The 72089-nt window shown below is 41.7% G+C and overlaps 2 protein-coding genes across 2 annotated transcripts; one reads left to right on the forward strand and one right to left on the reverse strand.

The window, feature by feature from the left end:
* Nucleotides 1-8106: 8106 nt before the first annotated feature.
* SLC7A3 (solute carrier family 7 member 3) lies at nucleotides 8107-13679 on the reverse strand. Its single transcript, XM_003820151.4, has 12 exons — nucleotides 13523-13679; nucleotides 12177-12568; nucleotides 11378-11536; nucleotides 10990-11167; nucleotides 10679-10791; nucleotides 10326-10548; nucleotides 10012-10151; nucleotides 9810-9912; nucleotides 9403-9569; nucleotides 9055-9221; nucleotides 8598-8706; nucleotides 8107-8471 (listed from the first exon to the last, which is right to left on the reverse strand). Exons 2-12 carry the CDS (start codon nucleotides 12544-12546, stop codon nucleotides 8341-8343), a joined length of 1860 nt encoding a protein of 619 aa, XP_003820199.1. The 5' UTR covers nucleotides 12547-12568; nucleotides 13523-13679; the 3' UTR covers nucleotides 8107-8340.
* Nucleotides 13439-45861, forward strand: LOC100987016 (small ribosomal subunit protein uS12-like). Its single transcript, XM_055106200.1, has 3 exons — nucleotides 13439-13692; nucleotides 16708-16738; nucleotides 45456-45861. Exons 1-3 carry the CDS (start codon nucleotides 13439-13441, stop codon nucleotides 45795-45797), a joined length of 627 nt encoding a protein of 208 aa, XP_054962175.1. The 3' UTR covers nucleotides 45798-45861.
* The last annotated feature ends 26228 nt before the right edge of the window (nucleotides 45862-72089 follow it).

Genomic DNA, 72089 nt, shown 5'->3' on the forward strand with positions numbered 1-72089 from the left:
TTATATATAATACATATATTATATTATATATAATATATATTTTATATATTATATATAATACATATATTATATTATATATTATATATATTATATATGCATTATATATTATATTATATTATATATATATTTTACATATATATATTTTTTGAGATGGAGTCTCACTCTGTTGCCCAGGCTGGAGTGTAGTGGCACAGTCTCAGCTCACTGCAACCTCTGCCTCCCAGGTTCAAGCGATTCTCCTGCCTCAGCCTCCCAAGTAGCTGGGATTACAGGCGCCTGCCACCAGGCCTGGCTAATTTTTTGTATTTTCAGTAGAGACAGGGTTTCACCATGTTGGTCAAGCAGTCTTGAACTCCTGACCTCATGTTCCGCCCACCATGGCCTCCCAAAGTGCTGGGATTACAGGCATGAGCCACCGCGCCTGGCCGTATACCACATTTTCTAATCCATTCATCCCTTGACGGATACATAGGTTGTTTCCATATCTTGGCTGTTGTGCATAATGCTGCAATGAACAAGGGAGTGCAAACATCTGTTCGGCATACCAATTTCAATTCCTTTGGGAATATCCCCAGTTGTGGAATTACTGGATTATATGGTAATTCTATTCTTAGTTTTTTGAGGAACTTTCATACTGTTTTCCAAAATAGCCATACTAATTTACAATACCACCGACAGTTTATAAGCGTTCTCTTTTCTCTACTTCCTCGCCAGTATTTATCTTTCACCTTTTTAATAATAGACAATCTAACAGGAGTCACATAAAATATCTCCTTGTGCTTTTAATTTGCATTTCTCTGATGATTAGAGATGTTGAATTGCTTCTTGGCCTTTTGGCTAAGATCATGGGTAGAGATGTTGAGCACTTTTTCATTGACCAGTGGTATCTATTGACCATGTGTATGTTATCTCTTTTGTTTGTTTTGTTTTGTTTTGTTTTGGGTTTTTGTTGTTGTTGTTGTTGTGTTGTTGTTGTTTGAGGCAGGGTCTCACTCTGTCACCCAGGCTGGAGTGCAGTGGCGCAATCATAGCTCACTGCAGCCTCGGCCTCCTGGGCTCAAGCAGTCTTCCCACCTCAGCCTCCCAAGTAACTGGGACCACAGGCATGTACCACCATGCCCAGCTAATTTTTTTTTCTTTTTTTTTGGTGGAGACAGAGTCTCCCTATGTTGCTCAGGCTGGTCTGGGCTGAAGAGATCCTCTGGCCTCGCACTCCCAACCTGCTGGGATTACAGATGTGGGCCATCACACTCAGCCTGTATGACTTCTTTTGAGAAATATGCTTTGCCCACTTTTAATAGAGTTGTTTGTTTTCTTATTATTAAGCAGTTGGAGCTCCTTGTATATTTTAGATATTAGCCCCTTACCCAATGTATAATTTGCAAATATTTTTTCCAGTTCATGGGTTGTCTCCACTGTAGTGCAGTTTTTTTTAGTTTGAGGCAATCCCATTTGCTTTTCTTTTTTTTTTTTTTTTTGAGACGGCGTCTGCTCTGTCGCCCAGGCTGCATGCAGTGGTGCGATCTCGGCTCACTGCAGCCTCCACCTCCCAGGTTCAAGCGATTCTCCTGCTTCAGCCTCCTGAGAAGCTGGGATTACAGGCATGCCGCACCATGCCAGGCTAATTTTTTTTTGTATTTTTAATAGAGACGGGGTTTCACCATATTGGTCAGGCTGGTCTCGAACTCCTGACCTCTTGATCTGCCAGCCTCAGCCTCCCAAAATTCTGGGATTACAGGTAGGAGCCACCCCGCCTGGCCCCCATTTGCTTTTGTTGTCTGTGCTTTTGAGGTCATATCAAAAAAATCTCTGCCCAGACTAATGTCATGGAACTTTTCCTCTGTTTTCTTCTGGTAGTTTTAATTTTGCTTCTTTTCTTTTCTTCTCTTTTCTTTTCTTTTTTTTTTTTTTTTAAGACAGAGTCTCGCTCTGTCATCCAGACCGGAGTGCAGCAGCGCAATCTTGGCTCACCGTAACCTCTGCATCCTGGGTTCAAGTGATTCTCATGCCTCAGCCTCTCAAGTAGCTGGGATTAGAGGTGTGCGCCACCATGCCTGGCTAATTTTTGTATTTTTAGTAGCAATGGGGTTTCACCATGTTGGCCAGGCTGGTCTCAAACTCCTGACCTCAGGTAATCTGTCTGCCTCAGCCTCCCAAAGTGCTGAAATTACAGGCATGAGCCACTGGGCCCAGACAAATTTTATAATTTTAAGCCTTACATTTAAGTCTTTAATCCATTTTGAGTTGATTCTTATATAACGGATGAGATAAGGGTCCATTTTTACTCTTCTGTATGTAGATATCCAGTTTTCTCAACTCAATTTATTAAAGAGACTGCCCTTTCCCCTTTTTGTGTTCTTGGTACCTGTTGCAAATTAATTCACCATAGATTTGTGGGTTTATTTCTGGGCTCTCTATCCAATTCCACTGGTCAATGCGTCTGTTTTTATCCTAATATCATGCTGCTTGATTACTGCTATAGTTTGGATGCCTTTCTCTTCCAAATCCCTTTTTTTTTTTTTTTTTGAGACAAAGTCTTGCTCTGTCGTCCAGGCTGGGGTGCAATGGTGCGATCTCAGCTTACTGCAACCTCTGTCTCCTGGGTTCAAGCGATTTTCTTGCCTCAGCCTCCTGAGTAGCTGGAATTACAGATGTGTGTCACCACACCCGCTAATTTTGTATTTTTAGCAGAGATGGGGTTTCACCATGTTGGCCAGGCTGGTCTTGAACTTCTGACCTCAGGTGATCCTCTTGCCTCGGCCTCCCAAAATGCTGGGATTACAGGCTTGAGCCACCACGCTCAGCCTCTCCTCCAAATCTAATGTTGAAATTTGATCCCCGGTGTTGGAGATGGGGCCTAATGGGAGGTGTCTGGGTAATGAGGGCAGATCCCTCATGAATAGATTATTGCCCTCCTTCCGGGATGTGGGGGAAATGAGTTCTTTATTACTTCCCAGGATAGCTGGTTGCTAAAAACAACTTAGCATCTCCCCTCACTCCTCTTGCTTCCTTTCACCATGTGATCTCTGCACGTGTAGGCTCCCCTTCTGCCAAGAGTGGAAGCAGCCCGAGGTTCCTACCAGATGCCAAATCTTGAACTTTTCCAAGCAAGATAATTACTATAGCTTTGTAATATATTTTGAAATGCAGTAGAGTGATGCCTCCAGCTTTGTTCTTTTTGGTAAAAAGATTACTTTGGCTACTCAGGATCTTTTGTGCAGAATTTAATGTTTCAATTAGTAATTTCAGAGGCCCGCGTTCTTGCAAGATCTAGGCTATGAGTACATAACAAGGTAGCAGAGGTGGAAGGAATTATATGATCAAATCACAGAACCACTGCCTCCTTCACCTATCTTAACACTCATCCAAACACTTATTGCCATTCAATTGCAGGCCCTCGAATTAATGGTCCTCAAGAGTCTCACTGGAAGGCCGGGTGAGGTGGCTCACGCCTGTAATCCCAGCATTTTGGGAGGCTGAGGCGGGCAAATCACTTGAAGTCAGGAGTTCGAGACCAGCCTGGCCAACATGGCAAAACCCCATCTCTACTAAAAATACAAAAATTAGCCTGGCAAGGTGGCACACACCTGTAATCCCAGCTACTCAGGAGGCTGAGGCAGGAGAATCACTTGAGCCTGGAAGGCGGAGGTTTCAGTGAGCTGAGATTGCACCACTGCACTCCAGCCTGAGCGACAGATCGAGACTCCAGTCAAAAAAAAAAAAAAAAAAAAAAGAGTCTCACTGGAACCTACCTTTTCTGCCTTATTTTTCCACTTCATCCCTTCAAAATCCTAGGCTCCAGGCAAGATGAATTATAAGCTTTCCCATCTTTTTGCCTTTGTACACAAGATTCCATCCTCCTGGATGCTGTCACTCCAATTCACTAAATTACACATTTTACCTATTCTTTAAGCTTTAGCTTAAAAGCCTTGACCTCTGTGAAGACTTCCCAGAACTACTTGCAAGAACTCCGTCATGTGAATTCTCATGATACTTCATGCATACCTCTCTTAGGGCATTTATTATTTCCTATTTTGCGTCTTTGTACTTATTTGATTCAATGTGATCTCTCTCTTCTTGTGGAGATTAAGATTAGACCATGCCTAAAGCAATTTTCAATTCCATCTTCAAGCATGGTACCCAACTGTATGAATGTTTCCAAAGTGTGGTATGTGTGATTATTTTACACAGCCAAACATTTTTTAATAGTGAGATATTTCTTTAAATGTATATTAGAAAAATATTAAATACTTTTTTTACTTATGATCATGGTAAAATGTTTTCCTTTTAAAATAAGTATATTTAAGCTTTAAAATATGGTTTTTTTTAATACTCAGTACAGGAACTACACAGGTAGAGAAAAATTCATGAAGGTTATACTCAGATATCTGAAACACTGCACTGAATGGAAACTGACTAGAGAACCAAATCACAGAACCACTTCCTCCTTCACATGAGAGTTATTTAAACAGCAGTACCAGGATGTATCAGTGCTCCCTATTGACAATCTTCTTTAAGTATATAAATGCAAGAATCACCCACATTAAAAAAAAAAAATCTCTCCTTCAATTCCCTCCAGCTACTGCCTGAAATGCTAACCTATAGCCCCTTGTGTCCACTTCCTCACCCTCTATTCACTCAACCCACTGCAACACAGCTTCCACCCCCAGCACCTGACATTTGAAATGAGCAACTATCTCCTAACCGACAAAAACCAGTGAACCCTGTTCTGTCCTTATCTTATTTAACTCGGCTCTCTAGGCAGCATTTGGCATTGTGGACTTGGGGCATTGCCTATTCATTGTTCCTGAAAAGTTCTTTCCTCCGTAGACTTCCACACACTCTCCTGTCTTTTCAGTCATCCCTTCTTCAACTCCTTTATTGAATCCCCCTCCTTTGTCTATCCCTTAAATGTTAGAGTTTCCCTAATCTTTTACTATTAAGATCATTATAAAAGGAATGAAAATAGTAATGTTTGCACACAGTAAAAAAAAAAAAAAGGAAAAAAGGAAAAAGTACAGAAGAGAAACCGGAGGTTAACAGTTTCTTATATATATTTTTTTTTCCAGAAAAAAAAAAAATGATGTGTAAGTACATTCTCTTTTGTTCTTTCACAAATATTCTGCACCTTGTGACTTGGGTTTTGTTTTCATTTTTACTTAACAGAGTATCTTGAAGGTCTTTGGTATCACCTATTGGCACATGCAATTCTCTTATTCTCTTAATGGCTGCTTAAGTATTCCCCGAATTAATGTATTATAACTAATTTAACTAGTTTCTTGCTGATGCACATTAGCTAGCTTCCAAGTTTTATGCTATTATTAGCAATGCCACAGTAAACACCCTTATACACATGTAAATTTTTAAAATGTTTATACATATGTAAATTTTTAAAATTCCTATAATTTTTTAAATTCCTATAAAAGTAAACATCCTTCCCAGCTACTGGAGAGGCTGAGGTGGGAAGATCTCTTGGATCTCAGGAGTTCCAGGCTGCATTGAGCTGTGATTGCACCACTGCACTCCAGCCTGGGTAACAGAATGAGACCCGGTCTCAAAAAAAAAAGAAAAAGAAAAGTAAACATCCTTGTACGTATGTAAATTTTTTCTATACATATGTAAATTTTAAAATTCAGGTGGTGGGGTGGAATTGTCAGACGAAAAGGAACGTGTTTTTAATTCTTATCATCAAATTGCCCTCCACAAAAGTTACAAGAATGTACAGCACCATCATGCATGAGACTGCCTGTTTACCCTCACTTTTGCCTCACTTTCTTTATTGCCTCACTTTTGCCTAGTCATCTAAATTTGTTTGTCAGTCTGTAAGGTAAGAACTAACACCTCATGTTTGTTTTCATTCATACTTCTTTAATAGTGAAGTTGAGCATGCCTCTTCTATTTGTTGGTGTTTTATATTCTTTTCTGAAAACTATTTACATCCTTTGCTAATTTTTCTATCAGGTTGTTCACTTCTTTCCTATTGATCTGTAAGAGCTGTTTGTGTATAAAGGAAATTATACAATTTGTGCTGCAAAATATATTTTTTCTTTTGATTTAGTTTATTTTGCCCGAAGGTCATCTTTGGCCCCACACAGATTCTATCACATTATATTTGTCCTCTGAGTTGTTGACTCCTAAATCTATAACTTTAGCCCAGACCTCTATCCTAGCTCCAAATTTCAACTGCAGGACTGTATATCTTCACCTATATATGAAGCTAAAAGCACATGTATGTTTATAAACTCATCATACCTGGAACTGAATTATTATTTTCCAAATATTCTTTTCCTCTTATGCTCCCTTATATTAGTTAATGGTTTGATCATTCACCTAGAAACTTTACCTGGATGTCACTCACTTCTTTTTTACCCCCTGCATTCAACTGATCAAAATTCTGAAATATTTTGCCCAAATGACTGCAGTCAGTTACTACTAGCAATGTTGCATAGTGGTTAGAGTATAAGCTGCAGGGTCAAACAAAACTGGGCTTCTTTCCTGGCTCTGACCTTTCTACATTATGTGACCTAAAGCATATTTCTCACCTAAAGCCTGTTTCCTCATCTGCAAAAAATAACTATCTTAACATCTATTTCACAGGGTTATTGAAAAGACTTAATGAGATTGTATGCAGAGTAATGGAATATAATAAATGCTCAATAAATGGTAGCTATTATCTTCCTGCTCTAGCTTGTCCCACTCACTTCCAAGCCATCTTCCTTGCTGCTGCCAGACTCACACTCACAAATCCAACCATCCCCCTGCTTAGAGTTGTCCAGTGACTCCCCACCTTTTTTTTTTCTTTTTTGAAACAGAGTCTCACTCTGTCACCCAGGCAGAAGTACAGTGGCACTATCACAGCTCACTACAGACTCAACTTCCCAGGCTCAAGGGATCCCTTCCACCTCAGCCTCCTGAGTAGCTGGGACTATAGATGTGCACCACCATGACCAGCTAATTTTTTCTATTTTTTTGTAGAAACAGGGTCTCACTATATTGCCCAGGTTGGCCTGGAACTCCTGAGCTCAAGCGATCCGGCCACCTCAGCCTCCCAGTGTTGGGATTACAGGCGTGAGCCACCGCACCTGGCCTTCCCACCTCTTTTTCTCCGCACACACACTTATAACATCTAAATTCCTTAGTATAGAAGGCCTTGTATACAGCCTTTTATCTTTTACCACAGCTGCATATATGCTACCCTCCAGCTACATTAAACTGTATGCCACACCCCAAACACAATTTGAATCTGTTTTTTCATACTTCCGTGGTTTCTTGCACACTGTACACTGACAGCCAAGCCCTTCCCTCAGTCCACTTCTTAAGCATCTACTGCAGACTCAGTTCAAGCATGTCCTTCTTTGTGCTTCCACAGCACTCTGCACTGCCCTGGTACAAATCACACTGTTTTGTAGTCATATTTACCTGCTTGTCTCCTCCACAAGATTGTGAGTTCCTTAAGGGTGGGGATTATGTTTTATTCACATTTGTATCCCCAGCACCCACCACAGGACCTAACGTTTTATAGGAGCTTCACCTATGTTTGTTGAATAAATGGATGAATGAATAGTTCTCGTTCTGAGCAGAGCTCTGACCTCTATTTTCCTACTACTTCTGCAGCAAACAGTATCCATATATTAATATATGTGGTCCCTTACCAAACCCCCTGACTATCCACCCCTCCTCCCAGCAGTGCCAAACACCGCAGCCAAAATTTCTGATGCTCAGGCAGTCACAGGAGTGTGGGACTGGTCCAACTAGAAGAGGTGGAACAGAAGCCAATAGTTTCAGTGTAGGCCCTAACCAATGTCAGTGTTGCTATCAGAGTCCACCCCAAATCCCAGAGACAAGTGTTGCTGTCTATTTATCCAGAACCTAACCTTAAGTGTAATGAGGGGAAAACATATCTCAAGACCATTCCTTTAAGTGTGACTGGACTGGATGGCTACCTACTTACACCACCCTCCTCAAACCCTGATTCAACAAGAAGCACCCACAGGCACAGCAGATGCTTTTGTGGTAACTGAAGAAAACACAAAGGACACTTCTCTGAGGCGCTTCACTCTTAAAAGTCAGGCTCTACATCTTTAGCAAGCAAAAAACAGGACACAGTTTATTTTTCTACTTTCTTTTAATATCATTTTTTAAAGTTGGTAAGCAGCTAGACATCATTTAGAAGCAGACGGGTTAAAATAGACAAGAAATAGCAAAGACACATCCTTCACATCGTACAGAACTGTATTAGTATCCACCACCACCATCACAGGGGAGGGCTAGCTGTCACTGGGGTCAGGAGTACTCTCCATTATTGTGCAGGGGACCAGACAGCATTTAGGTGTGACGATGTCAAACTGAGTGGACATAGAGAGTGCCGGGATCAAGGTCTACAGTTTTGGCTCTAGACTTGCGTGAGGGTTGGTTACTCTTAATCTCTTCCAGGCTGTGCTGGATCCCATAGCCGAAGTAGATAGCAAAGCCTAGTGGGGAAAGGTAGCTGTGAGGTGGGGGTGTAAAGGCTTCATAGGTTTCCTACTTGAGACCAAGAGGGAAAGGAGCTGGGCTAGGACACCAAAGAAGCCTACTCTTCCCAAGTGGATACCTACCAATCAGCATCCAGACCCCAAATCGGGCCCAGGTACCAGCTGTCATCTGCATCATAAGGTAAATATTCACAAAGATGCTCATTAGTGGGAGGAGAGGCAAAGCAGGCACCTGAAAACAAAGTAAAATCTTCTTTGTACATACCACAGGGTGACCTAGAAAGAGATCCCTATCCTATGCAGGCCAGAAAAGGGTGAGTCCAACTCTTACTTGTCCTCTGCATTTCAGTAGCTGCTCATTTAGCATACCTCATGAGACTCCAAGAATATGCAGTTTGGGTAAATGGAACTGGAAAGGAACTAAAGAGGGTCAGAGAAGAAGTCTTTGGCCTAGGTACCTCCTATATCTTCCCTTTCATGTTCAATTAAAGAATATCTATGAACTTTATTAGACCTCAAGATATCTGGAGCCTATTCTCCCAAGATGGGCTGGCAAGGAAAAAAGACAGAGTTCATTTACCTTAAAGTGAAGGGGAGTGGAGCTCTGTGGCTGTCTCCAGATGACCACAATGATCCCAATAATGAGCAGCAGGAGCAGCACAACCACTGCAGTCCACACCAGGTCTCCAGAAAGCAATGGAACTGACCACTGGGCCAGCACCAGGCAAAGAGCAGTCAGCAGGACAGCTTCAAAGGTCAAGTTGAGAGACATCAAAACCAACTCTTAAGACCAACATGCTAAGACATTAGAAACCCTGTTCCAAGGAGAGTCGCTCTCTCTCTAGTTCTTCCTCAGCCACCAAATGCCACACACTTCGACCCAATCACGCTGATCTCAGAGCCACCCCAGAAAAATTCCACTGCTCACCAAGCAATGAGGAACAAACATAGACAATTTGGCCAGAGAGTGGAGTGGGGATGGAGTTGAGTGGGAAAAATAGTCCCCATAGGGTCAACTTCTCTGATTCAGTAGTTATTGCCTCCTCCTGCAACTCCACTTCTTCCCCAGTCTTTGTCTCCTGATCAGGCTGATACCTGAGGCAAAAGTAAGATGGCAGTATTAAGAACAACCTTTACTCACTTTATCATCTTCTCCCAGGCAGCTTAACCTTCCTCATCACCATTAAGGGAAGTTCTTTTTGGCAGGGTGAGATACCCAGATTCCTCAAAGAAAGTTGGAATAATGAAGGCGAAGGAGGAAAGAGGAGCAGATCTCCATCATTCCTCATCCAAGAATAAAAATCCAAATCACAGTATGCAGAGGAAGAGTCTCACCTGAGGATGAGAACACAAATCGACACCAGGGAGTAAGCAAGCAGGGTCCCAATTGACATGAGGTCCACAAGATCAGTGAGTTTGAAGAGGAATGCCATGAATGCTAAAATTAATAGGCAGGAAACAAGAAATGAGAGAAGGGAGTGGCAAAGTTAAAGAAGTTGGCGAAACAACTAAGGGAAGGGGAAAGAGGGTCTGTTACCTGCAATAATGCCAGAGACCACGGTGGCTATGATTGGGGTGCGTGTGCCGGTGTGGATCCGAGCAAGTACACGGAACAGGAGGCCATCCTCTGCCATCGCGTAGATCACCCGAGGCATGGGGAACATGGAGCCCAGGAGGCTGGAGAGGAGAATGCCCAGGGTGGCATAAGTTGACTGGGATCTCTCTTCCCAAGACTGTATGTTTAAAGAGTCTCCACTTTCCCCTCACAGCCCTTTTAAGGGGTATTCTCTGGTACTGAATGCTATAACCTGAGACTCTGACAGCAGAAGAAAACAAACATTTGATACTGACCTGGTAGAAAGAGCACAGAGGGAGCCAACAGCCACAACATAGCGGGCAGGAGCCCATCCAATGTAGAGAAATGCCTCAGGCAAAGGGCTCTCAGGCTGAAGCTGGTAGTAAGGCATCATCAGGGTGAGTGCAGAAGAGACACCAAAATACGCCAAAAAGCAGACAGACAGTGAGATCACAATGCCCATCGGGATGGAACGCTGGGGATTCTGGGCTTCTTCTCCTGAAGGAAAGGCGTAAGGTTCTAAATTAGGGAAGCAGGCCCACTCCTCTACCACCCCAAGTCTGCATACAGCCTGGGCACACACTGTGCCCAAGCCCCAAACAGAAACAGAATGGAATGACTGTGTTACCAGTGGTAGCAATACAGTCGAAACCAACAAATGCATAGAAACAGGTCGCTGCTCCACGGAGAATTCCCTCGAAGCCGAAAGGCACAAATCCTCCAGAGCCTAGAGGACCCAAGCTAGAGTGGAAGAAGGGTTGGAGAAGGTAAGGGTGTGTTCAGCCAACTCTGTATCTTTTCTCTAATGCCAAACCAGTTAGCTAGGTCTTCAAAGCCCAGCCTCCCATTTTTTCCCATCTCCATCCAGAATCCTTCAGCAGATCCCCTTCTTCCCCTTCATTTTCCCAGCTCTGCAGCTCCTAAGAGTGACCATCTAACCTATAGGTGTCATTGAGTTCAGCCATGGCCAATTCGTAGTCCTCTTCTGTGAGCTTCCAGTTGTGCACGTCCCCCTTAATGAAGCCAGAGATCATGACGAACCCAAGAACCAAAAGGTTCACACCTGTGAACACTTTGGTAACCAGGGCCGACTCACTAGCCCCAAGAGCCAACAATCCTGTGGGAGAAATGGATTCAGGACTCCCAGAAAGTCTTCAGTCCAAGCTTTGTTTCCCTGCCTCTAGGTTCCTTCCCAGCTTTTCTTCTTCCCCACCATTATCACCCCACTTAAGCCTTTCTCAGGCCCATCCCCCATCCTTATCCCTGGCCCCAAGGACTAGCCCCTCCTGGCCCAACCCCCACCATTATACCCTGCTCTTTGCCTCACCAGTGAGCAGCAACACGAGGCCCAAAGCAAAGAAATCTGGATATTCTGCAAGGACATGGGGCACGTGCAGTGCAATGGACCCCTGCAGAGTCTTAGAGATGTGGTTCCCAATCAGGTTGTCAAAAGCAGAGCTCCAGGCCCGGGCCACACTGGCTGTACCTGGTGTAGCAGAGAGAGAAACATGTGGTCAAGTTCCCTTCTTCCCAGACCCCAGGCTCACACAAGTCCCTGCCATTTTCACCTATTCTTACTTTTGTTTTGTTTTGAGACCAAGTCTCACTCTGTCACCCAGGATGGAGTGCAGTGGCACAATCTCCTCTCCCTGCAACCTCTGCCTCCTAGGTTCAAGAGATTCTCCTGCCTCAACCTCCTGAGTAGTTGGGACTACAGGTGTAAGCCACCCTGGGCGGCTAACTTTTGTATTTTTAGTAGAGACAGGGTTTCACCAGGTTGGCCAGGCTGGTCTTGAACTCCTGACCTCAGGTGATCTGTCTGCCTCGGCTTCCCAAAGTGTTGGGATTATAGGCGTGAGCCACTGCACCTGGCCTATTATTACTTTTTAAGAACCAAAACCATTCACTTAATTAAGGAAACCAGGACGGAGATGGGTAGAATGAGCAATTTCTCCACACCTTCAACACCCCCCCCACCAGACCCCCAGCAAACCCACACATTTAGGGAGATTGAGGTCCTGTGAATAATATAAAGAATACTTCGGCTTCACCATTCCACCCAGATTTCCTGACCAAAAACCCCTTTGCTGGCTGTGCAGTTTCCTCCCTCCCCCACCATATCTCACCAATGACATAGGAGAGGATGAGGTTCCAGCCAGTGGTGAAGGCCCAGAGTTCACCCACAGTGACATAGCTGTAGAGATATGCCGAACCAGAACGGGGAACCCGGGCACCAAACTCCGCATAGCACAGCCCAGCCAACACAGAAGACAGGGCAGCCACCAAAAAGCAGATCACAATGGATGGCCCTGCTTTATCTTTGGCCACCTCGCCAGCTAGGACATACACGCCTGCACCCAATGTGCTGCCCACACCCAGGGCCACTAAATCCAGGGTGCTTAGGCATCTGGCAAGGCGAGTCTCAGCCATGCCTGACTCCAGTGTACGTCTGCGTACCAGCTTTTGACCAAATCTGCGAAATGCTTGCCACGGCATCCTAGCAGGAATTGAAGATGATCTGGTGAAAAACAAGACAAAAACCCCTCAATAGGGCTCATTATCCCTAAACTCTGAAAGCGAATTACAAGACCCCCTCCACCAAGCAAAGGAGCTATTGGGAAATGAGGACGGGGATATGGAAGGGACAAAGGCAAGTCACTTTACCTCTAACCTCAGTTTCTTCATAAACAAGTAGCAATTACAATACCTTACAAGGTTTTTGGAAGGGCTAATTTCAGAAATGGCGCGTGAAAGCCCCCTGAAGTAGAGTGGCTGGCGCCTAGTAAGTGCTCAATCAATATTAGGTCTCTTTCTCTTGCCAGAAACTGATAGGGTTTATCCTAATCTCAACCCAGGAATCTTGAAACCTAATGTGTCAGTTCCTTGGCCTGTGGCTATTTGGGAATTAAACAGAGCTCCACCCAGGGGCTTCCCCCGGGGCTTCAAACAGACACAGCCCCCAGACCCCCCAGAGGGAGAGGGGACCAACCTCGCTGCAGATTAAAAGTGAGCACCGACTCAATTCCATCCCTCCTCACCAAGCCCACACTGCTCAACTAGCGCAGCTGTCGCCCAGGGGAGTAAGCAAATGTTCCCCTACTTCCTCCCAAGCCCTGCTAGGCTGACCTGCAAGCATCAACAGCGAGGCGGGGCTTCGACATCTAAAGATTTGGAGATGCGCCCCCAGAGGGGCCCCAGGGCAGCCCGAGATTACTCGCACTCTCCTCTCAGCAGAGAGGAAGGGTTCCACCCGATGCCCCCCGACTCAGGTCCCAGATTTTCCTGCCCCCATCTAGAAATGGTTTGGAGCTGGGGTGGAGACGGGAGCCCTAACTCCCGGGGCGGGGGTCTCGCCAGCAACAGGTCACGGCCCCGTTGATGCAACTGCATGCCATGGTTGCCAGAGAATCCTAGGTACGCCCGGACCCTCGCCGTCCCCCCTCCGACACACGTGTGGGTCCCCAACGCTTACCAGAGAGCTGTTGCAAACCTAGGGAGCACAGAGTCTTGGACTGGGCTCGGTGAGGCGGAGTTAAGCCGAGTTGGGTTGGAGCTGCCGAGTTCGGCCGCTCAGGCTTCAAAGCTGCGGCTTGGGGTCGTTGCGCGCCAAGCGCCCCTTATATACACCAGGAGGCGGAGCCGGTAACGTCATGGGATCCCACCCCCAATCCTCCTCCCTACACACAATACACACACACACACACACACACACACACACACACACACACAAAACACACACACTTCTTGGCTTTGCAAAAGGATTGCGTGGGGCCTGAGACTGCGTCCCATCCTCACTAGCAAGCCTGGCGTGCCGGGGAGCGAGAAAAGGGGGAGGGCAGTCTTTTCCCATTTGCCTCGCTGGTCGTCAGAACAGGACAATAAGAGGCTTCCTGGCCAAAGAACCCATGAGATTTTCCACCTCTGTGCCCTGTTAGGACCAGTGATTCTGGGCAGGAATGGGGAAGGTAGGTGGGGTGTGATGGGGGGGAGTTGGGTGCGTGTGTGTGTGTGTGTGTGTGTGTGTGTGTGTCAGGAGTGAAGCGGAACACAGCAGGGGAGTCTCCACCTCACTCTCAGTCTTTCTTCCTTAGCTTTCTTGTCTACACATCTGACCCTGACCCTTCAGCTCTCACGCTCAGCTGTGGGTGTTTCTAATGCAGGCAGCAGGAGAATGGAAGATGATTTCAAGCCACCTGTATACAGATAATTAATCCAGTCTAGATTGATTTATAGGCCCCAATCTCTCTATAATGTGTCTCCAGCTGCCTATAAATATTAAACTATTAAATGTGAAATTCTGACAATACCAACATCTTGGAGGAGGAAGCTTGTTTAGTTCCATTTTATTGATGTGTAAGCTGAGGCTCAGAGGCATGACTTGTTTGACACCACACCATAATTATTGTTGACCACCTTTGATAAAACCTGGCCTGTTGGACTTCAATGCCTGCCTCCCATAGGCACCATATCTTATTCAAATGCACAAGAAGAGGGATGTGGCCACAAGGAAAGACAAACAGGGAGAGGCATCAGCAGCAGGGTAGGCCCGTTTAGGCTAGGAGATACTAGGAAACAGAAAAGAACCCGAAGAATCTAAGAATGATCACATTGGGTCAGATCCATAATCCATCTGACCCAATCAATTCTTACTCATAAGAAAGCACCAAAGGTTGTGAAAGTGTGGTCCCTGCTCCACCAAGACATCTTGGGGACTAAGGATGGACTCAAATATCCTTGCTTCTTTTAATGATCCATGATGAATATATTACCCATGAATCTAAAATCTAAATCCGTTTTGAAAGAATTGGTATTTTCAACCAGCTGCAGCTCCATTTGGCATTCATTAAGTATTTATTGAGCATTTATTGAGCACTATGTGTAGTAGCTAGTACAGCAATGAAGAGACTATGAAGGAAACACAAAATAAAATCCTTGCCCTCCTAGTCCTAATCTAACTAGGGAAAGAAAACACACACTATACAACTGAAACCTTATTACATAGACGTTAGGAGTGCTGTGTTTGGAATTGCACCTAGGTTAAACTCACAGCTCAGCCACTGTGGATTACCTAACATCCCTGAGCCTCAGTTTCTGGACATAATATACATATTTCACAAGGTTGTTGTGATGCTTAGATGAGATTATGAAGTCAAGTCTTCCTGCCTGGCACATGGAAAGTACTCAAGAAAAACTTGATACATATTTGGAATGATATATTAGTGTATATGATCTGGTTGCTTAGATTAGGTGATTGATTGGATTATGAGATTGATTATTTATCACAGAGATAAAATCCAAATGCCATGAAATCCAGTCTTTTAAAGAGTACGATTCAATAGGATTTAGTATACAGTCACAGAGTTGTGTATCCATCACTACAATCAGTTTTAGAACATTTCATCATTCCAAAAAGAAACCCTGTACCCATTCCCAGACAATCCCCATTTTCTCCCAATCCCCTCACCGTATCCCTAGGCAACCACAAATCAATTTTTTGTCTCTGTAAATTTGCCTAGATGTTGGTCAAAGGATGTAGAGTTTCAGTTATGCAAGATGACTAAGTTCTGGGGATCTAACGTGCAGCATGGTCGTTATAGTTATAACACTGTATTATGCTTGATACAGTTAATAGTATTGTATATTCGTGTACATACTTGAAATTTGCTGAGAATAGAGCGTAAATGTTCTTATCACATCAAAAAATAGTAATTTTGCGAGGTGAGGGATATGTTAATTAGCCTCATTATGATAATCATTTCACTATATTATACATATATAAAAACATCATGTTGTACACTTTTAAAAATATACAATTTTTATTTACAACTATACTTCAATAAAGCCAAAAATAAAATGAATAAATAAAATGTAATTCAGTTGAGGGAAAAAAAGAAAGAAAACCACCATTTTGCACTCACCAAAGTAATAACTGATTCAGGCAAGGATAATCAATAGATGATCCTGGGTGTTGGGAAGCAAAATATTCACATGACCTCAAAGTACCACCCCACAGATTATAGTTTAATTATAAAGGGAAAGGTCCTGTATTAGGGTTTTTTGTTTTGTGTTTTTTGTTTGTTTTGTTTTGTTTTTGAGACAGAGTCTCACTCTATCGCCCAGGCTGGTGCAGTGGTGCGATCTTGGCTCACTGCAATCTCTGCCTCCCAGGTTCAAGCGATCCGCCTGCCTCAGCCTCCCGAGCAGCTGGGACTACAGGCATGCGCCACCATGCCCAGCTAATTTTTGTACTTTTAGTAGAGACAGAGTTTCACCATGTTGGCCAGGCTGGCTTCGAACTCCTGACCTTAAGTGATCTGCCCTCCTCAGCCTCCCAAAGTGCTGAGATTACAGGTGTGAGCCACTGCACTGGCCAGTTGGTAACTTTAATTACCTCTGCAAAAGCCCATTTTCCATACAGTGAAACATATTCGCTGCTCTAACAAGCACCAAGGGAAAAAGTCACGGGGGCCAATATTCTTCCTACAACAGTAACTTTATAATGGAGAAATCTGGTGGAAAACACCTTAGCTAAGTGATCAAGTTTAGCACCACAAATAATGGGGCAAACTGACATTATATGCCAGCAGATGTGATGCAATGAGAAGTACATATCATCCATGACATATTTTTGCCAAAAACGTTTAACCCTGAAACTAGTTGTGAGGATGTAACCAGAAAAATCCAGATTGTAAGACATTTTATACGACAAAAGACAACTAGCTAGAGTTCTGCAAATGTCTTGAAAAATTTTTTGCCGGGCACGGTGGCTCACGCCTGTAATCCCAGCACTTTGGGAGGCTAAGGCGGGTGGATCACCTGAGGTCAGGAGTTCGAGACCAGCCTGACCAACATGGAGAAACCCCATCTCTACTAAAAATACAAAAATTAGCCGGGTGTGGTGACACTTGCCTGTAATCCCAGCTACTCGGGAGGCTGAGGCAGGAGAATCGCTTGAACCTGGGAGGCGGAGGTTGCAGGTGAGCCGAGATCATGCCATTGCACTCCAGCCTGGGCAACAACAGCAAAACTCTGTCTCAAAAAAAACAGAAAAGAAAAAGAAAGATTTTTTTTTTTTTTAGGTAGGGGGACTGTTCTAAAGGAACTAAAGGAGACTGAGAATCATGACACTATGAAGTGCATGGTCCCCAGCTGGAACTTGGATTGGAATTCTAAGAAAACATCTATAAAGGAGATGATTGGGACTATAGCAGAAATTTGAATGTGGCCTGTATATTAGCTAATGATACTGTATCAATATTAATTTCTTGTGCACGATAATAATATTGAGGTTATGTAGGAAAGAATGTCCTTGTTCTTAGGAGATATGTGCTAAATATTTAGGGATGAAGTGTAATAAACTTGAAAATGGCTCGGCAAAAATAATGTGTGTGTGCATGTGTGTGGAGAGAGACAGAGCAAATGTGACAAATGTTGAAAAGTGGTGAATCTAGGTGAACAATATGGGTATTGCTTATACTACTCAAATTATCCATATATTTGATTTTCTTTTAATTAAAAGTTGAGGCCAGGCACGGTGGCTTATGCCTGTAATTCCAGCACTTTGGGAGGCCAAGGTGGGTGGATCTCTTGAGCTCAGGAGTTTGAGACCAGCCTGGGCAACATGGCGAAACCCTGTCCCTACTAAAAATACAAAAATTAGCCAGGCATGGTGGTGCGTGCCTGCAGTCCCAGCTACTCAGTAGGCTGAAATGAGAGAATCACTTGAGCCTGGGAGGTCAAGGCTGCAGTAAACTGAGATCACTCCACTGCACTCCATCAACAAAGCAAGACCCTGTCTCAAAAAAGAAAAAGAAATTAAAAGTTTAGAAATGATCACACTTTCCTAGATGATATCCCATTTTTTCTACATAACTCTTAATATATTTTGAATTTCCTTTGATATACAAAATGTGAAATATATATACATATGTAACTTGAATTTTTGCCAAAATACAAATCAGTCAGCCTAACACAATTCATTACTCATTCTTCTTTGACTTTGATGATATGTACTTTATCATGTATTAAATTCTTAAATATACTAGCATATATTTCTAGATTTTCTATTTTTCCATCTGTGACTGAATTTATGCTAGCATATTAAATTTATTTATTTATTTACTTATTTTAGTCCCAGTTCCAGTTTTAGCACATTAAAGTTAGCTTTTAATTTAAAAATTACAGAAGCAGGCCAGATGCTGCAGCTCACACCTCTAATCCCAGCAGTTTGGGAGGCTGAGGCAGGAGGATCACTTGAGGCCAGGAGCTCAAGACCAGCCTGAGCAACATAGCTAAATCCTACCTCTACAAAAAAATAGCTGGGAATGGTGGTTTGTGCCTGTAGCCCTAGCTACTGGGGAGGCTGAGGCAGGAGGATCTTTTGAGCCCAGGAGTATGAGGCTGCAGTGAGCTATGATTGCACCACTGTTCTCCAGCCTGGGCAACAGAGCAAGACACTGTCTCAAAAAAAAAAAAAAAATTACAAGAGCAAAACATGTTCATGTGACAGAGTGAGAGAATATAAAATAAAAAGTAAAAATCTCCTCCCACCCAATGTGATATCCCTACTGTTTTTTGTTTGTTTGTTTGTTTTGTTTTGTTTGTTTTTGAGACGGAGTCTCGCTCTGTCACCCAGGCTGGAGTGCAGTGGCGTCATCTCGGCTCACTGCAACCTCCGCCTCCCGGGTTCAAGCAATTCTCTGCCTCAGCCTCCCGAGTAGCTGGGGTTACAGGCGCCCACTACCATGCCCAGCTAATTTTTGTATTTTTAGTAGAGACGGGGTTTTGCCATCTTGGCCAGGCTGGTCTTGAACTCCCGACCTCGTGATCCACCTGCCTCAGCCTCTCAAAGTGCTGGGATTACAGGCATGAGCCACTGCATCCAGCTGATATCCCTACTGTTAACAGTTTATTTTTCTTTCTTCCAGATTCTGTACCTATATAAGAAAATACATGGAATACAAAGACATATATCCTTTTAAAAATACAAATATGACATTGCATACATATTCTTTTGCCCTTTATTCTTTTTTTTTCTTAAAAGTATATTTTGGACTGCTTACCAGATCAGCAGTCATGGATCCACCTCACTCTTTTGTTTGTTTGTTTTGAGACAGAATCTCGCTCTGTTGCCCAGGCTGGAGTGTAGTGGCGCAAGATCTTGGCTCACTGCAACCTCCTCCTCCCGGGTTCAAGCGATTCTCCTGCCTCAGCCTCCTGAGTAGCTGAGATTACAGGTGTCTGCCACCACTCCCGGCTAATTTTTGTATTTTTAGTAGAGATGGGGTTTCACCACATTGGCCAGGCTGGTCTTGAACTCCTGATCTCAAGTGATCCACCTGCCTCAGCCTCCCAAAGTGTTAAGATTACAGGCGTGAGCCATCGCAACCGGCCCACTTCACTCTTAAATGGCTAAGTGTTCTGCAGTATGGTTGGTCCTTCATTTATTTAACCAGTCCCCTATTTATGCACGTTCATGTGGTTTCCAGTTTCTTTTCCCAACACAACATTTTAAATAATAGATGCTTTACTATGTTTTAATATTTGTTAAGCAAGACTTAACTTTTATAAAGTACTCCAAGCAGTTTATCTTTCAAAGTAAAACAGTTATTTTATAGTCAGTTCTGCTATAACGATTGTTTTTATTCCAAGGCAATTGATATATTAGGCAAAAATTAGAGCAGAATGTGAATTTTGCCTTTGCTTATGTGCAATGTGCAATTTCATCATCAGGAAATAGGCAAATGCGGAAAACTGTGTCCAGTTAAACCAAGCCACGCAGTTATGCACATAGTGAGCACATGCATGCACTGCAAACATCTAACAGCTACATCAGTTCATCATGTGTTATGAGCCACATCCATCCATATCTGGGGCTATAACTTTTGGGTTTGGTGGTTTTTTTTTTTTTTTTGTCTGAGACAAGGTCTCACTCTGTCACCCAGGCTGGAGTGCAATGGCATGATCACGGCTCACCACAGCCGCTACCCCCCGGGCTCAGGTGATCCTGATCCTCACAACTCAGCCTCCCAAGTAGCTGGGATTACAGGCGTGCACCACCATGCATGGCTAATTTTTGTGTTTTTAGTAGAGATGGGGTTTCGCCATGTTGTCCAGGCTGGTCTGGACCTCCTGAGCTCAAGGAATCTGCCCACCTCAGCCTCCCAAAGTGCTGAGATTACAGGCATGAGCCATGGCACCTGGCCTAATATTCTTACATTTAGTTTTTCTATCCAGAAACAAAAGATGTCTCTTTATTTAAGTTATTTTACATTTATCAGTTAAGTTTTGTAGTTTTTCTTAGGTCATATCTCTCATTGAGTTTATTTTAAAATATTACATATATATATTTCTTAGTGTCAGGCCTAGGATCTCTTTTATTATATTTTCTAATTGGTTATTTATGACATACAAGATTGCTACTGGATTTTGTATATTTTTCTTTTTTTATTATTATTATACTTTAAGTTTTAGGGTACATGTGCACAATGTGCCGCTTAGTTACATATGTATACATGTGCCATGCTGGTGCGCTGCACCCATTAACTCGTCATTTAACATTAGGTATATCTCCTAATCCTATCCCTCCCCCCTCCTCCCACCCCACAACAGTCCCCAGAGTGTGATGTTCCCCTTCCTGTGTCCATGTGTTCTCATTGTTCAATTCCCACCTATGAGTGAGAACATGTGGTGTTTGGTTTTTTGTCCTTGCGATAGTTTGCTGAGAATGATGATTTCCAATTCCATCCATGTCCCTACAAAGGACATGAACTCATCCTTTTTTATGGCTGCATAGTATTCCATGGTGTATATGTGCCACATTTTCTTAATCCAATCTATCATTGTTGGACATTTGGGTTGGTTCCAAGTCTTTGCTATTGTGAATAGTGCCGCAATAAACATACATGTGCATGTGTCTTTATAGCAGCATGATTTATAGTCCTTTGGGTATACACCCAGTAATGGGATGGCTGGGTCAAATGGTATTTCTGGTTCTAGATCCCTGAGGAATCGCCACACTGACTTCCACAATGGTTGAACTAGTTTACAGTCCCACCAACAGTGTAAAAGTGTTCCTATTTCTCCACATCCTCTCCAGCACCTGTTGTTTCCTGACTTTTTAATGATTGCCATTCTAACTGGTGTGAGATGGTATCTCATTGTGGTTTTGATTTGCATTTCTCTGATGGCCAGTGATGATGAGCATTTTTTCACAAGTCTTTTGGCTGCATCAGTGTCTTCTTTTGAGAAGTGTCCATTCATATCCTTTGCCCACTTTTTGATGGGGTTGTTTTTTTTTTCTTGTAAATTTGTTTGAGTTCATTGTAGATTCTGGATATTAGCCCTTTGTCAGATGAGTAGGTTGCAAAAATTTTCTCCCATTTTGTAGGTTGCCTGTTCACTCTGATGGTAGTTTCTTTTGCTGTGCAGAAGCTCTTTAGTTTAATTAGATCCCATTTGTCAATTTTGGCTTTTGTTGCCATTGCTTTTGGTGTTTTAGACATGAAGTCCTTGCCCATGCCTATGTCCTGAATGGTAATGCCTAGGTTTTCTTCTAGGGTTTTTATGGTTTTAGGTCTAACGTTTAAGTCTTTAATCCATCTTGAATTCATTTTTGTATAAGGTGTAAGGAAGGGATCCAGTTTCAGCTTTCTCCATATGGCTAGCCAGATTTCCCAGCACCATTTATTAAATAGGGAATCCTTTCCCCATTGCTTGTTTTTCTCAGGTTTGTCAAAGATCAGATAGTTGTAGATATGTGGCGTTATTTCTGAGGGCTCTGTTCTGTTCCATTGATCTATATCTCTGTTTTGGTACCAGTACCATGCTGTTTTGGTTACTGTAGCCTTGTAGTATAGTTTGAAGTCAGGTAGCGTGATGCCTCCAGCTTTGTTCTTTTGGCTTAGGGTTGACTTGGCGATGAGGGCTCTTTTTTGGTTCCAAATGAACTTTAAAGTAGTTTTTTCCAATTCTGTGAAGAAAGTCATTGGTAGCTTGATGGGGATGGCATTGAATCTATAAATTACCTTGGGCAGTATGGCCATTTTCACGATATTGATTCTTCCTACCCATGAGCATGGAATGTTCTTCCATTTCTTTGTATCCTCTTTTATTTCGTTGAGCAGTGGTTTGTAGTTCTCCTTGAAGAGGTCCTTCACATCCCTTGTAAGTTGGATTCCTAGGTATTTTATTCTCTTTGAAGCAATTGTGAATGGGAGTTCACTCATGCTTTGGCTCTCTGTCTGTTATTGGTGTATAAGAATGCTTGTGATTTTTGTACATTGATTTTGTATCCTGAGACTTTGCTGAAGTTGCTTATCAGCTTAAGGAGATTTTGGGCTGAGACAATGGGGTTTTCTAGATATACAATCATGTCATCTGCAAACAGGGACAATTTGACTTCCTCTTTTCCTAATTGAATACCCTTTATTTCCTTCTCCTGCCTAATTGCTCTGGCCAGAACTTCCAACACTATGTTGAATAGGAGTGGTGAGAGAGGGCATCCCTGTCTTGTGCCAGTTTTCAAAGGGAATGCTTCCAGTTTTTGCCCATTCAGTATGATATTGGCTGTGGGTTTGTCATAAATAGCTCCTATTATTTTGAGATACGTCCTATCAATACCTAATTTATTGAGAGTTTTTAGCATGAAGGGCTGTTGAATTTTGTCAAAGGCCTTTTCTGCATCTATTGAGATAATCATGTGGTTTTTGTCTTTGGCTCTGTTTATATGCTGGATGACATTTATTGATTTGCATATATTGAACCAACCTTGCATCCCAGGGATGAAGCCCACTTGATCATGGTGGATAAGCTTTTTGATGTGCTGCTGGATTTGGTTTGCCAGTATTTTATTGAGGATTTTTGCATCAGTGTTCATCAAGGATATTGGTCTAAAATTCTCTTTTTTGGTTGTGTCTCTGCCCGGCTTTGGTATCAGGATGATGCTGGCCTCATAAAATGAGTTAGGGAGGATTCCCTCTTTTTCTATTGATTGGAATAGTTTCAGAAGGAATGGTACCAGTTCCTCCTTGTACCTCTGGTAGAATTCGGCTGTGAATCCATCTGGTCCTGGATTCTTTTTGGTTGGTAAGCTATTGATTATAGCCACAATTTCAGATCCTGTTATTGATCTATTCAGAGATTCAACTTCTTCCTGGTTTAGTCTTGGAAGAGTGTATGTGTCGAGGAATTTATCCATTTCTTCTAGATTTTCTAGTTTATTTGCGTAGAGGTGTTTATAGTATTCTCTGATGGTAGTTTGTATTTCTGTGGGACCGGTGGTGATATCTCCTTTATCATTTTATTGCATCTATTTGATTCTTCTCTCTTTTTTTCTTTGTTAGTCTTGCTAGTGGTCTATCAATTTCGTTGATCCTTTCAAAAAACCAGCTCCTGGATTCATTAATTTTTTGAAGGGTTTTTTACGTCTCTATTTCCTTCAGTTATGCTCTGATTTTAGTTATTTCTTGCCTTCTGCTAGCTTTTGAATGTGTTTGCTCTCGCTTTTCTAGTTCTTTTAATTGTGATGTTAGGGTGTCAATTTTGGATCTTTCCTGCTTTCTCTTATGGGCGTTTAGTGCTATAAATTTCCCTCTACACGCTGCTTTGAATGCGTCCCAGAGATTCTGGTATGTTGTGCCTTTGTTCTCTTTGATTTCAAAGAACATCTTTATTTCTGTCTTTATTTTGTTATGTACCCAGTAGTCATTCAGGAGCAGGTTGTTCAGTTTTCGTGTAGTTGAGCAGTTTTGAGTGAGTTTCTTAATCCTGAGTTCTAGTTTGATTGCACTGTGGTCTGAGAGACAGTTTGTTATAATTTCTGTTCTTTTACATTTGCTGAGGAGTGCTTTACTTCCAACTATGTGGTCAGTTTTGGAATAGGTGTGGTATGGTGCTGAAAAGAATGTATATTCTGTTAATTTGGGGTGGAGAGTTCTGTAGATGTCTATTAGGTCCACTTGGTGCAGAGCTGAGTTCAATTCCTGGGTATCCTTGTTAACTTTCTGTCTCATTGATCTGTCTAATGTTGACAGTGTGGTGTTAAAGTCTCCCATTATTATTGTGTGGGAGTCTAAGTCTCTTTGTAGGTCACTCAGGACTTGCTTTATGAATCTGGGTGCTCCTGTATTGGGTGCATATATATTTAGGATAGTTAGCTCTTCTTGTTGAATTGATCCCTTTACCATTATGTAATGGCCTTCTGTGTCTCTTTTGATCTTTGTTGGTTTAAAGTCTGTTTGATCAGAGACTAGGATTGCAACCCCTGCCTTTGTTTGTTTTCCATTTGCTTGGTAGATCTTCCTCCATCCTTTTATTTTGAGCCTATGTGTGTCTCTGCATGTGAGATGGGTTTCCTGAATACAGCACACTGATGGGTCTTGACTCTTTATCCAATTTGCCAATCTGTGTCTTTTAATTGGAGCATTTAGTCCATTTATATTTAAAGTTAATATTGTTATGTGTGAATTTGGTCCTGTCATTATGATGTTAGCTGGTTATTTTGCTCGTTAGTTGATGCAGTTTCTTCCTAGTCTCGATGGTCTTTACATTTTGGCATGATTTTGCAGTGGCTGGTACCGGTTGTTCCTTTCCATGTTTAGTGCTTCCTTCAGGAGCTCTTTTAGGGCAGGCCTGGTGGTGACAAAATCTCTCAGCATTTGCTTGTCTGTAAAGGATTTTATTTCTCCTTCACTTATGAAGCTTAGTTTGGCTGGATATGAAATTCTGGGTTGAAAATTATTTTCTTTAAGAATGTTGAATATTGGCCCCCACTCTCTTCTGGCTTGTAGTGTTTCTGCTGAGAGATCCACTGTTAGTCTGATGGGCTTCCCTTTGTGGGTAACCCGACCTTTCTCTCTGGCTGCCCTTAATATTTTTTCCTTCATTTCAACTTTGGTGAATCTGACAATTATGTGTCTTGGAGTTGCTCTTCTCGAGGAGTATCTTTGTGGTGTTCTCTGTATTTCTTGAACGTGAATGTTGGCCTGCCTTGCTAGATTGGGGAAGTTCTCCTGGATAATATCCTGCTGAGTGTTTTCCAACTTGGTTCCATTCTCCCCATCACTTTCAGGTTCACCAATCAGACGTAGATTTGGTCTTTTCACATAGTCCCATATTTCTTGGAGGCTTTGTTCATTTCTTTTTATTCTTTTTTCTCTAAACTTCCCTTCTCGCTTCATTTCATTCATTTCATCTTCCATCACTGATACCCTTTCTTCCAGTTGATCACATCGGCTCCTGAGGCTTCTGCATTCTTCACGTAGTTCTCGAGCCTTGGCTTTCAGCTCCATCAACTCCTTTAAGCACTTCTCTGTAGTGGTTATTCTAGTTATACATTCGTCTAAATTTTTTTCAAAGTTTTCAACTTCTTTGCCTTTGGTTTGAATTTCCTCCTGTAGCTCAGAGTAGTTTGATCGTCTGAAGCCTTCTTCTCTCACCTCGTCAAAGTCATTCTCCGTCCAGCTTTGTTCCGTTGCTAGTAAGGAACTGCATTCCTTTGGAGGAGGAGAGGCGCTCTGCTTTTTAGAGTTTCCAGTTTTTCTGCTCTGTTTTTTCCCCATCTTTGTGGTTTTATCTACTTTTGGTCTTTGATGATGGTAATGTACAGATGAGTTTTTGGTGTGGATGTCCTTTCTGTTTGTTAGTTTTCCTTCTAACAGACAGGACCCTCAGCTGCAGGTCTGTTGGAGTTTGGTAGAGGTCCACTCCAGACCCTGTTTGCCTGGGTATCAGCAGCGGTGGCTGCAGAACTGCTGATTTTCATCAACCGCGAATGTTGCTGTCTGATCGTTCCTCTGCAAGTTTTGTCTCAGAGGAGTACCTGGCCGTGTGAGGTGTCAGTCTGCCCCTGCTGGGGCTTGCCTCCCACTTAGGCTGCTCAGGAGTCAGGGGTCAGGGACCCACTTGAGGAGGCAGTCTGCCCGTTCTCAGATCTCCAGCTGCGTGCTGGGAGAACCACTGCTCTCTTCAAAGCTGTCAGACAGGGACATTTAAGTCTGCAGAGGTTACTGCTGTCTTTTTGTTTGTCTGTGCCCTGCCCCCAGAGGTGGAGCCTACAGGGGCAGGCAGGCCCCCTTGAGCTGTGGTGGGCTCACCCAGTTCGAGCTTCCCGGCTGCTTTGTTTACCTAAGCGAGCCTGGGCAATGGCGGGCGCCCCTCCCCCAGCCTCGCTGCCGCCTTGCAGTTTGATCTCAGACTGCTGTGCTAGCGATCAGCAAGACTCCGTGGGCGTAGGACCCTCCGAGCCAGGTGCGGGATATAATTTCCTGGTGGGCCGTTTCCTAAGCCCATCGGAAAAGCGCCGTATTTGGGTGGGAGTGACCCGATTTTCCAGGTGCCGTCTGTCACCCCTTTCCTTGACCAGGAAAGGGAACTACCTGACCCCTTGCGCTTCCTGAGTGAGGCAATGCCCCGCCCTGCTTCGTCTCGCACACGGTGCGCTGCACCCACTGTCTGGCACTCCCTAGTGAGATGAACCTGGTACCTCAGATGGAAATGCAGGAATCACCCGTCTTCTGCGTCGCTCACGCTGGGCGCTGTAGACCAGAGCTGTTCCTATTTGGCCATCCTGGCTCCTCCCCTGGATTTTGTATATTTTTCTTATTTGGAGAACACTTAGGCATACAACTGCATCATCTGCAAGTATTGTTGTCTCTTCTTTTCTAATAATGATTCCTCTTATTTCTGTTTCAAATCTTATTGCGCTAGCCAGAACACCCAATACAATATTAAATAATAATGACAATAACAGACATCCTTATTTTATTTTCAATTTAAAAGGGAGTAAGAGTGACTGTTGGTTTGGAAGTCTCCTTACCACATGAAGAAAATGTTTATTTCTATTTTTTTAAATTATTTTATTAGAAATGGGTGTTTGCAACACTATTCCACATAAGACGTTTTCTTTCATTTTCAATTCTCTCTCTTTTGTTTGGTATTATGGTAGCCACAGCTGAACCTTTCTAACCTCTAGGCTTTTGCCCATGCTTTTTCTTTTACCCGAAATGTCCTTTCCTTTCTGTTCTAAAAAATGCCAACTCATGTTTCAAGACTGTATTACACTGGGCCAGGCAAGGTGGCTCACGCTTGTAATCTCAGCACTTTGGGAGGCCGAGGCAGGTGGATTGCCTGTGCTCAGGAGTTCAAGGCCAGCTTGGGCAACATGGTGAAACCCTGTCTCTACTAAAATACAAAACATTAGCTATGCATGGTGGCGCATGCCTGTAGTCCCAGCTACTTGGGAGGCTGAGGTGGGAGAATTGCTTCAACTGGGGAGGCAGAGGTTGCAGTGAGCCGAGATGGCATTGCTGCACTCCAACTTGGAAGACAGAGTGAGACTCTGTCTTTAAAAAAAAAAAAAAAAAAAAAGAACTATATGGGCTTACTATGGTTTGGAAGTTTGTCCTCCAAGCCTCATGTTGAAATTTGATCCCCAATATTGGAGATGGGGCCTACTGGGAGGTATTTGGATCATGGGGGCAAATCCCTCATAAATAAATTAATGCCCCTCCCTTGGGGTTGAGTGAGTTCTAGTTCTGTTAGTTCCTGCAAGAGCTGGTTGTTAAAAACAGGCTGGCACATGCCAGCTCCCCTTCACCTTCTGCCATGAGTGGAAGCAGCTGAGGCCCTCATCAGATGCCCAGTCTTGAACTTTTCCAGGCATCAGAATTGTAAGCCAAATAAACCTCTTTTCTTTATAAATTAGCCTCAGGCAGTTCTTTACAGCAACACTAAATGGACTAAGACAAGGCTTATATAACTGGTAAGTGTAAGGAAAAATGTCACTTTAGGAACAAGGTTCAAACACTGTCATCAAGACTCCCTTCCTCCAGGTCCTATTCCTTTTTGCTTATCACAGCTTGTGATATAGATGTGGTATATCCTTACAGCTTGTGATCCAAAAGAAAGACTCACTAGACCCCAGTGACTTTGTCCATATATCACATTTCATATGATGACCCTGGCTGGCCCTGCATGAGACCTGTGGCCACCCCAAAGTTATGGGATGCTTTGAATAGTCAAGTCGGGGTCATGTGCCCACCTCTGCACTTAGGAGTGGAGTGTAAGGAACTCTTATGCACAGTCCCAATAGAATTGTATATGACAGAGAGGGGCAGATCTCCACAGGTCAGAGGAGATAGATGTCTGCTGTTATACAGTGAACCACTTTTTTCTCTTTCTGCCTCTTCACTACTCCTCTCTAGAGAAAAAAAAGTTGACTAACCTGACTAATGAATTTGAGAGAAGGTACTGGGTAATGTGTGGCTCAGCTTTTCCTGGTTCCCACTTTTGAAGCCATCCTGTCTGCAAAGAGGGTGCATTCTGATTTGCTCTCTGTGAGGGTGGCCTAGCTTACCCACCTAAGTCAGTCAGTCTCTCTAATTCAGGGCAGAGGGTGTTTAAAAGGCCTGCTTGGCCACAGATCTAAAGCCATGTCCACCAACAATTTCATCAGTAAGAATGCTAACATTTTGATCTCCATTTACTTGTCGCTTATGACTTATATCTCAATTGGTTCAAAACTAAGAAGGAGAAAAGGGGGGATTATATATGGACATAATCCTTAACATGAAAACCTTAACATCCTGCTTCCCTCAAACCTGTGAAATTGGCACATTACCTATCTGACATGAAGAAAAACTAAAATAAACAAAAACATTAATATCCACTACAAAGTCCCATCTCAAATATCACTTCTGTGAAGGCATACCTGACTCCTCTCACTTCCAAGGTAGTTTGTTCATTTCTTGTTCCTCTGTTTATATGGCTAATACAGCACTTCTTAGATTAAAGAATAATTGTGTTAATATATTTTCCCCCACTAGGCAGCCTTCTCAAATGCAGAGATCATTTTATTACTCTTCCAATCCCAGCATCTGGTATCTTACTAAGTGTTTGTCTTTATGTGGGGAAAAAGGATATTTTCTTTCCTTTTTAATTACGTTTGACATAAAGCCTTCTCAAAAAGTTTTTAGAAGTTTAATTAGATTTCATTCACTTATTTCTCATCTATCTGCCTACTTATTAGCCTTTTAATAAACTCTTAATATTAGGAATGCTAACCCTCTAATGAAAACCATGTTGTCCTTCACCTAGATTATGTCTCCTTAATTACAGATTCTACAAGTTTGCCTCATGGAAGGGAGCCAATATGATCTGAGCACCTGCAGATAAGAGAAAAGGCACTTGAGGAGGAGTGGTTGAGTTAGATGAACCAGCTGCTTCTGAAGAAGGGGCAGACGTATGTACGTTTTAAAGCTGAGAGCTGTGAAGGAAGAAAGAGCCCCTAAAAGACAGGAATAAGAAGACACAAACATGTTGTGTAGGAAATGGAGGTCATTCTAAAGCTATCTGGAAACAGTCACCATGGTGACTGTGCTCATGTAGTGAGACATAATAATACCATAGTAGGGTGAACCTGGCAGACCATTGCAATACAAGTTTCCTGCTTTGACATCTTATGTAGTCTGGTCCCATAGAAAGAGAAAAACAGCAGTCTAAAGTACAATATATGGATGCTTTAATTTCAACATCTTCTCAGGGTGGGAATTTGCAATTAGATGTCAAAGGAGGAGTGTCTTACTTCGTTTGCATTGCTATAAACGAATACCTGAGGCTGGGTAATTTATAAAGAAAAAAAGATTTATTTGGCTTATGGTTCTGCAAGCTGCAAGAAGCGTAACATCAGCATCTGTTTCTGGTGAGGGCCTCAGGGTGCTTTTACTCATGGTGGAAGGCAAAGGGAAGCAGGCATCACATGGCAAGAGAGGAAGGAAGAGACAGCAGAAGGAGGTGCCGCTCTTTCAACAATCAGCTACTTTTGATGGTCAATGTTAGGTGTCAACTTGACTGCACTGAGGGATTGCCCAGATGGCTGGTGAAGCATTGTTTTGGGGTGTGTCTGTGAGGGTGTTTCCAGAGAAGATTGGCATGTGAGTCAGCTGACTAGGAGAGGAAGACCCACCCTCAATGTGGGCAGGCACTATCCAGTCAGCCGCTGGTGGGTCATAAACAAAGCAAGTGGAAGAAGGGAGATATTCAGCTTGCTTAGTTTCCTCTTTTTCTCTCCCTTTGAGAGCAGGATGCTTTTATTCCTCCTGCCCTTGCACATCAGACTCTAGGATTTTAGCCTTTGGACTCTAGGACTTACACCAGTACCTCCTGAGGGCTGTCAGGCCTTTGGCCTCAGACTCGGGGCTGTACTGTTGGCTTCCCAGGTTTTGAGGCATTCAGATTTCGACTAAGCCACACTGCTTGCTTTTCTCATTACCCAGCTTGCTGATGGCCTGTAGTGGAACTTCACCTTTGCAATCGTGTGAGCCAATTCTTTCTAACAAACTTATATATATAAACTAACAGATAAGCTTTATATATATATATATATATGCACACACACATATATACATATATACATATACATATATACATATACGTATATATATGTGTATATATATGTATATGTATATATAGATATCCTTTTGGTTCTATCCCTCTGGATAACTCTGACTAATACAGATTTTGGTACCAAGAGTAGAGTGTTGCTATAACGATACCTAAAAATATGGAAGTGACTTTGGAATTGGGTAATGGGCAGAGATTGGAAGAGTTTGGAGGGTTCAGAGGAAGACAAGAAGATGAAGAAAATTTGGTACATCTTAGAGACTGGTTAAGTGGTTGTGACCAAAATGCTGATAGTGATATGGGCAGTGAAGGCAAGCAAACGAGGTCTCAGATGGAAATGAGAAACTTATTGGGAACTGGAGCAAAGGTCACCATGTTAAGCCTCAGCAAAGAATTTGACTGCATGTGTCCATGCCTTAGGACTTTCTGGAAGGCTAAACTTAAGAGTGATGACCTAGGGTATCTGGTGGAAGAAAAAAAATTTTTTTTTGAGCCAGCATATTGCTCTGTTGTCCAGGCTGAAGTACAGTGGCAGGATCATACCTTACTGTAGCCTCAAACTCCTGGGCTCAAGCAATTCTCCTGCCTCAGCCTCCTAAGTAGCTTGGGACTACAGGCACATACCACTACGCCCAGCCATTTTTTTTTTCCATTTTTTGTAGAGACAGGGTCTTGCCATGTTTCCAGGCTGGTCTGGAACTCCTGGGCTTAAGCAATCATCCCGCCTTGGCGAAATGAGATCTCAGCTCACTGCAACCTGCAACCCAGTGTTGGGATTACAGGCATGAGCCACTGTGCCCAGACTGGTGGAAGAAATTTCTAAGCAGCAATGTGTTCAAGAAGTGGCATGGCTGCATCTAACAGCCTGAGATCAGATATGGGCGCAAAATTTAAGTTGGAACTTGTAATTAAAAGAGAAGCAGGGGCCAGGCATGGTGGCTCACACTTGTAATTCCAGCACTTTGGGGAGGTGAGGTGGGAGGATCACTTGAGCCCAGGAGTTTGAGACCAGCCTAGGCAACATAGTGAGGCCTTATCTCTACAAAAAATTTTAAAAGTATGGTAGCGGGCACCTGTAATCCCAGCTACTCAAAAGGATGAGGCTGAAGGATCAATTGATCCTGGGTGGTGGAGGCTGCAGTGAACCATGATCACCCCACTGCACACCAACCTGGGCAACAGGGTGAGACCCTGTCTCAAAACATTTGTTTAAATTATTAATAAAAGAGAAGCAGGGCATTAGAATTTGGAAAATTCCCTAAAATGAGGCCAGTAGGGTGGGCTGTAATCCAATCTGACTGGTGTCCTTATAAGAGGAAATTTAAACATACAAAGAAACACCAGAGACACATACACACAGAAAATAGACCATGTGAGGACACAGCAAGAAGGAGACCATTTGCAAGCCAAGAAGAAAGGCCTCAGGAGAAACCAACCTTCTGATACCTTGATCTTGGACTTCTAGTCTCCAGAACTGTGAAGAAATTAATTTCTGTTGTTTAAGCCACTCCGTCTGTGCTATTTTGTTATGGCAGCCCTAGCAAACTAAAATACTTGCCATTGAACATTTTTCAAAATCTACTGTGTTATCCTTTTGTGGTATCCTAAAATAACTATTCCTTATTATTATAAATTTATGTTGTTCTCACATTTTCACTATGATAAGCAATGCTTCAATGAATGGGAAATTGGATATTCTTAGACATATTTTTCATCAAATAAGAATAGCTAGATTAACTCCCTTTCTACACTCTAGAGAAATTTCTGACTGCTCTCAAGATCAACCCTAGTGATATACTAACAAATTCTCATTTTGGTTCCATTATTTCTATTCTTTACATAGAGACCAACTTTCTGGTAATCTAAAACAGATAATAACATGATCAAGTAAATTCATTTTCTTTTCCTTTTCTGTTTTTTGTTTTGTTTTGTTTTTCTGAGACAGGGTCTCGCTCTGTTGCCCAGGCTGAAGTGTGGTGGTGTGATCACAGCTCACTGCAGCCGGCTCAAGCAATCCTCCCATGTCAGCCTCCCAAGTGTCTGGGAATACAAGCACACAATACCATGCCCAGCTTTTTTTTTTTTTTTTTTTTTTTTTACTTTTTATAGAGACAGGGTCTCACCATGTTATGCAGGCTGGTCTGGAGCTCCTGGGCTCAAGTGATCCTCCCTCCCACCTAGGCAACCCAAAGTGCTGGGATTACAGGCGTGGATCACTGCACCCGGCCACAAAAAGAATTACTGAGCTTCTGTTACATGTCAGGCACTGTGCTAAGAAGTGAAAAGTCAAGTTCCTTATCTTCAATGAGTTCATAGTCTAGTATGGAAGATGAGCATGTAAGCAGATAATTACAATGCATTGTAATAAGGGCTATTAGATCTCAAAAGAAAGAACAACCTACAGAATGGCAGAAAAAAAAAAGCCATCCAGGAAAAATTCACAGAAGAGAAGATGAAACCTATCAAATAATCTACAGGCTAGAACACTGATTCCAAACCAAGAAGGTGAAATTTAATGGCAATAAATATTTAAGAAGCCATATATTCAGTTTTAAAACTTGACCACACAGGGATAAGATGGAATGAACTGACTTAAAATGATATGAAGAAAAACTGGAGGTATTCATTGATAACAAGTTGTAAATGTGCCAACAATTTCAATGTGCTAATTTTCTACTGCTGTGTAACAAACTGCCACAAATTTAGCAGTTTAAAATTATCCCAGCACAGATTAGCTAGGTCCTCTGCTCGGGGTCCCACCAGGCTGAAATCAAGATGTAGGCCAGGGTTGGAGTCTGAGCTGGAGCTTGGAATGCTCTTCCAAGTTCATGTGGTTGTTGACAGAATTTAGTTTCTTCTGGTTGTAGGACTGAGACCCTCAGCTCCTAAAGGCTGTAGCAGTTCCCCACCAAATGGCCCACTCTACAGGTAGTTTATATCATAGCAATTTGAACCTTCAAGGTTAGCAGGAGAATTTCACTCACTCCATTCTGCTGAGATAGAGTTGTTGTTGTTGCTGTGGTTGTTATTGTTGTTTTTGACACAGGGTCTCACTGTGTCACCCAGGCTAGAGTGCAGTGATGAGATCTCAGCTCACTGCAACCTCTGCTTCCCAGACTCAAGTGATTCTCCAGCCTCAGCCTCCCTAGTAGCTGAGACTGCAGGCATGAGCCGCCATGCCTGGCTAATTTTTTTGTATTTTTTGTAGAAACAGGGTTTCGCCATGTTGCCCAGGCTGCTCTCGAACTCCTGAGCTGAAAGCAATCCGCCCACCTCTGCCTCCCAAAGTGCTGGGATTACAGGCATAAGCCACTGCACCTAGCCTGAGATAGAGTTTTATATAACTTAATGCAATCATCAGAGTGACATCCCATCACCTTTGCCATATTCTGTGGATTAGAAGCAAGTCACAAGTTCTGTCTGCACTCAAGAGAAGGAGATTATACAAGGTGTGACTCATTGGGGGTCACCTTAGGGTATGTCTGCCACAGTAAAACAGGTACTAAATATGATAAGGTACAAAAAGTATCATGTTTTTCATTCAAACAGCATTTACAATCTACAATGGGCCAGGAAGTATGTTAGGCACTGGAGATACAGAAAAGAAAACATCATCCCTGTCCTTGAGGACAAATGGGTAGCTATCCGGAAATAAGTAACTTGGATCCATAGACACATCTTACACCAAAATACACCAAAATAAAAAATTAAAATATAAAAATGAAGCTGATGGCCGGCTGCGGTGGCTCACACCTGTAATCCTAGCACTTTGGGAGGCCGAGTCAGGTGGATTGCTTGAGTTCAGGAGTTAGAGACCAGCCTGGCAAACACACTGAAATCCCATCTCTACAAAAAATACAAAACTGAGCCAGGCATGGTGGTGCATGCCTGTAGCCTCAGCTACTCAGGAGGTGGGAGGATCACTTACACCCAGGAGGTGGAGGTTGCAGTGAGCCATGATCATGCCACTGCACTCCAGCCTGGGTGGCAGAGCCAGGCCCTGTCTCAAAAAATAATAATAATAATAAAAATGAAGCTGACACTGGGCACACTGCCTATGGGTTAGCCCTGCTCTACAAGGAGCAGCACAAAAGGCAAAAAAATGAAACCATTCCCAATACATACAAATGAAAAAATACTCGAGGTGATGGACACATCAAATACCCTGACTTGATCATTGCACACTCTATGCGCATAACAAAATATTACATGTACCCCATAAATATGTACAAATATTATGTATTAATTTAAAAATGTTTTAAATGAAACCACAACTAACCATAATTGCACTAGTAGGTATCATGGAAGATTGTAGTTAATTATCTCAAACAGGGAGGAGAGATACCCTTCTAAGCATAAACCAAACCTAGAAATCATAGAAGAAAGGATTGACGGATTTGACCATATAAAAATAAAAGAAATTCTAAATGGCAAAACCTATGATAGCAAGATTAAAAAAAAAACAAAGGACATGCTGAATGAAACAATTTGCAATTCATGTGGCAAAAGGCTAATTTCCCTAATATACAAAGAACTCCTACAAATCAATAAGAAAAAACCATCATCCCAATTTTAAAATGAACAAAAGACAGAAATAGCAAACAGTAAAATAAATGCATGGCCCATAAGCTCATGAAAACATCCTTAACTTCACTCATAATAGGAAAAATACAAAGTAATACTATATTTAAAAACCATTTTTCAGCCGGGTGTGGTGGTTCACATATGTAATCCCAGCATTTTGGGAGGCTGAGGCAGGAGGATCACTTGAGGCCAGGAGTTCAAGACCAGCCTGTGCAACATAGTGAGACCCATCTTTCCAAAAAAATAAAAAATTAGCTGGGTGTGGTGGCACGTGCCTGTAGTCCCAGCTACTTGCAAGTGTGAAATGGGAAGATTGATTGAGCTCATGAGGTGGAGTTTGCAGTGAGCCAAGATCACACCACTGCACTCCAGCCTTGGTGATGGAGTGAGATCCTATCTCAAAAAAAAAAAAAAAAAAACCCACCATTTTTCAATATAACAAACTGATGGCCAGAGTATGAGGAAATAGATACTCCCTTATATTACTGGTGAAACCATCAATAGAGGGCAATTTGGCAACATCTATTAAAGTTATTTATATTCATACAATTTGACCCAACAAAAGAAATTTGCCTTACAGATATACTAGCAATATATAAAGGGTTATTAATAGCAGCATTGTTTTTAATGGCAAAGTATTTCAAATGACCTGAATGTCAACCAGTATGGAACTAGTTAAATAAAGTATGGTTCTTTCAGTGTAATACAGTGGAGTTATTTTTAAAATGGGGGAGATTCCACTTCCAAATGTCAGTGTGAGGAGCTCCACAGATCCACTCCCCAGTGAAACTCCCTAGTTGGTAAAAACTACTTACTTACACACACACACACACACACACTTAAACTCTCTGGAAATTGCCCTAAGGGCATAGAGCAAATGAAGAAATATTTATGCAAGAAAACCTACTAAATCACAGTAAGAAGAAGAGTCTGGGATACTTGAGCAATGACCCACACCCTACCCGACCCCAGTTCAGCATGATGGAAACTCCACTCCACTCCAGGCAGATATAACCAAGAAGACAGGACATCCTCTCCTGCTTGGTCCCGGTCAAAGGCTATAATATCTCCCCAGGAAGGGCAGACCTCCAGCATTTCTCAACCACCCCAGCTCCAGCAGGAGAAGCTAAATTCCTGGCAATTCAGGCCAAGAGGGCTGCCCTCCTCCACCCACCCCCCACTCATAGGTCAGAGGCTCTACTCAGGTGCAGCAGGACAAAAATACTGCAGCCCTGATGGCCCTTGTCCCAGCTGCCTTAAAGGGCAGAGGTTCTACACTGGCAAGCCAATAAGACTACAGGCTACTGGCCTTTCCCAGTGCTCTGCTAATTAAACACAGGTGACATTCCAAGAAGAACAAGCCGGTGTCCCCACCCCATTTCCAGAGTAGAGGCTCAGAGATGTAGCACAGGGGAAGAAGCAATGCTCAAGAACTATTTTTATTTTTCATTTTTTTTGAAATGGAGTTTTGTTCTTGTTGCCCAAGCTGGAGTGCAATGGCGCCATCTTGGCTCACTGCAACCTCTGCCTCCCGGGTTCAAGCAATTCTCCCGCCTCAGCCTCCCGAGTAGCTGGGGTTACAGGTGCCCGCTGCCACGCCCAGCTGATTTTTATATTTTTAGTAGTAGAGATGGGGTTTCACCATGTTGGCCAGACTGGTCTTGAACTCCTAACCTCAGGTGATCCACCCGCCTCTGCCTCCCAAAGTGCTAGGATTACAGGTGTGAAGCACTGCACTCGGCCAAGAACTATTTTTGAAAACCACAACTGGCCTCATGCAGTGGCTTATGCCTGTAATCCCAGCACTTTGGGTGACCAAGGTAGGCGGATCACAAGGTCAGGAGTTCAAGACCAGCCTGGCCAACATGGTGAAACCCCATCTCTACTAAAAATACAAAAATTAGCCCGGTGTGGTGGCGGGCACCTGTAATCCCAGCTACTAGGGGGGCTGAGGCAGGAGAATTGCTTGAACCTGGGAGGTGGAGGTTGCAGTGAGCCGAGATCATGCCCCTGCACACAGCCTGGGTGACAGAGCAAGACTCTGTCTCAGAAAAAAAAAAAAAAAAGCAAAAAACACGACTAACATACTTTAATGGTCAAAAGTTTGTTGGCCGGGCATGGTGGCTGATGCCTGTAATCCCAGCACTTTGGGAGGCTGAGGTGGGTGGATCACGAGGTCAAGAGTTCAAGACCAAGTTGGCCAAGATGGTGAAACCCCGTCTCTACTAACAATACAAAAATTAGCCGTGCACGGTGACAGGCACCTGTAATCCCAGCTACTCGGGAGGCTGAGGCAGGAGAATCACTTAAACCTGGGGTGGGGGTGGGGGCGGTGGCGTAGGTTGCAGTGAGCTGAGATTACGCCACTGCACTCCAGCCTGGGAGGCAGAGTGAGAATCCGTCTCAAAAAAACAAAAAAAAAGTTAAATGTTCTTCTCCTAAGATCAAGAACAAGACAAGAATGTCCACTCATGCCACTTCTATTCCTCATTGTACTAGAAGTTCTAACCAGGGCAATTAGGCAAGATAACTAAATATTTGGTTGGTGCAAAAGTAATTGCGGTTTTGCCATTACTTTTAGTAAAAGGCACCTTGATTGAAAAGGAAGAAGTAAACTATCTCTATTTGCAGATGACATGATCTTGCATATAGAAAATCCCAAAAAATCCACTAAGAACTAATAAAACTAATAAACAGGTTCATCCAGGTTGTGAGGTACAAAATCAATATACAAAAATCAATTGTATTTCTATACAGAATCAATAAACAAACTAAAAATGAAATAAAAAATAATTCCATTCATAACAGCATCAAAAAGAATTAAATGCTTTGGAATAAATTTATCAAAAGAAATGTAAAACTTACTCTGAAAACTACAAAGCATTGTTAAAATAAATTGAAGACCTAAATAAATGGAAAAATATGACATGTTCATGGATCAGAAGACTTGATATTGTTAAGATGGCAATACTCCCTAAATTGATCTACGGACTTAGAGCAACAGCTGTCGAAATTCCAATTGGCTTCTTTGCAGAAACTGGTAAAGTGATCCTAAAATTTGTTTGGAAATTTGAGAGCCCCAGAATAGTCAAAACAGTTTTGAAAAATATGAACAAAGTTGGAGGACTCACACTTCCCAATTTCAAAACTTACTACAAAGCTACAGTAATCTATACAATGTGATACTACCATAAGGACAGACAGATCAACGGAATACAGTTCAGAGTCCAGAAATAAACGCTCTCATTTAGAGTCAATTGGTTTTTGACAAGGGTGCCAAGACAATGCAATAGGAGAAAGAGTAACCTTTTAAACAAATGGTGGTGGGACAATTAGATCTCCACATAAAAAAGAATGAAGCTGGACCCCCTTACCTCACACTGTATACAAAAACTAACTGAAAATGGATCAAAGACCTAAATATAAGCACTAGAAGTATAAAACTTTTATAAGCAAACATAGGTATAAATCTTCATGACCTTGGATTTGGCAATGGATTCTTAGATATGACACCAAAACCACAAGCAACAGAATTTAAACAATAGATAAACTGGACATCATGAAAATTTAAAACTTTTTAATTTTTATTTTTGAGATGGAGTCTCACTCTGTTGCCCAAGCTGGAGTGCAGTGGCACAATCTTGGCTCACTGCAACCTCTGCCTCCTGGGTTCAAGTGATTGTCCTGCCTCAGCCTCCCAAATAGCTAGGACTACAGGTATGCGCCACCACCCCCGGCTAGTTTTTTTTTGTATTTTTAGTAGAGACAGAGTTTCACCATGTTGGTCAGGCTGGTCTCCAACTCCTGACCTCAAATGATCCGCCCGCCTCGGCCTCCCAAAGTGCTGGGATTACAGGCGTGAGCCACCGTGCCCGGCCGAAAATTAAAAACTTTTGTTCTTCAAAGAATATCATCAAGAACAGACAACCCATGGAATAGGAGAAAATATTTGTAAATGATATATCTGATCAGAGATGTGTCTCTAGAATATATTTAATATATATAGAATATATTTAAAACTAGATATCTAGAATATATATAGAGAGAGAATGCATTTTTTTACTATTATCAAAAAAAAAACAGAAAATAACAAGTGTTGGAAAAGATGTGAAGAAATGGGAACCCTTGTGCATTGCTGCTGGGAATATAAAATTGTGCAGCCACTGTGGAAAATAAAATGGCAATTCCTCAAATAATTAAGCACAGAATTACCATATTATCCAGCAATCTCACTTCTGTGTATATACCCAAAATAAGTGAAAGCTGGGACTTGAACAGATATTTGTACACCCATGTTCATATCAGCAAATCAAAAGGTGGAAGCAACTCAAGTGCTCATTGACAGATAAATAGATAAATTAAATGTAGTATATTCATACAATGGAATATTACTCAGCCCTTAAAAGGAAGGAAATATGGACACATGCTACAACTCGAAGATAAAACTAGATAAAAGTCGAAGACATTATGCTAAAGGAAATAAACCAGTAACAAAAGGACAAATATCATATGATTCCTCTTATATGAGGTTCCTAAGAGTAGTCAAATACATAGAGACAGAAAGTAGAATGGTAGTTGCCAGGAGCTGCGGAGAGGAGGGAATGGAAAGTTAGTATTTTTAATGGATACAAAGTTTCAGTTGGGAAGATGAAAAAGTTCTGGAAATGGATGGTGGTGATGGTTGCACAACAATGGAATGTACTTAACGCCATAGAACTGTATATTTAAAAATGGTTTAAATGGTAAATTTTATATTGTGTATACTTTACCACAATAAAAATAAGATGATGCAATTTTAAAATAGGCAAAGCATCTAAATAGACATTTCTTTAAAGAAGATATGCAAATAACCAACAAGAACAGGAAAAGATGGTCAATATCACTAGTCAACAGAAAAATCCAAATCAGAGCCACAGTGAGATACCACTTCACACTCACTAGGACTGCTATGATCAAAAAGACAGATAATAAAAAGTATTGATGAAAATTTGGTTAATTGAAACCCTCATACACTACTGGTGGGAATGTAAAATGGTACAGCCTCTGCAGAAAACAGTTTGGCAGTTCCTCGAAAGGTTAAACATAGGACTACCATATGACCCAGCAATTCTACTCCTAGGTATATACTCAAGAAAAATAAAAACAGATGTTCACAAAAAATTTGTACACCAATATTGATAGCAGCATTATTAATAATAGCCCAAAATAGAAACCACTCAAATGTTCATCAGTTGATGAATGGATAAATAAAATGTGGTATGTCCATACAATCAAATATTATTCAATATAAAGTAATAAAATACTAATACATGTCACAACATGAACTTTAAAAACTATATGCTAAGTGAAAGAAGTCAGTCACAAAAAACCACATACTCTACAATTGCATTTATATGAAATGTTCATAATAGTCAAATATATAGAGACAGGAAGTAGATCAATGGCTGCCAGGGGCTGAGAGGTTTGGGAGGAAATGAGGAATGATTGCTCATGGGTATAGGTTTCTTTTTGAGGTGATAAAAATGTTCTAAAATTGATTGTTGTGCCAGGTGTAGTGGCAAGGGGCCTGCAGTCCCAACTACTCAGGAGGCTGAGGTGGGAGGATTGCTTGAGCCTAAGAGCTGGAGGCCAGCCTGGCCAACATAGAGGGATCCTGTCTCCAGAAAAAGAAAATAAAATAAAATTAGGTGTTGTGATGGTTGCACAACTCTGTGAATATACTAAAACCTAGTAAATTGTACTCTTAAGTAGGTGAATTGCATGGTATATGAATTATAGCACAATCAAGCTGTGTTTTTTGTTGTTGTTTGTTTTGTTTGTTTTTGTTTGTTTGTTTGTTTGAGACAGAGTCTTGCTCTGTCTCCCAGGCTGGAGTGCAGTGGCATGATCTCGGCGTACTGCAACGTCTGCCTCCCAGGTTCAAGCGACTTTTCCCGCTCAGCTTCCCAAGTAGCTGGGATTACAGGTGCACGCAACCATGCCCGGCTAATTTTTGTATTTTTTTTTAGTAGAGACGGGGTTTCACCATGTTAGCCAGGCTAGTCTCGAGCTCCTGACCTCAGGTGATCCGCCCCCCTCAGCCTCCCAAAGTGTTGGGATTACAGGCATGAGCCATCGCACTGAGCCAAGCTGTGTTTTTTTAAAGATATGGGTGAAATTATTTTAAACGAGGGAGCTCTTTAGGTTTAGAGATGCATATATCCAATCGATAGAAAGACATAGATATAGATATATAGATCTCCAATACATATTGTTAAGTGAAAAGAGATGTAAGGCAGCATGTAAGAAATGTACCATTTCTAAGCCAGGCGCTGTGGCTCACTCCTGTAATCCCAGCATTTTGGGAGGCTGAGGCGGGTGGATCACCTGAGGTCAGGAGTTCGAGACCAACCTGGCTAACATGACAAAACCCAGTCTCTACTAAAAATACAAAAATTAGCCAGGCATGGTGGCAGGAGCCTGTAATCCCAGCTACTTGGGAGGCTGAGGCAGGAGAATCGCTTGAACCTGGGAGGCGGAGGTTGCAGTAACCTGAGATCGCGCCATTGCAATACAGCCTGGGCAACAAGAGTGAAACTCCATCTCAAAAAAAAAAAAAAAAAAAAAAAAAAAAAAAAATTCCATTTCTCTAAAAAGGAGGAAAAATTCTATATACATGCACAATTGCTTATATATGAATAGTTTATCTCTACAGCTTTTCTCAACAAGTGTTCAAAGAACAAAGCCCTAAAGAAAATTATTTTTGTGGCTATTTTCTAATTCCTCCAAGAACTGCACATAACTAATGCCATTCTAGATGCACAGGAGATAAGTTTATTCATTACACACAATGGATGCCAGAGGGCATCAGGCCTGGGCTGCAAAAGAATACCAAAGTAACTGAAAATCCTGGTTGCCACTGGAATAAGGATGGGAAGGAATTTTTTTTCCTAGTATGCCCTTTCATACCTTATGAATTTTGACCCAAAAAACAAATATTAATTTTAAAAATTTTAATTGAAGTTTATCTATGAAAAAGGAACAAAATAGATTTAACTAAAGGTGGATATAGAATTAATGAAGTCTCAGAGGCCGGGTGCGGTGGCTCACGCCTGTAATCCCAGCACTTTGGGAGGCCGAGGCGGGCGGATCACGAGGTCAGGAGATCGAGACCATCCTGGCTAACACGGTGAAACCCCATCTCTACTAAAAATACAAAAAATTTCCAGGCTTGGTGGCACGTGCCTGTAGTCCCAGCTACTTGGAAGGCTGAGGCAAGAGGAGAATCGTTTGAACCCGGGAGGTGGAGGTTGCAGTGAGCTGAGATCGCGCCACTGCACTCCAGCCTGGGCGACAGAGCGAGACTCCGTCTCAAAAAAAAAAAAAAAAGAATTAATGAAGTCTCATTTCTTCTCACAAGACTGTGGCTACTAAAGCATGTTTACTGGCTGCGGCTGAGAATCTAGTGGAGATGCAAAAGTTGAAGATAAAAGAAAGAAGAAAAAATAATATCGACCTAGCCATGTGCCTGTAGAGATGGGAAGATATAGTACTCCAAGCACACACAAATGTAACTAAATGGTGTGGTAGGGGAGCTGGTATTTGGCTTTAATTTTCAGGACATCTTCAGAGTGGGAGGATAGAGAAGGCAGCCTAAGAGAGGTGAAGGAAGTTTGAAAGAGCATCTATGGGGAATGGGAGCAAAAGGTGACTAGTTATAGTAAAAGGTCTGCTAGGTCATTGTGGTTCCACTGTATTTCAAAGGCGGCAGAGGGTCATGCATTTCACTTGAGGCTTCACATCTGAGTAGAGCCACTGCAAACTACAGTGCAAGTTCAAGTTAAGGCAACTAAGATGGGACGTTTTTGGGAAACCTTGTAACATGGGGACTGGCTAATGAAGTTAGAACTATTGAACTTGAATAAAATGAATCTAAAACAAGGCATGTGAGAAAAAGGCCACAGATAATAGCCAAATATGTGATGGTTTGCCATATAAAACAAGACAGAATTAGGAGATCATCTAGCTCTAAAATTCTGTGATTTCTCTTCCCAAACAGACAATAAACAATCACTGGTTGTTGAATGAATGTATATAAGTACTGAAAACAGACTGGAGAGATGGGAAGGGTCATAACGCAGTGAATTAAGGAGTGAATGGAAAAGAAGGAAGAAAAAGAGCAAATGCAGACTACTCTTCTGAGAAGCTAGGCTATAAAGGAAAAGAGAAAATGAAATTTAGCTAAACAGAAATGCAGAATTCAGGAAGAGAAGAATGATAATATCTAATAGCATATTTCATTGATTCAAAGATGCACATTTCTTCATGTTTTTAAAATTTCTGAAATTGGGACGCATCTTACAATTAATGGAATCTCACGTTTGCTGTCGGCTAGCAGCAGTTGTGATGTAGTTGTCATTGCCTGACACCTTCTGGTAAGATCAAAAAAGCACCAGCGTCAAAACTTGCATAATAGATGTCAGCAACTTAGAAGAAAACAATAATAGGACACAATTTTTTCCCCCGGAAATCCTCAGTGTTCTTAATGACAAAGAGAATAATATTTTATGGAAAACTCAGAACGTGTTGACTGAGTCAAACAGTAATTCGAAGTCAGATCTCCAAATGTAAAAATATTTTAGAAATACTTTAACCAGTTTTATTTATTTCCTTTCAATGTTCCTTGCAACATATGCAGGATAGTGATATATGATAAAAATTCATTTCTAAATAAGTCTTTTAAAAAAAAGAGAGAGACAGGGTTTTGCCATGTTGCCTAGGCTGGTCTCAAATTCCTGGGACCAAGCAATCCATTCGCCTCAACCTCCCAAAGTGCTGGGATTACAGGCATGAGCCACCGTGCCCAGCTCCTAAACAAGTCTTAAACAGAACCTACAATAATTATAAAATATAAATTCTAGATGCTAAAATTGTCTTGTGTTATAATTTATTTATTTACTTAGAGACTGCATCTCTCTCTGTCATGCAGGCTGGAGGGCAGCTGGCACAAGCATAGCTCACTGCTGCCTTGAACTGCTGGCCTCAAGAGAATCTCCTGCCTCAGCCTCCCAAAGTGCTGGGAACACCGTGCCCAGCCTTGTGTTATAATTTAGTTGGCAGTATTTTGTTCTTTATTAACGGTGCATAAAATATGGGTGCATCTTATAGTCAATGATTTTCAGATTAGATGAAATAAAATAATACTACATCTTGAACAATATCTATCAAAGTACCATATTAGTAGGTGCAAAAATGCTCATTTATTAGGCATTAACATATTCATTCAACAAATATTTACAGAGCATTTACTACATACCAGGTACTGGATGCTGAACATAAAATGGTCAATAATGCATAGTTCTATAGTTCTCATTCTTACGAGCTTAATCACTAGGTAGGACAGTGGCTCCCAAATTGGTCCCTCAGAATTAGTTCCTCAAGATACTTCCAGAAAAAATAGTTCTATGGTCAGATTAATCTGAGAAATGTCACATACTAAGTTCACTTCTTCACAATGTAATTATCACATTAAAGGCTTTTTAAAAATCCTGTGGTAAAGGAGGTTGCTTAATTTGGTTTCACCCTACATATTCCAAACTTATTAATGATGTAAACCCAGATTCAGAATTGTGATACATAATATAAAAAGAGCTCCTACAAATCTATGGGAAAAAGACAAACAATATACGCAAAGGACATCAATAGGTAACCAACGGAAAAAAAATTGGTTAATGACCAATATATCTGAAAAAAACGCTCAACTTCACTCATAATTAAGAAATACGAATTAAAACAATGAGTGAGCCAATTTTTGCTCATCATATTGGCAAAGATGAAAAAAGATTAATGATAATGTGTTGTGAAGATGTAGGGAAGAAATTTCCATTTTTTGCTGTTTTGAGTGTGTGAAGGGGATCAATGTTTTAAGAGAATGATTTGGCAATATCTACCAATTTTACTTCTATGAATTTATCTTATAGAAATACTTGCACAGGTGCCCAAAGATTTACGTACAAAAGATGTCCACTATAACATTGCTTGAATAGTGAAAAACTGGAAAGAACCCAAATGTCCATCACCTGGGCATTTAATAAACTATATTACATCCACACAAAGGTCTACTATAAAGCCATTATAAAGATAAGAGAGTTCTAAATGAAGATGTCTGATTGAAGATGTCTGATTAAAGATATGTGCTTATCTCCCTCCCTTTTGACATCCCATTAAAATGGTAATAAAAGAATAAGCCCTTAAGAGTGAAGAAAATGGGCTTAACAAATTTTTGGAAGATTGGAAGTGTGTCAACTGATGAAACAGAATGGAACAAGCCAACGTGCCTGGCAGAATCCCAGAGAGGTTCCTGTTTCAGAGCTAGGAAGTGCTCAAGGTCAAAATAAGAAGGGAGTCCGAAAACTAGGGGGTGAACTGAAAACCTGTGAAAGAAGTGCCCCCCAGCCCTAAAGGCCAACCCTTTTGGAGGTGCTTCTCATGCAAAAGGAATCGTGCTGGAAAAAGTAGGAGTTGAAGCCAAACAGCCAAATTCTGCCATTAGGAAGTGTGTAAGGGTCCAGCTGATCAAGTATGGCAAGAAAATCACAGCCTTTGTACCCAACGACGGTTGCTTAAACTTTATTGAGGGAAATGATGAAGTTCTGGTTGCTGGATTTGGTCGCAAAGGTCATGCTGTTGGTGATATTCCTGGAGTCCGCTTTAAGGTTGTCAAAGTAGCCAATGTTTCTCTTTTGGCCCTATACAAAGGCAAGAAGGAAAGACCAAGATCATAAATATTAATGGTGAAAACCCTGTAGTAATAAATTTTCATATGCCAAAAAAAAAAAAAAAAAAGAAGTGCCCCCATTGGCTCCTTATGATCCCCCCACCCATCATCCCCATATTTAGCATAGTTAGCCCAATCTTTATCTCCTAGCCAAAAAAAAAGGAGGGAAGGGAAGGGAAGGGAGAAAAGAAAAGGAAAGAAGAGAAAAGAAATAAAAGAAAAGGAAAGAAAGGAAAGGAAAGGAAACTGGAGGACTCAATAGAAATAGAATAAGCTGCCTAAAGAAAACTAAGGATCACATAGGTGCTAGTGCCACAGAGCAAAATAAAATTCTTCCTAATTTGGCATTTGAGGGCCTCCAGCCTAAAGGCAGCTTCCCTAACCTAAGTCTAAAAGAGAAGTCATATGTAGAAAGCTGAAACTGGATCCCTTCCTTACACCTTATACAAAAATTAATTCAAGATGGATTAAAGACTTACATGTTAGACCTAAAACCATAAAAACCCTAGAAGAAAACCTAGGCATTACCATTCAGGACATAGGCATGGGCAAGGACTTCATGTCTAAAACACCAAAAGCAATGGCAACAAAAGCCAAAATTGACAAATGGGATCTAACTAAACTAAAGAGCTTCTGCACAGCAAAAGAAACTACCATCAGAGTGAACAGGCAACCTACAAAATGGGAGAAAATTTTCACAACCTACTCATCTGACAAAGGGCTAATATCCAGAATCTACAATGAACTCAAACAAATTTACAAGAAAAAAACAAACAACCCCATCAAAAAGTGGGCAAAGGATATGAACAGACATTTCTCAAAAGAAGACATTTATGCAGCCAAAAGACACGTGAAAAAAATGCTCATCATCACTGGCCATCAGGGAAATGCAAATCAAAACCATAATGAGATACCATCTCACACCAGTTAGAATGGCAATCATTAAAAAGTCAGGAAACAACAGGTGCTGGAGAGGATGTGGAGAAATAGGAACACTTTTACACTGTTGGTGGGACTGTAAACTAGTTCAACCATTGTGGAAGTCAGTATGGTGATTCCTCAGGGATCTAGAACTAGAAATACCATTTGACCCAGCCATCCCATTACTGGGTGTATACCCAAAGGACTATAAATCATGCTGCTATAAAGACACATGCACATGTATGTTTATTGTGGCACTATTCACAATAGCAAAGACTTGGAACAAACCCAAATGCCCAACAATGATAGACTGGATTAAGAAAATGTGGCACATATACACCATGGAATACTATGCAGCCATAAAAAAGGATGAGTTCATGTCCTTTGTAGGGACATGGATGGAATTGGAAATCATCATTCTCAGTAAACTATCGCAAGGACAAAAAACCAAACACCGCATGTTCTCACTCATAGGTGGGAATTGAACAATGAGAACACATGGACACAGGAAGGGGAACATCACACTCTGGGGACTGTTGTGGGGTGGGGGGAGGGGGGAGGGATAGGATTAGGAGATATACCTAATGCTAAATGACGAGTTAATGGGTGCAGCACACCAGCATGGCACATGTATACATATGTAACTAACCTGCACATTGTGCACATGTACCCTAAAACTTAAAGTATAATAATAATAATAAATAAAATAAAATAAAAAAATAAAAGAGAAAGTCGCTAGTCACAAGCCCTGACCAGTTACACAGATGTCTTAGTTAGACTCCCTATCCAGGGGAAAACCCCAGTGAGAAAATGGATCTGCATATATAAAGTAGAGAAACCTGTATCAACTACCTATTGCTTCATTTTTAAATATGAAGAAACAAAGACTACCAGAAATATGAAGAAAAATAGCATATAAAAAGAAACACCAAGATAAACAAGCAGAATTAACCTGGAGGGAACAGAGATACTTCAGAGTAGATTGCAAGGATCTAATAAGATCAAAGGAGGGGAAAAAGTCCACACCTAGACACTATATCACTTTACACTATCAGGAATAAAAAGAAAATTGTAACTGCTTCCAGAAAGGAAAAGTAGGTCACTCATAAAGAAACAAAAAGCAGATTTCTCATTAACAACACCAGATGTGAGACCACTTTAAAATTCTGAGGGAAAATTACTCTGAAGTTAGAATTAAAAACCTATCCAAAGCCGGGCACGGTGGCTCATGCCTGTAATCCCAGCACTTTGGGAGGCCGAGGCAGGTGGATCACAAGGTCAAGAGATCAAGACCATCCTGGCCAACATGGTGAAACCCCATCTCTACTAAAAATACAAAAATTAGCTGGGCGTGGTGGTGCATGCCTGTAGTCCCAGCTACTCGGGAGGCTGAGGCAGGAGAATCACTTGAACCTGGGAGGCAGATATTGCAGTGAGCCAAGATCGCGCCATTGCACTCCAGCCTGGTGACAGAGCGAGACTCCATCTCAAAAAAATTAATAAAAAATAAAAAAAAAACAGCCAAATCATCATAAGCATGTACTCTAACAAAACCTGGGTAAATGCAAGAAAGGAAAAAACATGGGAAGCAAGAAATAGTGGATAACTCGTAAATCCAATGAGAGAAAAGTTCTAAGGTTAAAAATTATAAAGTAGGTCTGAAAAGCAATCAGTCCAATTTAGAATAAGAAACCAGTGCTACAGATCTGAACAGACATTTCTCAAAAGAAGACATACAAATGGCCAATAGGTATATGAAAAAATCCTCAACATCACTACTCATCAGGGAAATGCAAATCAAAGCCACAGTGAGATATCATCTCAGCTAGAATGACTATCACTAAAAAGACAAAAAATATCAAATGCTGGTGAAAATACAAAGAAAAGATAACTCTTACATGCTGTCAGTGGGAATGCTAACTAGTATAGCCATTATGGAAAACAGTATGGAAGTTTCTCAAAAAACCAAAAATAAAACTACCATACAACCCAGCAATCCCACTACTGGGTATCAAAAGGAAAGGAAATCACACATATCAAAGGCATATGTGAACCCCCATATTTATTGCAGCACTATTCACAATGACCAAGATATGGAATCAACTTGTGTCCATCAACAGATGAATGGCAGATGAATGGATAAATAAAATGTGGTATATATACACAGTGGAATACTATCTATCCCTAAAAAATAATGAAATCCTGTCATTTGCAGCAACATGGATGGAACTGGAGGAATACATTATATTGAGTGATTTAAGTCAGGCACAGAAAGACAAATATCACAGGTTCTCATTCATATTTGGGAGCTGGAAAAATTGATGTCATGGTGATAAAGAGTAGAATGATAGTTACCAGAGACTGGGAAGTGTATGGGAAGGGAATGAAGAGAGACTAGTTAGTGGTTTCAAACACCATTAGAAGGAGTAAGTGCTAGTGTTCCATAGCATAGTAGGGTGACTATGGTTAATAATATATTGTATATTTCAAAATAGCTAGAAGAGAAGATTTGAAATGTTCCCAACACAAAGAAATGACAAATGTTCAGGGCGACAAATGTCCTGAATATCCTGATTTGATCATTATACATTGTATGCATGTGTCAAAATATCAAATGTACCCCCAAAATATGTACAAATATTATGTATCAATTAAAAAAGAAACCAGTGCTATAGAAAGAATGTCTTCAAGAAGAATGAAATAGGCCAGGTGCAGTGGCTCATGCCTGTAATCCCAGCACTTTGGGAGTCTGAGGTAGGAGGATCACTTGAGCTCAGGAGTTCAAGACCAGCCTAGGCAATATAGTGAGACCTCCCTTTTGATTAAGAAAAAAGAAGAAGAATAATGAAATAGATTCCAACCAATGAGTAGACTAAGTAAGAAGCTGGAAAATATTAATGATGTGAAGAAGTCAGCTGGGCATGGTAGCTCATGCCTGTAATCTCAGTACTTTGGGAGGCCAAGGTGAGAGGATCACTTGAGCCAGGAGTTCAAGACAAGTCTGGGCAACATAGTGAGACTCTGTCTCTACCAAAAAAAAAAAAAAAAGAAAGAAAGAAATTAGCTGAGTGCTGTGGCATGTGCCTGTAGTCCCAGCTAATCAGGAGGCCAAGGTGGGGGGATCACTTGAGCCCGACAGGTGGAGGCTGTAGTGAGCCATGATCGTGCAACTGCACTCCAGCCTGGGTGACAGAGTGAGACTCTGTATCAGAAAAAAAAAAAAAGAAGAAGAAGAAGAAGTCATGTCTCTTTTCTCAAAAAGAAAATACAAAAGGCAATTAGAAACTCCAGGAAAAACAAATAAATAAAAACTATACCAGAAAATAATGACAGAAATATGAAACAAAATTTCCATTCCTGATAATATGGTGGATTAGGATCTGCACCAACCCTCTCACAGAAAATCACTTAAGAGATTGGATAAAGCATAAAATAACTTATTTAAAAATATCAAAGGACTGATAAGATGATAAAGAATTATCAAGATAAAAGGGAATTCATACCCTGTTACATACAGACGTGTGGTACACTGAAGCTGCTTTTGGCATGAGAGTATCTACAAAACTTGGCAACCTTCAGCTAAATTACCCATAGACCCTTAGGTCCATCCAAGGTGGGAAGACTAAAAGGAGGTCCTCTTTCTGTACCCTTGGGTCTTAGTTGGATTCAGAAAGGGCTACAACCTTAAGTAAGGGTAGATTAGAACGTTATCCCACCCCACCTTACTCCCCAATCCAAAGGGACTGAAGGAAAAGTTGCCTTTGCTCTGAACAGAGTAGAGGGGATAAATAAGTCCCTGAGAAATTGAACAATAAGCTGGTCCTTGCACAAGTTTACAGTTAAAACATACACCACTGGTGGTCTAAAAATCTTAAATTAGTTTACACAGTCAGAGACTAGCACTGCCCATAAGTACCTAGCAGAAGCAAACACAACTTTCTGAAAAAATGCTCCTTTACCCTATGACTCAAAAAATTCCGACAAATAATTTTCCAAGAAAAATGAGCAGCTCACTGTCAAAAATTACTAAAACTCTCTCTCTCACCAGAAAGTTTAAATTATTTTTAAAAATACTGGCCAGGCATGGTGGCTCACGTCTGTAATCCCAACACTTTAAGAGGCCAAGGCAGGAGGATTGCTTGAGCCCAAGAGTTCAAGACTAGCCTGGGCAACATGGTGAAACCACATCTCTACCAAAAAATACAAAAATTAGCAGAGTGTGGTAGCCCACACCTGTAGTTCCAGCTATCTGGAAGGCTGAGGTGAAAGGATCACTTGAGCCCAGGAGGCAGAGGTTGCAGTGAGCCAAAATTGCACCGTGTCAAAAAAAAAAAAAAAAAAAAAAACCTAAAATGCCAATTTTTGGTAAGGATGTGGAGCAACCTGAACTCTCATAATTACTAGCAGGAGTGTAAATTGATAGAACCACTTTGGAAACCTACTTGGCAGTATCTAATAAGGCCAAACATACAAGTACCCTGTGACCCAGAAATTCCACTCCAAGGCACACTAAACAGCGATGAGTGCATATATCCATCACAAGATATGCACAAGAATATTCTGCTTTATTCACAATAGCCAAACATTAAAAAGTACCCAAATGTCCATCAATAGAATTAATGGTGGCATATCCATAAGAAGAAATACTAGCATTAAAAAGGAGCAAACTATTGATATAGGCAACAACATGAATGAATCTCTAAAACATTATTCTGAGCAAAAGAACCCAGACACAGAAAAGTACATACTGTTCAATTCCACTTGTATGCATTCTAGAACAGGCAAATCTATAGTAACAGGAAGCAGATAAATGGTTGCCTCGGACCATGGTTGGGGAGGATTGACTGAGAAGGGGCACAAGTGAACTTTCTGGAATGCTAGAAATATTCTCTCTTGTTGGTGATGATGATTACACAGGAGTATTGATTTGTCAAAACTCATAAAACTGTACATGTAATATAGGTACATTTTATTGTCAATAAATAACACTTCAAAAGTTGATTTAAATGGATTTTAGAATGTGTAAAATTGAGAAATATAATAATTGCAATGAAAACTTAATGGGCAGGAGAAGCTGGGTGAGGTGGCTTGTGCCTGTAATCACAGCTACTCGGGAGGCTGAGGCGGAAAGATCACTTGAGGCCAGGAGCTCGAGACATGCCTAAGCAACATAACCAGATGCCATCTCTAAAAATAAATAAATAAAGATTAGCCAGGCTTGGTGGCACAAACCTGTAGTCCCAGCTACTTAGGAGGCTGAGGCAGAAGGATTGCTTGAGCCCAGGAATTCAAGGCTGCAGTGAGCTATGATAATGCCAACTGCACTCCAGCCTGTGTGACACAGCAAGAGCCTGTCTCTAAAATAATAATTTTTAAAAATGGACGAAAGGATTCTTGGGAGTTGGTGGAGGTGGCATAGTTTTTAAAAATAAATGTCGGAAAGAAAAGAATATCCCTCAACCCTCCCTGCCATAAAGACAGAGAAAATGGGATAGCAAAACCAAAAATCCCCAAAGAGCCAAAGTTACTCACTGGGAAGCCTAGAGGGACAATTTGAGGACAACAGCTGAAACTGGAAGAGGCTACGCATATTCCAGTAGCAGGTAAGACCTAAAGAGGTTGGAACAATTTGGGTGTGACCGCCCAATAGGTTCTTCTTGCCTGCTGCCCAAATAGAGCCGATTTATCAAAGTAAGTGAATTACAATAGAGAAGGAGCTTAATTCACGTAGAGCTGGCTGAACTGAAGACCAGAGTTTTATTATTACTCACGTCAATCTCCCAGAGAATTTGGGAGCTAGGGCTTTTCAAAGGTAGTTTGGGGGAAGGGGTGGGGGTGGCTAGGCAATGGGTGCTTGCTACTGATTGGTTGGGTGTGCAATCATAGGGGTATGGTTTTCCTGATCTCTGAGTCGCTTCTGGGTGGGGCCGTAAGAGTGGCTGACGAGAGTCCAGGTGGTGCCATCGATATCAGACATGCAAAAAACCTGAAAAGAGACCTCAAAAGACCAATCTTAGGTTCTACAATAGTGATATTATCTGCAGGAGTAATTGGGGAAGATGCATATCGTGTGACCTCCAAAATAAGGGCTGGAAATCATTTATGTTTGCACCTTGGTAGAATTCAGGCTCCTTTATCCTCTCAGCCTGGTGGTCTCTCATTAGCTTTACAAAGGTGGTTGAGTTTTGGGGAAGGGCTATTATCATTTAAACTATAAGCTAAATGTCTCCCAAAGTTAGTTTGGCCTAAGCCCAGGAATAATTAAGGGCAGCTTTAAGGCCAAAGGCAAGATGGGGTTAGCCAGCTCAGATCTCCTTCACTGCCATAATTTTCTCAGTGTTAGAATTTTTGCAAAGGCAGTTTCACGGGTCTGGAACAGTGTGAGCCCCATGCACTCTCAAAACTAACCAGCTAAAGCTCCATTCCAGGACAAATCCCCACATTGAAAAGAAACTGCTGGGAATAGAATCCAAACATAGCAGCACAGCAAAAGAAGGTTCAGATGAAAGTGGAGGAGTAAAACAGCGCCAAGATATCCGAGAAAGAAAGTTGCTACATTTTAAAAAACTACACAAAAGCAACAGAAGAGGGAGCTAAAAGCCATGAAATTAGAAAATCTATTCTGAACCCAGCCTTCTAAAAGAAAAAAAAAAAACTCCTATAGAAATGGTCAACAGAAAGGGTCAAGGTTGCATTTATTATAAGAATAAAGAGAATAAGGAGAATAACAGCCTTTGACAATGAAAGCATGGCAGAAATACATGACTACAAAACATAAAAACTATAATCTACTATTTCAAAACAAGTAAAAAGACGTTAAAAATGATACAAGATATGAAATAACAAAATAAATCAGAACTAGAAAAACTCAAAAAATGAGTAATAGGACTAAATAAATGATTGAAAATAAAAGAAAACAATCAGAAATGAATTCTAAACTAGAAGGATCTCAAGAGCAAATAAACACAAAACGTAATGCCTTAAGAGAAACAGAAGATGAAAAGAAATAAATTTTTAAAACAAAAAGAATAGAAAAAAAGAGATAAAAGGATTTGAGAGAAAGTGATACATTTAAAAGACAGTTAAAGAAAATCCAACATACATAGAAGAAAACCAAAGCGAGGGAAAATAATAAATAATAAAGACTATTTATTTATTATTTTTAACAAAGACTTGAAACTATATATATATATTATATATATATATATATATTTTTTTTTGAGACAGAGTCTTGCTCTGTTGCCCAGGCTGGGGTGCGATGGCATGATCTTGGCTCACTGCAACCTCCGCCTCCCAGGTTCACCCAATTCTCCTGTCTCAGCCTCCTGAGTAGCTGGGATTACAGGCACCCGCCACCACGCCTGGCTAATTTTTTATATTTTTAGTAGAGACGGGATTTCACCATGTTGGCCAGGCTGGTCTTGAACTCCTGACCTCAGGTGATCCACCTGCCTCGGCAACCCAAAGTGCTGGGATTACAGGCATGAGCCACTGCACCCAGCCTAAAACAATATATTAAAAAGACAGTTCACGTGCCTGAGAAAATCATCCCAAAATGACCAACATTGAAATATATTCTAGTAAAATTAATGGACTTTAAAGAAAAAAAAATGCATCCAGGCAAAGAGAACAATGGAAAGAAAATAAGCCAGTCATCAGATACATTAACAGCAATGCTTTATGCCATAAGAAAATAAGGTAGCATATTCAAGTACATTTCAGGAAAGAAAATGTGAGTCAATTATTAAAAAGTCAAAGAAATAACAGATGCTGGTGAGGTTGCAGAGAAAAGGGAATGCTTATATACTGCTGGTAGGGATGTAAATTAGTTCAGCCATTGTGGAAAGTAGTGTGGTGATTTCTCAAAGAACTTAAAACAAAATTACCATTCGACTCAGCAATCCCATTATTAGGTATATACACAAAAGAATATAAATAGTTCTACCATAAAGACACATACAGACATATGTTCATCACAGCACTATTCACAATAGCAAAGACATGGAATCAAACTAAATCCTCATCAATGGTAGACTAGATAAAGAAAATGTGGTACATATACACCATGGGATATTGCACAGCCATAAAAAGGAACAAGACTATGTCCTTTACAGGAACATGGATGGAGCTGGAGGCTATTAGCCTTAGCAAACTAACGCAGGAACAGAAAACCAAATACCACATTTCTTACTTATAAGTGGGAGCTAAATGATGAGAACACATGGACACATAGAGGGGAACAACAAATGCGCTATCTGGGGCCTACTAGAGGGTAGAGGGTGAGAGGAAGGAGAGGAGCAGAAAAAATAACTATTGGGTATTAGGCTTAGTATCTGGCTGATGAAATAATCTATATACAAACCCCTATGGCACGAGTTTACCTGTATAACAGACCTGCACATTTACCCTGGAACCTAAAATAAAAGTTGGAAAAAAAAATGTGAGCCAAAGACTTTTCTATCCAGCCAAATTGACTGTTATGGGCTAAATTGTGTCCTTCACCCCAAATGCATATGTTGATTCCCTAACTCCCAATACCTCAGAATGAGACTGTATTTGGATATTGGGCCTTTAAAAGAGGTGATTTTTTTTTTTTTTGAGACAGAGTCTAGCTCTGTCACCCAGGCTAGAGTGCAGTGGTGCGATCAGCCTCCCAAGTACCTGAGACTACAGGTGTGCACCACCACACCTGGCTAATTTTTGTACTTTTTAGTAGAGATGGGGTTTTGCCATGTTGCCTAGGCTGGTCTTGAACTCCTGGCCTCAAGTGATCCACCTATCTCAGCCTCCCAAAGTGCTGGGATTACAGGTGTGAGCCACTGCACCGGCCCAAAAGAGGTGATTAAAATGAAGCTGCTAGGTGGGCACTAATCCAAACTCACTAGTGTCTTTATAAGAAGAGGAGGCCAGGCAGGGTGGCTCACACTTGTAATCCCAGCACTTTGGGAGGCTGAGGCCAGAGGATCATTGGAGCCCAGGAGTTTGAGACCAGGCTGGGCAACATAGGGAGACACCGTCTCTACAAAAATTTTTTTAAAAGTTAGCCAGGCATGGTGGCACAGGTCTGTAGTCCCAGTTCCTTAAGAAGCTGAGGTGGGAGAATCGCTTGAGTCTGGAAGGTCAAGGCTACAGTGACGCATGATCATGCCACTGCACTCTAGCCTGGGTGACTCAGCAAGGCCCTGTCTCAAAAAATAAAATAAAATAAAAATAAATATAGAAAGAAGAAATGTAGACTCACAAAGACACCAGGGAAAAGACCATGTGGGGACACAGCAAGAGGCAGCCATCTGCAAGCCAAGGGAAGACGCCTCTGAGAAAGCAAGCCTTCCAAATACCCCAATTTTGGACTTCTAGCCTCCAGAACTGTGAGAAAATACATTTCTGTTTTTGTCATTCAATCTGTAATTTTGTCATGTCAACCTTAGCAAATTAATACACTGGCTTTCCAGGATAGAGGCTACAAACTATTAACAATCCACAATCACATAGGAAATGCTGCTCCTGTGGACCCTTCCTGACGAATCTATTATGGAACAAGGTCCAGAAAGGCAAAATAACTAGAAATACAACGACATAAGGACTGTTGGTGAACATTAAATAAACTTAATAAACACACAAGGATACTTGTAGAAGTAAGATTCAGTGAAGGTTCTCAGAGTACAGTATGTAATCACTAAAGATGGGAAAAGAGTGAAGAGATGATATGCAAAAAACATTTCAAATTGTTTTCATAATCATATTGCTGGTGGTAGTACTAATATTACTATGCTGAGACAGTTGTGTGTATTATAGGGGATAAAGCAAATGAGTAGTTATGTGATATTTGAATGTATTATCCCGTATGTCCTTGGGAACCAAGATTCTCAAGTGTGAAAGAAAGGAGATTCAAATGTAAGATAGTTAAGGAAAACCCCATAGACCTGAATTTGAATTAAAATTATCATTGCGCTGGCCTGGTGCTGTGACTCATGCCCGTAATCCCAACACTTTGGGAGGCTGAGGCGAGTGGATCACTTCAGGTCAGGAGTTTAAGACCAGCCTGGTCAACATGGTGAAACCCTGTCCCTACTAAAATTACAAAAATCAGCCGGGCGTGGTGGCGCACACCTATAATCCCAGCTACTGACAGGAGAATCACTTGAACCCGGGAGGCAGAGGTTGTGGTGAGCCGAGATCGCACCACTGCACTCCAGCCTGGGCAACAAGAGCAAACCTCTGTCTCAAAATAAATAAATAAAATAAAATAAAATAATCAATGTGAATTCATGAGGCATTTTCTTCTTTAAAAAGTTTAGAAACAGTGACCAGCCCAGTAGCTATGAGCATTGCTACCATCAAGACTGTAGCCTTGAAATACCATTCTTCACTAAAAAGAAACCAGGGCTTTTTGGAGAATGGCTGATTCCAGGTCTGGGACAGGGAATTTACAAGATAAGCCCAAAATACCAACTATATTGGTGGTATAAATCCACAAGTTCATAATGATTCTGTTTTTTTAAATTACTGAAAATTTTAGAATGATAGAAAACCAACTCAATATTTTTGAAAATGTTAAAGGGAAAAATCAAGCATTTATCTTGCTTTTCCTTAAAAACTATACTATTGGGCAACCAAATAATAGACGAGAGGATGTTTCTCTTTAATGATTAATAACGGAATTAGAATATCACTGTTTTACAGCCGAGCACAGGGGCTCACGCCTGCAATCCCAGCACTTTGGGAGGCCAAGGCGAGTGGATCATCTGAGGTCAGGAGTTCAAGACGGGCCTGGCCAACATGGTGAAACCCCATCTCTACTAAAAATACAAAAATTAGCTGGGGGTGGTGGCACACGCCTGTAATCCCAGCACTTTGGGAGGCCAAGGTGGGTGGATCACCTGAGGTCAGAAGTTGGAGACCAGGCTGGCCAACTTGGTGAAGCACCGTCTCCACTAAAAACACAAAAATTAGCTGGGTGTGGTGGCACACACCTGTAATCCCAGTTACTTGGGAGGCTGAGGCAGGAGAATTGCTTGAACCTGGGAATCAGAGGTTGCAGTGAGCCGCGATCATGCCACTGCACTCCAGCCTGGGTGACAGAGTGAGACTCCACCTCAAAAAAAAAAAAAAATCCAAAATACATATATTTTTGAGGCAGAGAAGTATGGTGGGCAATAAAAAAGACTTTCAAGCATAAAATATATCCTATTAGGACAAAATTCTGTGGGAGAAGTGGAATGGAATCATAGTTTTTTGTTGTTGTTGTTTTAGAGGTAGGATTTTGCTATGTTGCCCAGGCTGGACTAGACGTGTGAGCTTATGCAATCTTCCCACCTCAGTTTCCTGAGTAGCTAGGACTATAGGCATGTGCGCCACTGTGCCCAGTTGGAAGTAATAGTTAAAAGAAAAAAACTGAATATTGCAAAATACTATTAAAGAATGTTTGCTTGTGTACTTTAAAATGGATGATAATATGTATGTGATAATACGGCTATAAAATGCAAAGAAAATTTTGACGCAGAAGAAGAAACAAACAGAAAAAAACTACAATCATAGTAAATTTAAGACAGCTGTTTCAGTAACTAACAGAACAAGCAGAAAACAATAAGCATAAATTTAAACAAAAGTTCAAATATGAATAAAAGAAGAAAATCACAAGAGAACATATGTAGTATGATTCCATTTATATACAGTTCAAAATCAGGCAAAACTAAACTATATTATTTAGGGATACATTCTCAGATGGCAAAATTATTATTTTTTATTTGAGGGAATAGTTATCACGAAATTCATGACTGTGGTTACCTGGCAGAGGCGGTGGGGAGTAGAAAGAGATGGGTATAATCAGGGAGGGACACTTGACAATTTCTTTTTTCATTTAAACTGTTACATTTATACACCCTCCTGTATTTATTGTTTTCCACACACAACCGCCAAGGGAAAATGGCTGTATAGCACTCCCCTGAGTTGGGGTAGTGAGAAATCCAGACCCTGAGATAGAATCTTCTCCAGCTTGGAAAGACAGAATCTTGATAAGCATGTATAACAAGAAGAAAATATGAAGCAGACTAAAATGTGGTATGATTTTGGATGGAGTGTAAGAAGAGAGTCCATCTGACCTTGACTCTAGGAATATTCTTCAAGTAGCACAGAAATCATGACATTGTGCCACTAGAAAAGAAAGTGTAATCCTAAAACCCTTCCTGTCTCTGCAGTGAAAAACATTTATATAGTTGTAATAATGCAAATATTGCTTATTGCTTTACAACTTTTAGCATCAACCTATAAACAATGCATGGAAAAATTAATTACCGTTACCCAACAGATTGTAACTGTTCTTAACCTTGACAAGGTAGAAGTTAAGATATACCTAATGTGGAGGTGGGAGAGAAGTTGGGAGAAAAGGTATGGGGAATTCATAACTTCCTCTTACATAATGGGAAGTCAACAAATACAATCAGAGTTGACAGAATAAGAAATAAAATTTTATTTTATTTTATTTTATTTTATTTTTTTAATTTTTGAGACGGGGTACTCAACCACCATGCCAGGCTTAAAGTTTTATTTTTTAATGTTACAAAGTTAATCTATAGAAACACTAAAAGTAATATAACTATGAAAATTGGAGTAGAGGCTGGGCATGGTGGCTCACGCCTGTAATCCCGGCACTTTGGGAGGCCGAGGCAGGCAGATAACCTGAGGTCAGGGGATCAAGACCAGCCTGGCCAACATGGTGAAACCCCGTCTCTACTAAAAATACAAAAATTAGCTGGGTGTGGTGGCAGGTGCCTGTAATCCCAGGTACTTGGGAGCTGAGGCAGGAGAATCACTTGAACCCAGGAGGCAGAGGTTGCAGTAAGCGGAGATCGCACCATTGCACTCCAGCCTGGGCAACAAGGTGAAACTCCATCTTTAAAAAAAAAAAAAAAAAATTGAAGTAGGGAGTGGAGACAGGGATTAGTATAAGAGAGCTAGATCTACCAGTTTTATTTTTAGTTTTTGAAGAAACCTCCATACCGTTTTCCATAATGCCTGTACTAATTTACATTCCCATAAACAGTATACAAGAGTTTCCTGTTCTCTGCATCTTCGCCAGCATTTGCTTTTTTTTTTTTTTTTGTCTTTTTGATGATAGCCATTCCAACTGGGGTGAGATGATATCTCATTGTGGTTGTGATGTGCATTTCCCTGATTAGTACAGATGTTAAGCATTTTTTCATATACTTCTTGGCCATTTGTGTCTTCTTTTGAGAAGTCTCTATTCAGATTTTTTGCCTTTTTTTTTTGGAACAGTGTCTTGCTCTGTCATCCCGGCTGGAGTGTGCAGTGGTGCAGTCATAGCTCATGGCAGCCTGGTACTCCTGAGCTCAAATGATCCTCCTGCCTGAGCCTCTCAGGTAGCTAGGACTACAGGCATGCACCACCATGCTTGGCTAATTTTTTTATTTTTATTTTTGTAGAGACAGGGTCTTGTTATGTTGCCCAGGCTGGTCTCAAACTCCTGGCCTCAAGCAGTCTTGCTGCCCTGGCCTCCCTGTCCTAAATTCTGGGATTACAGGTGTAAACCACTGTGCTGGGACCTATTTTTGTTTGTTTGTTTTTTTGAGACGGAGTTTCGCTTTTGTTGCCCAGGCTGGAGTGCAATGGCATGGTCTCGGCTCACTGCAACCTCCACCTGCTGGGTTCAAGTGATTCTCTTGCCTCAGCCTCCTGAGTAGCTGGGATTACAGGCATCTGCGACCATGCCCGGCTAATTTTTGTATTTTTAGTAGAGATGGGGTTTCACCATGTTGGTCAGGCTGGTCTCGAACTCCTGACCTCAAGTGATCCACCCGTCTCACTCTCTCAAAACGCTAGGATCATCAGCGTGAGCCACCGCGCCCAGCATCACATAATACTTTTATAATTAATGAAAACAACCACTAAAGAAAATTTAAAAAAAAAAACTGATAATCTCATAATTGTCAAGGGTCATAAATGTCTCATACATGTCAAGAATCCTTTAGTTTATAAAAGGAGGCATTCTCGTTGACCTAATTAAAATTGAGCAATGACTAACACTAGGTTTTGGTAAATTGTAAGAATAAGTTTCCCAAACTGAATTTTAGATTGTTTTTGCATTACTGCTCAAAATCCATAGTTTTGAATAGCTAGCACGCTATTGTTATCAATAAAAATTCATATATCTTCACACATGGATTTCTGATCAGGCAGTTACCTTCTTTTTAGCCATTTTCCCCCTTCTGCTTTGCTACTTTGAGGGGAAGACTTCACAGATGCAACGTCTTGTCTTTCACCATTTAACTTACATGCCAGTGGTTCTCAGAAGTGTAGTCCCTGAACCAGCATATGCAAATTCTCAGACCCCATCCAAACCTACTGAATCAGAATCTCTAGGGATGGGGCCCAGCAATCCGTGTTTTAATAAACTCTCTATACAGAGTTGCTAGATAAAATACAGGACACTCACTGAGTTTGAATTTCAGATGAACAGTGAATAAATTTTTAGTATAAAAGTTTGCAATATTTGAGACACACATTCAAATTTAACTGGGAATGCTAGTTTTTGTTTGTTTTTTGTTTGCTTTTCTCAGTCTGGGAACCTGAGCTTTGAGAAATTCTGATCCACACTGAAGTTTGAGAACGACTTGGGTAGAGGCAAGACAAAGGCATTGGATTTAGACAGACCTGACTCCACCACTTTTTGAAAACTATGGATGGAATTCCACAAATATGACTATGACTGGCATTTCCCTACGACAAAGGAGACCGTGGCAGAGAAGCAGAGATGAGAATGGAGAGCCAACCAGCCTCAGGGCCTAGAGTTCAGTTTGGTAGCAGAAAGGGCCTGGATTTCACCAGAAAATTCAAACACACTCTAAGTGACTACCATTCTACTGCCCATAGGGTGCTATTTTCACACCAAGCACAACGTTGGCCGATATGGTTGAAAGGGTGGGGGTAGGGGTGGGGTTTGCAAGGGAAGGGAAAACAGAAATCTCCTGTAGGGAGGGAAGAGTATAAAGGGCACAGAAAAAGGGCAATGACTTAGAACTGGTCAAGGTCAATTTGTGTTCACATCAGCCTGTCTACCATTGACTTTGTAGCGAGAAAAGACTGGGGAAGAGTCACTCTCTTTGAAATGAAGAACTTCCTGGGCAGTACTGGCTTTGTCCTGTGAGCCTCTAAAGCAGTGGTTTTCATTCCGGAGTGATTTTAACTTCCAGCAATGTCCGAAGACATTTTTAGTCGTCAAAGCATTCCGGGAAGAGGAGCATGCTACTGACATCTAGTGGGTAGAGGCCAGATACTGCTACATCGTACAAAGCACAGGACAGCACCCCCACACACACCAAAGAATTACCCAGCAGCAAATGTCAAGTTTCAAAGCTGAGAAACTCTGTTCTAAAGCAGATTGGGGCCAGGCGTGGTGGCTCACCCCTGTAATCCCAGCACTTTTGGAGGCCAAGGCGGGCGGATCACCTGAGGTCAGGAGTTCGAGATCAGCCTGGCCAACATGGTGAAACCCCCATCTCTACTAAAAATACAAAAATTAGCCGGGTGTGGTGGTGCATGCCTGTAGTCCCAGCTACTTGGGAGGCTGAGGCAAGAGAATCGCTTGAACCCAGGAGGCAGAGGTTGCAGTCAGTCAAGATCGCACCATTGCACTCCAGCTTGGGAAAAAGAAAAAAGAAAGAGACAGAGAGAGAGAGAGGGAGAGAGAGAGGAAAGAAAGAAAGAGAGAGAGAAAGAGGAAAGAGAGAAAGAGAGCGAGAAAGAAAGAAAAAGAAAGAGAAAGAGAAAGAAAGAAAGAAAAGAGAAAGAAAGAAAGAAAGAAAGAAGAAGAAAGAAAGAAAGAAAGAAAGAAAGAAAGAAAGAAAGAAAGAAAGAAAGAAAGAAAGAAAGAAAGAGCCAGCCGATTGGTGCAGAGGAAGAGCTACCCTCTTCCTGCAGTCTCACCCCTTAACCCAAACCACTGACTCTCCTCTAGAACAGGCTATTTTATGCATGCACATTCCCATGAGTCTCGAAAAGGGAGGTCGTGAACTTCGGCACTCTCTAAGCCTTATTATCTTAACCTTTAAAATATGGATAAAAACATTTACAATCATAGAATTGTTGCAAGAATTAGATGAGGTAATTTAACAGTTTAGATTCAAACATTTATTGAGTAGCTATACTATATGCCAGGTATTGAGAGTACAATCTTTGCTATTAAGGTTTTAAGTCTAATGAGTTTTAAGGCACATTTTCAAAGGCTAATTTCTTTCACACACACCCCTCACCCATGCCCTCCCCCTTCATTATTAGAGAGGGGCCTAATACTCTTTCTTCCTCGCCAGAGAACTGAAAGGAAGATCAGAATGAATACCTATTATGAAGAACAGCTACATGTATTCCCATTACCAGTTTGTACTATTTTGATGATGCTTCTCATGCATTCCAAACATTGCACTGAAGCCAATGTATTGTCTTTAGTAATCAAAAGAAGTTCAGTTAGCTGTTTAGGGTTGGTATCTGCTGTCTTCTCAAAATTGACTATTACCTATGAACATGGTCAGGAAATAAAAAGCAAGCTCATCCTTTCTCTGACCTCGACTTACATGGCTCGTAAAATTCTGCTCTGGGAAGGCTTCAAGAAGCAAGGGAAGCTTCTTAGGTTACTAGAATATTTAGGTGCTCTTCCAACATTCCCACTTGCTCATGAAATGGAATGAGAGAAAGAGGGGGAAAAGAGGACTCAACAGTGATATTCAGGTTTTAGGACTGAGCAACTAAGTGATAGAGTGCCTTTTACTGAGATTGGAAAGTCTTAGGGAGAAGTAAGTTTGGAAGGGAAATCAGGAGTTCTATTTTGGACATTAAAAAAAAAAAAATCTCCTGGCCGGGCGCGGTGGCTCACACCTGTAATCCCAGTACTTTGAAAGGCCAAGGTGGGTGGATCACCTAAGGTCAGGAGCTCGAGACCTACCTGACTAACATGGTGAAACCCCTCTCTACTAAAAATACAAAAATTAGCCGGGTGTGGTAGCATATGCCTGTGATCCCAGCTACCCCAGAGGCTCAGGCAGGAGAATTGCTTGAACCTGGGAGGCAGAGGTTGCAGTGAGCCAAGATCATGCCATTGCACTCCAGCCTAGGCAACAAGAGGGAAACTCCGTTTAAAAAAAAAAATCTCCTGGCCAGACGTGGTGGCATGCTTTTATGCTTTTAATCTCACCACTTTAGGAGGCCAAGGTGGGAAGATTGCTTGAGCCCAGGAGTTCAAGACCAGCATGGCAACAAAGTGAGACACCATTTTTACAAAAAATCAAAACATTAGCCAGGCACGGTCCATACACCTGTGGTCCCAACTACATGGTGAGCTGAGGCAGGAGGATTGCTTGAGCCCAGGAGGCTGCAATGAGCTGTGATGGCACCACTGCACTGCAGTCTGGGCGACAGAACCAGACCCTGTCTCAATGAACATAAATTAATTAAAATTAAAATTAAAAAACAAAAAAACTCTTCTTCTTATGTCTCTAATCTCTCCTTCCATCAGCCTGTACAAATGGTGAAGACTCTTGTTTCTTAAAACAAATGAAGCCTTTCCCAAACCTTATAATCCCTCTAACTATCACCCTCTTTCCTTTCCTTTATATCCAAACTTCTTTAAAGGATCATCTTAGCTGGGTGTAGTGGCCGATGCCTGTAATCCCAGAACTTTAGGAGGCCGAGGCAGTAGGATCACCTGAGGCCAGGAGTTCGAGACCAGCCTGGGCAACATGGTGAAACCCCATCTCTACCCAAAATACAAAAATTATCCAGGCATGGTGGTGCACGCCTGTAGTCCCAGGTACTCGGGAGGCTGAGGAAGGAGAATCTCTTGAACCCGGAAGGCAGAGGTTGCAGTGAACCCAGATTGCACCACTGCACTCCAGCCTGGGCGACAGAGCGAGACTCCATCTCAACAAAAACAACAACAACAACAACAAAAAGAAAATTAACAACAAAAACAGATCATCTATTTCTCATTATATCTACTTCCTCGCTTCTGAGTCTGTACTTGACTCCTGGTTTCTGCCCCTACCATATTATTGGAACTACCCTCACTACCCTCACCACAAATAATGCCATAATTGACAAATCTAACAATTACTTTTCAGTCCTAATCTCACAGGGCCTCTCAGTAGCCTTGGAAATAGCTAATCACATCCTCTTTGAAAATTTCTCCTCTCTTGGCTTCTCTGGTATCACTCTTTCCTGCTTCTCTTTCTCCTCTATGACTTTTCCTTCTGACATTCTTCCTGGTTCCTCTCTATTTGCTGCTTAAATATTGAACTTGCAGGGCTTCTTTTCAGCTCTTTTCTTACTTTATAGTTTCTTTCAAAGATAATCTTATCTTCCAGATCCCATTTAGATGATTTTGGCTGTCATCTATAAACTGTCAACTCCCAAATTGCTGTCTTCAGACTTTTATTCTGTTTGGAACTACAGGCTCATATTTTGTTTTTGTTTGTTTGTTTGTTTGTGTTTGTTTTTGTTTTTGAGATAGAGTCTCACTGTGTCACCCAGGATGGATTGCAGTGGCATAATCTTGACTTACCACAACCTCCACTTCCTGGGTTCAAGTGATCCTCCCACCTCAGCCTCCTGAGTAGCTGGGGCTACAGGTGCATACCATCATGCCAGGCTAATTCTTGCTTTTTTGTAGAGACGGGTTTTCGCCATGTTGCCCAAGCTGGTCTCAAACTCCTGCAGGCTCATATTTTGAATTGCCTACTAGATGGGTCCATCTAGATGTTCCTAGGTGTCTCAAACTGAACACACTCAAAATTAAAATCTAAACAAGGCAATTTAGGGAAGAAATTCAAGTCGCCAAAAACATGTGAAAAGCTACTCAACCTCACCTTATAGTCAAGGAAATGCAAATTAAGGCAATGCATGCAATATTTCTGACAAAGACTGGGCAAAATTAATGAGAATAATGGCATCCGGTGTTAGTGAAGATTCAGGGACACAGGCACTCTTGTACACTGCTGGCAGAAGTATGACTTGCTGTATCCTTTTAGGAAAGTAATCTAAAAATATCTATTAAAACATAAAATACATATATGTTCCTCTTACGCCAAGGAAATCCCCACACAAGTCCATTAAGGTGCTTGTATGAGGATGCTCATCAGATCGTTGTTTGTGATAACAGGAAGTTGGAGGTAATCTGATCGCCCATCACTGGATAAATGAATAGGGAAAATGTGGCAGATATATATCTTAGAGTACTATGCAGCAGTTAGAAGGAATGCATTAGATATATACCTAGCAACAGGAATGGCTTTTACAACAGAATGTTGAGTGAAAAAGGAAACATTGACATGTCTAACACAATACAATTTATGTAAATTAAAATACACACATAGGCCAGGTGCCAGTGGCTCATGCCTGTAATCCCAGCATGTTGGGAGGCTGAGGCGAGCAGACCATTCGAGGTAGGAGTTCGAGAGCAGCATGGCCAACATGGCGAAACCCCGTCTCTACCGAAAAAATAAATAAATAAATAAAAATAAAAATCAGCTGGGCGTGGTGGCACACACCTGTAATCCCAGCTACTTGGGAGGCTGAGGCAGGGGAATCACTTAAATCTGGGAGGCAGAGGCTGAAGTGAGCTAAGATCATGCCACTGCACTCCAGCCTGGGTGACAGAGCGAGACTCTATCTCAAAAAAAAAAAAATTAAAAAAATACACACATAAAATAACAAATTGTACTTTTAAGAATACATTCAGGCTTGGTGCAGTGGCTCATGCCTGTAATCCCAGCACTTTAGGAAGCCAAGGCAGGCAGCTCACTTGAACCCAGGTGTTCAAGAACAGCCTGGGCAACATGGCAAAACCCCAGCTCTATTTTAAAAATTCAAAAATGAGCCAGATGTGGTGGCACATGCCTGTAGTTCCAGCTACTTGGGAGGCTGAGGTGGGAGAATCACCTCAGCCTGGAAGGTTGAGGCTGCAGTGAGCCATGATCACTCCACTGCACTCCAGCTTGGGTGACAGATGAGACCCTGTCTCCAAAAAAAAAAAAAACACACACACAAAAAAACAAAAAAAAAACCAAAAGTATACATTCAAACAAAAGGATATACATTAAAGAATGGTTGTCTATGAGGTGGAGAGGGCACGGGGATGGGGAATGAGAATGAAAGATAATATATACATATTTTTTCTACTCCTAATAAGTCTTATAAAAGAGAGTATATAAGGGAGGAATCTAACATGGATCAATAATGATAATATGCTATAAACTGAGGAATATGATTAACTCAACCTGCATCGCTGAGGAACTCCCCAAATTAATAACATTCTCTTTGACCCTATGGTTTGTTTCCATTTTTTTGCCATCAATAATAATGCCGCAGTAAATATCCTCTACATGGATATCTTTGTATTGGTGATTATATTTCTGTAGAATATATTTTTAACTTGTGGTATCTCCACATATGGGATAGTACGCAGAATGAATTACAAAGAAATCCATGCCAAGACGCATCATAATTAAACATAAGGAAACAGGTCAGGCACGGTGGCTCACGCCTGTAATCCCAGCACTTTGGGAGGTGGAGGCAAGTGGATCACCTGAGGTCAGGGGTTCGAGAGCAGCCTGACCAACATGGTGAAACCCCGTCTCTACGAAAATTACAAAAATTAGCCGGGCATGGTGGCACACACCTGTAATCCCAGCTACTTGGGAGGCTGAGGCAGGAAAATCGCTTGAACCCGGGAGATGGAGGTTGCAGTGAGCCGAGATCACGCCACTGCACTCCAGCCTGGGTGACAACAGTGAAACTCCGTCTCAAGAAAGAAAGAGAGGAGGGAAGGAAGGAAGGAAGGAAGGAAGGAAGGAAGGAAGGAAGGAAGGAAGGAAGGAAGGATCTTGAAGTCAGGTAAAGAGAAAAGATGCATCACTTACAGCAGAACACCAATTGCAATGAGAGCAGATTTCGCAAATGAACCCATATGGGCCAGAATAAAGTGGCACAACATTTGTTTTAGAGCAGAAAGAAAAGAATTGTCAGATTAGGGCAGAAAGTATACAAGATAAGGCTGGAACATCTCGTAGTGCCAGAAAGTAAGGAAGTGCTCAAAAGAAAAAAAAAAGACAATGATAGGATGTAAAAGGGACACAGGAGGCAACTAAAAGAGCTTCTAATGTCCAAAGTTAGAACAATATGAACAATAAAATATAGTATTGTATTATAACCTAAAGTATAAAATACATATCTGCCTGAGCGTGGTGGCTCATACCTGTAATCCCAGCACTTTGGGAGGCCAAAGCAGGTGGATCACTTGAGCTCAGGAGTTCAAGACCAGCTTGGGAAACATGGTGAAACCCCATCTCTACAAAAATTACAAAAATTAGCTGGGTGCAGGGGCGTCCGCCTGTAGTCCCAGCTACTTGGGAAGCTGAGGTGGGAGAATCACTTGAACCCGGAGGCAGAAGTGAGCTGTGATCACACCACTGCACTCCAGCCTTAGCAACAAAACAAAACCCTGTCTCAAAAAAACAAACAAACAAACAAACCCAAACATAACCCATGAGTTCATACTGTTGTAAACAAATGACTTGATCAGATGGATTGCTGGATGGCTGAATGGATAGATAGATAGTGTCTTAGTCCATTTTCTGCTACTATAACAGAATAACATAGACTGGGTAGTTTAATAAGAACAGACATTTATTTGGCTCATGATTCTGGAGGCTGGGATTCTGGAGGCTGTTGGTGCCATTTGGTAAGGGTCATCTTATGATGGAAGGGCAAACGAACATGTGAGACAGAGAGGAAGGGGTATGAACTTATCAGAAGGGGTATGAACTTATCAGGAGCCCACTCCTGAGATAACAGCATTAATCTTTTCAGGAGGGCAAAGCCTTCATGGTCTAATTACCTCTTAAGGACCTCACTTCTTTAACTACATTTCCAATGCATGAACTTTTGGGGACACATTCAAACTATAACCGATAGATAGATGATAGATAGATAGATAGATAGATAGATAGATAGATAGATAGATAGATAGATAGACAGATAGAGATAGAGATACATTTCCCATGTACAATTCTAAATAGTTTACATAGGTACTCTGCCCTCAAGGAGGTGGAGCATAGCTCTATTCCTTCAGTTTGAATGCACATACTGACTTCTAAGAGTATAGTATGGCCGGGCGTGGTGGCTCATGCCTGTAATCCCAGCACTCTGGGAGGCCAAGGGAGGTGGATCACCTGAGGTCAGGAGTTTGAGACCAGCCTGACCAACATGCAGAAACCCGGTCTCTACTAAAAATACAAAATTAGCTGGGCATGGTGGCGCATGCCTGTAATCCCAGCTACTTGGGAGGCTGAGGCAGGAGAATCGCTTGAACCTAGGAAGCAGAGGTTGCAGTGAGCCAAGATCGTGCGATTGCACTCTAGCCTGGGCAACAAGAGCGAAACTCCATCTCAAAAGTATAGTATGGAAAAGGAGAAAAAGAATAACTTTACTATGGAGAAACCTGACAAAGACTACTTCAGTCAGGTGATCAAGATCAACATCGATAGTATGTATCTGTGATATGATGTGATTAAAATGGCACTTCTGTGCTCTTCCTCCCTAAAATCCATAACCTCAGTTTAATCATGAGACAAGTGTATTAGTTCGATCTCACACTGCTATGAAGAAATACCTGAGACTGGGTAATTTATAAAGGAAAGGGGTTTAATTGACTCAGAGTTCCACATGGCTGGGAAGGCCTCAGGAAACTTACAATCATGGTTGAAGGCAAAGGAGAAGCAAGCACCTTCTGCACAGGGTGGCAGGACGGAGTGAGTGCAAGGAGGGGAAATGCCAGATGCTTATAAAACCATCAGATCTCATGAGACTCACTATCACAAGAACAGCATGGGGGAAACCGCCCCCATGATCCAATTACCTCCACCTGGTCCCACCATTGACACATGGGGATTATGGGGATTACAATTCAAGGTGAGATTTGGATGGGGAGCCATCCAAACCATAGCAGAGCCAAACCATATCAACAGACATCAGACAAATTTGAATATTTTATAAAACCACTGACAAGTACTTCTCAAACTATCAAGGTCATCAAAAACAATAAACACCTGAGAAACTGTCATAGCCAAGGGGAGCCTAAGGAGACATGACGACTAAATGTAATGCAGTGTTCCAGATGATATTCTGGAGCAGATAAAGGACATTACGTGGCCCTGCATGGTGGTTCATGCCTGTAATCCCAGCACTTTGGGAGGCCAAGGTGGGAGGATCACTTGAGGCCAGGAGTTCCAGTCCAGCCTGGGCAGCATAGGTAGACCACATCTCTTCTAGAAATTTTTAAAAAATTATCCTGGCATGGTGGCATGTACCTGAAGCCTCAGCTACTCAGGAGACTAGGGCAAGAGGATCACTTGGGCCCAGGAGTTCAAGGCTGCAGTGAGCTATGATCACACCACTGCACTCCAGCCTAGGCAATAGAGGAAGACCTTGCTGCTAAACATAATTTTTTAAAGTACATTAGGTAAAAACTAAGGAACTCTGAATAAAGTATGGACTTTAATAGTAATGTATTAATATTGCTTCATTAATTGTAACAAATGTACTATATTAATATAAGTGGTTAATAATAGGAGAAACTGGATGCAGGGTATATGGAAACTCTCTGTACGATCTTTGCAATGTTTCTATAAATCTAAAACTGTTCTAATAAAGACATACCTTCAGATAAAGGAAAATTAAGTGAATTTGTTGTTAACAAACCTACCCTTAAAGAATGGCTAAAAGGCTGGACAGGGTGGCTCACGCTTGTAATCCCAGCACTTTGAGAGGCCGAGGCAGGTGGATCGCCTGAGATCAGGAGTTTGAGACCAGCCTGGCCAACATGGTGAAACCCCGTCTCTACTAAAAATAAAAAATTTAGCCAGGTGTGATAGTGTGTGCCTATAATCCCAGCTACTTGGGAGGCTGAGGCAGGAGAATCGCTTGAACCCAGGAGGTGGAGGTTGCAGTGAGCTGAGATCATGCCACTGCACTCCAGCCTGGGTGACAGAGCTAGACTCTGTCTCAAAAAAAAAAAAAAAGGTCAAGAGCAAGCCAGTAGTGTGAGACAGTAATCTTTGATTGAAGTGTACTGCTCCTTGCGGAGCACAGCTACCTCATAGGCAGCGCACCAGGGTTGGCAAGGTCTGGGTTCTTGGCAACTGTATTTATACTCAGACCCACTTTCAGTTACATGCAAATTAAGGGGTGGGTGAATGCAAATTACTGAGTGGGTTATTTAGAATTTTCTACGAAAGAGGTGATAACTTCCAGGTTATTGCTATGGAAAGGGTGGTAACTTCCGGGTTGTTGCCATGACATTTGTAAACTGTCATGGCCTGGTGCGAGTGCCTTATATCAATAAGCAATGAAAGCAGCTAGGGGGGCGGGCACGGTGGTTCATGCCTGTAATCCCAGCATTTTGGGAGGCCAAGGCAAGTGGATCATGAGGTCAAGAGTTCGAGACCAACCTGGCCAACATGGTGAAACCCCATCTCTCCTAAGAATACAAAAATTAGCTGGGCGTGGTGGCGCATGCCTGTAATCCCAGCTACTCGGGAGGCTGAGGCAGGAGAATGACTTGAACCCGGGAGGCAGAGGTTGCAGTGAGCCAAGATCACACTACTGCCCTCCAGCCCAGGCAACAGAGCAAGACTCTGTCTTGGAGGAAAAAAAAAAAAAAAAGCAGCTAGGGATCACTTTTGTTGCCATCTGCTGTTTCCTGCGGGTTTCTTCACTTTATCCTGTCTGGACCATATCCTGTTTTGGTCAGCAGGGTTGTGACCAGAAAACAAGTACTGCCAGTCTCCCACCTCAGTATAGTTATGAATTTTTAGAGAGCCCGTAGAGGGAACTTTCTGATGGTCCCCAAACATTCCATGTTCTTTCATCTCTCTCTGCCTTTCCTCATGCTGTTCTCTCTAATGTCTGCCTAGTACATTTCTCCTTATGCTTCAATACTCAACTATCTCTTCCATGAGGATTTTTTTTTTGAGACGGAGTTTCTCTCTTGTTGCCCAGGCTGGAGTGCAATGGCACGATCTCGGCTCACTGCAACCTCTGCCTCCCAGGTTCAAGCAATTCTCCTGCCTCAGTCTTCTAAGTAGCTGGGATTACAGGCATGTGCCACCACACCTGGCTAATTTTGTATTTTTAGTAGAGACAGGGTTTCACCATGTTGGCCAGGCTGGTCTCAAATTCCTGACCTCAGGTGATTCACCCCCTTCAGCCTCTCAAAGTGCTGGGATTACAGGCATGAGCCACCATGCTCGGCCGAGGATTTTTTTTTAACACTGTTAGCCTCCCATACTGTGTTCCCATAGCACCTCTATTCTTG

This window comes from Pan paniscus, chromosome X (genome assembly GCF_029289425.2).
Source record: "Pan paniscus chromosome X, NHGRI_mPanPan1-v2.0_pri, whole genome shotgun sequence".
Lineage (NCBI taxonomy): Eukaryota > Metazoa > Chordata > Mammalia > Primates > Hominidae > Pan > Pan paniscus.

Coding starts and splice junctions, on each gene's coding strand:
- SLC7A3 (XM_003820151.4), bottom strand. CDS start 12,546: ATGCCGTGGCAAGCATTTCGCAGATTTGGTCAAAAGCTGGTACGCAGA. Junction 11,537..12,176: donor CATCCTCTCCTATGTCATTG/GTGAGATATGGT, acceptor CTGCTACACCAG/GTACAGCCAGTGTGGCCCGG. Junction 9,222..9,402: donor TGTTTGTTCCTCATTGCTTG/GTGAGCAGTGGA, acceptor TGACCTTTGAAG/CTGTCCTGCTGACTGCTCTT.
- LOC100987016 (XM_055106200.1), top strand. CDS start 13,439: ATGCCATGGTTGCCAGAGAATCCTAGGTACGCCCGGACCCTCGCCGTC. Junction 13,693..16,707: donor TACACCAGGAGGCGGAGCCG/GTAACGTCATGG, acceptor CCCTGAAACTAG/TTGTGAGGATGTAACCAGAA. Junction 16,739..45,455: donor TAACCAGAAAAATCCAGATT/GTAAGACATTTT, acceptor AACCTGTGAAAG/AAGTGCCCCCCAGCCCTAAA.